The following is a 71842-nucleotide window of genomic DNA, read 5'->3' as shown; positions in this document are numbered from 1 at the left end:
TCCCTCACTCACTCCTTCCCCTCACTCTCTCCATCCCCTCCCTCTCTTTCACGACCTCCCTCTCTTCCTCGCTGTCTCCCCTCACCCCTCTCTCTCTCTCCCCCTCCCCTCTCTCTCACTCCTCCCCCTCTCTCTTTCCCCTTCCCCCCTCTCTCACTCCTTCTGCTCTCTCTTTTCCCTTCCCCTCTCTTTCCTGCTCCTTCCCGTTTTTCCCAGAGCAGGTGGCTCCATCGCTCAGGGGTTAGAGTAGTGGGTCGTGAGTTCAAATCTCACTGGGGCCTAATGTTTGTATTTAAATACCCGTCTCTCATTTCTTCCACTCGTTTCCCTCCCTCCTATCTCTCTCTTTGCACTTTCCTTTCAGGTTATCCTCCTCTCTCTCCCCTCCCCCTCTCTCTCTCACTCCTTCCCCCTCTCTCCCCTGAACCTCTCTTCTCCTGTCCTCCCTCTCTCTCCCCTGCCGCTCTCTCTTCCACCCAATCTCCCCATCCCCTTCCCCTTCCCCCTCTCTCTCACTCCTTCCCCTTTCTCTCCTCTTCCGCTCTCTCCCCTCCCCCTCTCTCCCACTCCTTCCACTCTCTCTCCCTCCCTTCCACACTCTCTCTCTCCATCCCCTTCCTCTCTTTCCCCACCCCCTTCTCTTCCTCGCTGTCTCCCCTTCCCTCTCTCTCACTCCTTCCACTCTATTTTCCCTTCCCCTCTGTTTCCCGCTCCTCCCTCTCTCTTTCCCAACTTTCTTCCATTCCCGTCTCTCCCCTTCTCCCCTCTCTCTCACTCCTTCCTCTCCCTCTCTTTCCCCTTCCATCGCTCTCTCACTCCTTCCACTCTCTCTTTCCCCTTCCCCTCTCTTTCCTGCTCCTTCCCTTGTTTTTCCCAGCGCAGGTGGCTCCATAGCTCAGAGGTTATAGCACTGGTCTAATAAACTAGGGGCTGTGAGGTCAAATCTCACGGGGGCCTACTCAAAATTAGTTCATTATTTAAATTAACAACGGCTTTAATTATAAATATTAAACAGCTCTGAGACCGACCCTGGAACAACAGGCTCCCCTCACACCCTTTCCCTTCTCGTCTCTCTTACATTCTCTCTCCGCTTCCAAATCTCTCTCTCCCTTCCCCATCATAACCCGTTCTACATCTTTTTTCCCCGTCACTCACTCCTTCCCCCTCCCTCGCCTCACCCTCTCTCCTTCCCCCTCTCTACTTTCATTCTTTCCTCACTCCTTCCCTTTCTCTCCCCTTCCCCTCTCTCTCTCCCCCTCCCCCTCTCTTTTCCTTTCTTCTCTCTCTCACTTCTTCCCCCTCTCTCCCCTTCCCCTCCCTCTCTCTCTCATAGCCCTCTCTCTTCCTCCCTGTCTCACCTTCCCTCTCTCTCCATCCTCTCTCTCTCCCCTTCCCCCTCTCTCTCACTCCTTCCACTCGCTCTTTTCCCTTCCCCTCTCTTTCCTGCTTCTTCCCCTGTCTTACCGAGAGTAAGTGGCACCATAGCTCAGGGGTTAGAGCACTGGTCTTGTCAAACAACGGGGCGTGGGTTCAAAGCTTACTGGGACCTAAATGCCTGTCTCTCATTCCTCCCACTCTTTTCCCTTTTCGTTCAGGTTCTCCCCCTCTCTGCCTTCCCCCTTTCCCCCTTTCTCTCTCTCACTCCTTCGCCCTTTCTCCGCTTGACATCTCTCTTCCCTTCCCCTACTCTCTCTCACTCGCGCTTCCCTCCGTCCTCTCTCTCGCCTTTCCCTTTCTTTTCATATTCTTCCTTTCTCCCTCTCTCTCCCCTTCCCCTCTCTTTCCCTTCCCCATCTCTCTCCCCTTCCCCTCCCTCTCTTTCCCCTTCCCCTCTCTCTTTCCTCTTTCCTACTCCTTCCCTTCTCTCTCCCCCTTCTACATTCTCCCCACCTCTCTCTCTCCCCTTCCCCTCCCTGTCTCCCCTTGCCCCTCTCTCTCACTCCTTCCCTTCTCTTCCCTTCCCCTTCACTTCTCTCCCCTCCCCCTGTCTCACTCCCCTTCTGCTCCCTCCTCTTCTTCACTCTTTCTCACTCCTTCCCCCTCTCTTCCCTTCACCTCTCTTTCCGTGTCCCTCTCTCTCTCCCCTGCACCTCTCTCTTCCTCCTAATATACCCTTCCCTCTCTCTCTCACTCCTTCACCACTCTTTCCCGTTCCTCCACCTCTCTCTCCCCTTCCCCTCTCTCTCACTCCTTCCACTCTCGCTCTTCCCTTCCCCTCTCTCTGCCTTGCTGTCTTCCTTCCCCTCTCTTTCCTGCTCCTTCCCCTGTCTTCCTCACAGTAGGTGGGTCCATAGCTCAGGCGTTAGAGCACTGGTCTTGTAAACCAGGGGTCGTGAGTTCAAATCTCACTGTGGGCCTACTCAAAGTTAGTTTAATATTTAAATCTTTCCTTTCAGATTCTCCCTCTCCTTTGCATCGTTGGGTTCGTATCTCGTCGCCAGTTGTTGTATATGAATAAAGAGTCTGACCAGATACTGCGGGCTCAAAGCAAAGTGTGACCTTAGTCTTTTTTTTTACAGGTCTCCAGAGTGCCTCTGCAGCCTGTGAGGCCACCTTAAGTACAGGTGCTCCCAAGGGATTGTGGGATCACTTGGGACTTCAGGGGATGAGCCCTCTGGTGGTTACACAAGGTATTTACAGATTTACATTTCTAACACCCATCATGACCTGCTCTACATCTTTTTACCCCTATCTCACTTTCCCACTATCTCGCTTTCCTCGTCTCTCACTCATTCCCCTCTCTCCTTCCCTCACTCACTCCTTTCCCTCACTCTCTCCATCCCCTCCCTCTCTTTCCCGCTGTCTCCCCTTACCCCTCTCTTTCCCCCTCCCCTCTCTCTCACTCCTCCCCCTCTCTCTTTCCCCTTCCCCCCCTCTCTCACTCCTTCTGCTCTCTCTTTTCCCTTCTCCTCTCTTTCCTGCTACTTCCCGTTTTTCCCAGAGCAGGTGGCTCCATCGCTCAGGGGTTAGAGCAGTGGGTCGTGAGTTCAAATCTCACTGGGGCCTAATGTTAGTATTTAAATACCCGTCTCTCATTTCTCCCACTCGTTTCCCTCCCTCCTATCTCTCTCTTTGCCCATTCCTTTCAGGTTATCCTCCTTTCTCTCCCCTCCTCCTCTCTCTCTCACTCCTTCCCCCTCTCTCCCCTTAACCTCTCTTTTCCTGTCCTCCCTCTCTCTCCCCTGCCGCTCTCTCTTCAACCCAATCTCCCCATTCCCTTCCCCTTCCTTTCTTTTCCCACCTCCTTCTCTTCCTCGCTGTCTCCCCTTCCCTGTCTCTCACTCCTTCCCCTCTCTCTTTCCCCTTGTCCCCTCTCTCTCACTCCTTCCCCTCTCTCTTTCATCTTGTCTCCTCTCTCTCACTCCTTCCCCTTTCTCTCCCCTCCCGCTCTCTCCCCTTCCCCACTCTCCCACTCCTTCCACTCTCTCTCCCTCCCATCAACACTCTCTCTCCATCCCCTTCCTCTCTTTCCCCACCTCCTTCTCTTCCTCGCTGTCTCCCCTTCCGTCTCTCTAACTCCTTCCCCACTCTCTCCCCTTCCCCTCTCTCTCACTCCTTCCCCTTTCTCTCCTCTTCCGCTCTCTCCCCTCCCCCTCTCTCCCACTCCTTCCACTCTCTCTCCCTCCCTTCCACACTCTCTCTCTCCATCCCCTTCCTCTCTTTCCCCACCCCCTTCTCTTCCTCGCTGTCTCCCCTTCCCTCTCTCTCACTCCTTCCACTCTATTTTCCCTTCCCCTCTGTTTCCCGCTCCTCCCTCTCTCTTTCCCAACTTTCTTCCATTCCCGTCTCTCCCCTTCTCCCCTCTCTCTCACTCCTTCCTCTCCCTCTCTTTCCCCTTCCATCGCTCTCTCACTCCTTCCACTCTCTCTTTCCCCTTCCCCTCTCTTTCCTGCTCCTTCCCTTGTTTTTCCCAGCGCAGGTGGCTCCATAGCTCAGAGGTTATAGCACTGGTCTAATAAACTAGGGGCTGTGAGGTCAAATCTCACGGGGGCCTACTCAAAATTAGTTCATTATTTAAATTAACAAGGGCTTTAATTATAAATATTAAACAGCTCTGAGACCGACCCTGGAACAACAGGCTCCCCTCACACCCTTTCCCCTCTCCTCTTCTCATCTCTCTTACATTCTCTCTCCGCTTCCAAATCTCTCTCTCCCTTCCCCATCATAACCCGTTCTACATCTTTTTTCCCCGTCACTCACTCATTCCCCTCTCCCCCCTTCCCCCTCCCTCGCCTCACCCTCTCTCCTTCCCCCTCTCTACTTTCATTCTTTCCTCACTCCTTCCCTCTCTCTCCCCTTCCCCTCTCTCTCTCCCCCTCCCCCTCTCTTTTCCTTTCTTCTCTCTCTCACTTCTTCCCCTCTCTCTCCCCTTCCCCTCCCTCTCTCTCTCATACCCCTCTCTCTTCCTCCCTGTCTCACCTTCCCTCTCTCTCCATCCACTCTCTCTCCCCTTCCCCCTCTCTCTCACTCCTTCCACTCGCTCTTTTCCCTTCCCCTCTCTTTCCTGCTTCTTCCCCTGTCTTGCCGAGAGTAAGTGGCACCATAGCTCAGGGGTTAGAGCACTGGTCTTGTCAAACAACGGGTCGTGGGTTCAAAGCTTACTGGGACCTAAATGCCTGTCTCTCATTCCTCCCACTCTTTTCCCTTTTCGTTCAGGTTCTCCCCCTCTCTGCCTTCCCCCTTTCCCCCTTTCTCTCTCTCACTCCTTCGCCCTCTCTCCCCTTGACATCTCTCTTCCCTTCCCCTACTCTCTCTCACTCTCGCTTCCCTCCGTCCTCTCTCTCGCCTTTCCCTTTCTTTTCATATTCTTCCTTTCTCCCTCTCTCTCCCCTTCCCCTCTCTTTCCCTTCCCCATTTCTCTCCCCTTCCCCTCCCTCTCTTTCCCCTTCCCCTCTCTCTTTCCTCTTTCCTACTCCTTTCCTTCTCTCTCCCCCTTCTACATTCTCCCCACTTCTCTCTCTCCCCTTCCCCTCCCTGTCTCCCCTTCCCCCTCTCTCTCACTCCTTCCCTTCTCTTCCCTCCCCCTTCACTTCTCTCCCCTCCCCCTGTCTCACTCCCCTTCTGCTCCCTCCTCTTCTTCACTCTTTCTCACTCCTTCCCCCTCTCTTCCCTTCACCTCTCTTTCCGTGTCCCTCTCTCTCTCCCCTGCACCTCTCTCTTCCTCCTAATATACCCTTCCCTCTCTCTCTCACTCCTTCACCACTCTTTCCCGTTCCTCCACCTCTCTCTCCCCTTACCCTCTCTCTCACTCCTTCCACTCTCGCTCTTCCCTTCCCCTCTCTCTGCCTTGCTGTCTTCCTTCCCCTCTCTTTCCTGCTCCTTCCCCTGTCTTCCTCACAGCAGGTGGCTCCATAGCTCAGGCGTTAGAGCACTGGTCTTGTAAACCAGGGGTCGTGAGTTCAAATCTCACTGTGGGCCTACTCAAAGTTAGTTTAATATTTAAATCTTTCCTTTCAGATTCCCCCGCTCTCCTTTGCATCGTTGGGTTCGTATCTCGTCGCCAGTTGTTGTATATGAATAAAGAGTCTGACCAGATACTGCGGGCTCAAAGCAAAGTGTGACCTTAGTCTTTTTTTTTTACAGGTCTCCAGAGTGCCTCTGCAGCCTGTGAGGCCACCTTAAGTACAGGTGCTCCCAAGGGATTGTGGGATCACTTGGGACTTCAGGGGATGAGCCCTCTGGTGGTTACACAAGGTATTTACAGATTTACATTTCTAACACCCATCATGACCCGCTCTACATCTTTTTACCCCTATCTCACTTTCCCACTATCTCGCTTTCCTCGTCTCTCACTCATTCCCCTCTCTCCTTCCCTCACTCACTCCTTTCCCTCACTCTCTCCATCCCCTCCCTCTCTTTCCCGATTCCCTCTCTTCCTCGCTGTCTCCCCTTACCCCTCTCTCTCCCCCTCCCCTCTCTCTCACTCCTCCCCCTCTCTCTTTCCCCTTCCCCCCCTCTCTCACTCCTTCTGCTCTCTCTTTTCCCTTCCCCTCTCTTTCCTGCTGCTTCCCGTTTTTCCCAGAGCAGGTGGCTCCATCGCTCAGGGGTTAGAGCAGTGGGTCGTGAGTTCAAATCTCACTGGGGCCTAATGTTAGTATTTAAATACCCGTCTCTCATTTCTCCCACTCGTTTCCCTCCCTCCTATCTCTCTCTTTGCCCATTCCTTTCAGGTTATCCTCCTTTCTCTCCCCTCCTCCTCTCTCTCTCACTCCTTCCCCCTCTCTCCCCTTCACCTCTCTTTTCCTGTCCTCCCTCTCTCTCCCCTGCCGCTCTCTCTTCAACCCAATCTCCCCATTCCCTTCCCCTTCCTTTCTTTTCCCACCTCCTTCTCTTCCTCGCTGTCTCCCCTTCCCTGTCTCTCACTCCTTCCCCTCTCTCTTTCCCCTTGTCCCCTCTCTCTCACTCCTTCCCCTCTCTCTCCCCTTCCCCTCTCTCTCACTCCTTCCCCTCTCTCTTTCATCTTGTCTCCTCTCTCTCACTCCTTCCCCTTTCTCTCCCCTCCCGCTCTCTCCCCTTCCCCACTCTCCCACTCCTTCCACTCTCTCTCCCTCCCATCCACACTCTCTCTCCATCCCCTTCCTCTCTTTCCCCACCTCCTTCTCTTCCTCGCTGTCTCCCCTTCCCCTCTCTCTAACTCCTTCCCCTCTCTCTCACTCCTTCCCCTCTCTCTTTCATCTTTTCCCCTCTCTCTCACTCCTTCCCCCCTCTCTCCCCTTCCCCCTCTCTCTCCCCTTCCCTTTCTCTCTCCCCTTCTATCCCTCTCTCCCCCTTCCCCCTCTCTGTCCCCTCCCCCCCTCCTCTCTCGCCTTACCCCTCTCTCTCCGTCCACTGTCGCTCACACCTTCCACTCTCCACTCTTCTCACCCCCTCCCTCCTCCCTTTCTCTCCTTTCCCCACTCTCTATCCCCATTCCCATCAGACTCACCCCTCCCCCTCTCTCCCCTTCCCGCCCTCTCTCCCCCTCCCCTCTCTCTCACTCCTCCCCCTCTCTTTCCCCTTCCCCCCCTCTCTCACTCCTTCTGCTCTCTCTTTTCCCTTCCCCTCTCTTTCCTGCTGCTTCCCGTTTTCCCATTGGGGCCTAATGTTAGTATTTAAATACCCGTCTCTCATTTCTCCCACTCGTTTCCCTCCCTCCTATCTCTCTCTTTGCCCATTCCTTTCAGGTTATCCTCCTCTCTCTCCCCTCCCCCTCTCTCTCTCACTCCTTCCACCTCTCTTTTCCTGTCCTCCCTCTCTCTCCCCTGCCGCTCTCTCTTCAACCCAATCTCCCCATCCCTTTCCCCTTCCTTTCTTTTCCCACCTCCTTCTCTTCCTCGCTGTCTCCCCTTCCCTCTCTCTCACTCCTTCCCCTCTCTCTTTCCCCTTGTCCCCTCTCTCTCTTCCTCGCTGTCTCCCCTTCCCTGTCTCTCACTCCTTCCCCTCTCTCTTTCCCCTTGCCCCCTCTCTCTCACTCCTTCCCCTCTCTCTCCCCTTCCCCTCTCTCTCACTCCTTCCCTTCTCTCTTTCCTCTTGTCTCCTCTCTCTCACTCCTTCCCCTTTCTCTCCACTCCCGCTCTCTCCCCTTCCCCACTCTCCCACTCCTTCCACTCTCTCTCCATCCCCTTCCTCTCTTTCCCCACCTCCTTCTCTTCCTCGCTGTCTCCCCTTTCGTCTCTCTAACTCCTTCCCCACTCTCTCCCCCTCCCCTCTCTCTCCCCTTCCCCTCTCTCTCCCCTTCTCCTCTCTCTCACTCCTTCCCCTCTCTCTTTCATCTTGTCCCCTCTCTCTCACTCCTTCCCCTCTCTCTCACCCCTTCCCCCCCTCACCTCTTCCCCCTCTCTCTCCCTTCCCTTTCTCTCTCCCCTTCCATCCCTCTCTCCGCTTCCCCCTCTCTCTCCCCTTCCCCCTCTCTGTCCCCTCCCCCCTCCTCTCTCGCCTTACCCCTCTCTCTCCGTCCACTGTCGCTCACTCCTTCCCCTCTCCACTCTTCTCACCCCCTCCCTTTCTCTCCTTTCCCCCCTCTCTCTCCCCATTCCCATCAGACTCACCCCTCCCCCCTCTCTCCCCTTCCCGCCCTCTCTCCCATTCCCCTCTCTCTCACTCCTTCGCCACTCTCTCCCCCTCCCTCCCTCTCTTTCCCCTCCCCACCTCTCTCTCTCCCCTTCCCCTCTCTCTTTCTCCCTGTCTCCAGGGTTGTGGGTTCAAATCTCACTGGGGCCTACTCAAAATTAACTCAGTATTTAAATTCATCTTCAATGAACCAGGGCTTTAATTATAAACATTAAACAGCTCTGAGACTGACCCTGGAACAACAGGCTCCCCTCACAGCCTTCCCCCTCTCTTCTTGTCTCTCTTACACTCTCTCTCCCTTCCCCCTCACGACCCGTTCTACATCTTTTTACCCCTCTCTCCCTTTCCCCGTCTCTCACTCATTCCTCCTACCCCCCCCATCCTCCTCCCTCACCACACCCTCTTTCTAATTCCCCCTCTCTTCCCTCACTCTTTAGCCTTCCCCCTCTCTCTCCCTTCCCCTCACACTCCCCTTCCCCTCTCTCTACCCAGCTCCCTCTCTCTCCCCTTCGCTCTCTCACTCTCCCCATCTTCCCCTCTCCCCGCCTTCTCCCTCCCTCCCCTCTGTCTTCCCTTCCCCACTCTGTCCCCTTCCCCTGCCTCTCGCTCCCCTTCCCCCCTCTCTCTCAATCCTTCCACTCTCACTTTCCTCTTTTCACTCCCTCCTGTCTTTCTCTTTTCCATTTCTTTTCAGGTTTTCCCCCTCTCTCTCTCCTCCCCCTCTCTCTAACTCCTTCCGCCTCTCTCCCCTGAACCTCTCTCTCCCCTTCCCCTCTCTCTTTCTCCCAGTCTCCCCTTCCTCTCTTCTCTCCCACTCCTTCCCTTCTCTCTCCCCACACTTCCACACACTCTCTCTCTCTCCATCCCCTCCCTCTCTTTCCCCACCTCACTCTCTTCCTCGCTGTCTCCCCTTCCCTCTCTCTCACTCTCTCCCCTTCCCCTCTCTGCCCTCCCCCTCTCTCTCTCACTCCTTCCCCCTCTCTCCTCTTAACCTCTCTCTCCTTTTCCCCTCTCTGTTCCTCCCATCTCCGCTCTCTCTCACTCCTTCCCCTCTCTCTCCCCTCCCCGTCTCTCCCACTCCTTCCCCTCTCTCTCCCCACTCTTCCACATTCTCTCCATCTCCTCCCTCTCTTTCCCCACCGTCCTCTCTTCCTCGCTGTCTCCCTTCCCCTCCCTCTCTCTCCCCTTCTCCCTCTCTCTCACTCCTTTCACTCTCTCTTTTCCCTTCCCTGCTCCATCTCGTTGGCCATGAAGTATTGGTTGAGTCACTCCACGAAGGTTTCCCAGTCATCTCCCTCCGAAAATTTCTCCAGGTTGCCCACTGTTCTTTCCATCGTTGGGTTCGTCATCTGTATCTCGTCGCCAGTTGTTGTGTATGAATAAAGAGTCTGACCAGATACTGCAGGCTCAAAGCAAAGTGTGACCTTAGTCTTTTATTACAGGTCTCCAGAGTGCCTCTCCAGCCTGTGAGGCCTTCTTAAGTACAGGTGCTCCCAAGGGATTGTGGGATCCCTTGGGACTCCAGGGGATGAGCCCTCTTGTGGTTACACAAAGTATTTACAGATTTACATATATAACTCCCATCATGACCCGCTCTACATCTTTTTCCCACCATCTTGCTTTCCCCATCTCTCACTCATTTCCCTCTCTCACACTCTCCCGTCTCCCTCGCCTCACCCTCTCACCTTCCCCCCTCTCCCTCTCTCCCCTACCCACTCTCCCTTTCTCTCTCTCCCCTCCCCCTTTCTTTCCCCATCCCCCATTCTCTCTTTCCACTTCCTCTTTCTCTCTCCTTCCCCCTCTGTTTCCCCTTTCCTCTTTCTCTCACTCCTTCCACTCTCTCTTTTCCCTTCCCCCTCCCTTTCCTGTTCCTTCCCCTGTCTTCCGCAGAAAAGGTGGCTCCATAGCTCAGGGGTTAAGAGCACTGGATTTGTAAACTAAGTGTCGTGAGTTCAAATTGCACTATTCAAAAATTATTTAAATTCATTATCAATTAACAAGGACTTTAATTATAAATATTAAACAGCTCTGAGACCGACCCTAGATCGGAAAGGCTCTCCTGTTCTCCTTACCCGTCCTTTCCCCTTCTCCCTCTCTACCTACCTTCCCCATTGTGAATGTTTAAAAATGTATAGAGACATTGAAGTTGAGAACGTGGGAATTGTATAGGGACAGTATAAGCTAACAAAGAATTCATGGAGGAATAGCCATGACATCTCAGACTCGAGACTGCGAAATGTTACAACACTAACACATATTGAAAAAAAACCCACAGCTTGCAGAAAATCCTCAAGGTCTTATTAAATCATGTTATTAACCTGAAACATTAACAGAAGATCTTTGTTTAAAATCAGACCATACTTAGGTCAGCTTATGAGTGGACAAAGGGAAAGAGGGATCAAAAGAGATAGGCTGAATTAGGATGTCACTCTGGCCCTATCTTGTTATCTTTTGCCGAAAATGAATAACCGTCGTCCCTTTACAATGTAACGCCAATTTGTCCGTAGGAAGTGGGTGCGTTCTATCAGAGTTGCATTCCTTCTGTCTGATAAGGTCCCCGATCGGGATTTGCTTTTTAAATAAAAGCTTGCTTTGTTTAAAGCACAAACGGTATTCGTTTCAGTAATTTTGCTGAACCAGATTGAGGTAAAAGAATCCAGAAATCAACATTTGGTGTCAGAAGTGGGATCTCAACGGACGACTGTCGAAAACTTGTGAATTAAGAGCCAGACTGGCCTTGGACGAGACGAGGGGAAAGTGGCCACTGGAGTGAGTATGATTTCAATACTGCTCCAGTTTCCCCCGGTTTCAAAAGTCTGAGGAAAGTTTAGCCACTCGCTGGTTCTCAGGTAGTGTCTGAACGAGATCCAGGACAATCTGGTGAATACCTTTCAAACTTAGAATAGGGATAGAGATAGGGAAATTGCACGGTGATGCAAACCAAGCGGCGACTTGGAAAGATAGGTTAGAATAGGTAAGTATTGCACGGTGACGCAAACCAAGCGGCGATTTGGAAAGATAGGTTAGAATAGGTAAGTCTTGCGCGGTGACGCAAACCAAGCGGCGACTTGGAAAGATAGGTTAGAATAGGTAAGTCTGCCTGGGTTTGAGGCCCAGAGCCTGCCTGGGTTCGAGGCCCAGTGTCTGTGTGGGTTCAAGGCCCAAGTATATCCGTGCGGTGACACGGAGAGTAGGGATAGTTAGAGCTAGATAGGGATAGATGATCAATCATGGATCCAAAAATTAATAGGAAAGAAAAGAAACTCTTGTGAACGTTTGTTTTAAATGAGAAATGCTTGTGTGATTTTTACTGTGTAAAAAAAAAGCCGGGGAGTTGTGGTTTGTTTTAGCTCCACCCACTTTTTCAAACAGAATGAAAGTTTTTTTTAACCCTTCGTAGTGTTGTCCTGTATGTGGGAAGTTTAAGAGTGTGAACCTTATTGAATTACGTATATTCGGATGATAAGTTACGGAGCCAGGAAATGCACAAAGGATAGGTTTGTTGAGTAAAAAAAAAAAGAAAAAAATACATGGTACCGGTGGTTAAAAAAAAGGATTTGACATGCTCACTTACTTGTCGAAAGAAAACATTCAGAGAAGGCACAGCAAAACAACTGAGATGGATTCAAAAGGATTCAAAAAAAATATTATATTAAATAACATGACCTTGAGGCTGGAACAATTGAGATAACGAAAAGCAGTCCACAGCCTACGTGCCAGACTTCTCTCTAGTTATGGAAAAGACAAAAAAAAAGTAACGTACTAAATAGGTGCTGAAAGAAAAAAAAATGTTCTGAGATTTTAAATTATGAGAAAAATTCCACTACAGTCTAAAAAAAAATCACTCCTGTCGAGTTGGCAGAAAAACTCCATTAAATTAGGGCTTTCATTGACAGAAGGAGGACATATTAAAAACCGTAGACGTCTTAAAGAAAGAGTGCACACACGAGAAACGTACTCAGAGTTCCACTGGGACCTCTGAGAAATGTATCGATAGACTACTTAGTTAAAATGGTTGGCTTTGCATTGACCGAGGCTGATGACGAAATTGAATTTCAGTAAACAAATGTGTGGTCTCGTTTTAAATCAATTAAAAAAAAATATCTTTGGCAAGTACTTGAACAAGAAGTTAAAAAAATATTGGAGTTTAATCAAATGCTGCCTTTCCTGATGAAAAGATTTTTTTTTTCAGATGGTTACGTGAAGTCACGTAATGACATCAGGTCTTCTTACAAACCTGTAAAGGAGTTAACCCTTTCCATTGAAAGCCATTTCATACTGAACATTACCAATTTGGATTTCTTAATAGAAAAAAGTCTCACCTAACAGAGGAATGGTGCGATAGTCAGAATAAAAATAAAAACAGAACTAGCTTATGTAATAATACTTGCCTGATACAATAAAAAAATAGATACTCAAACAAAACAAATTGAAGAGTTAAAAGGCTAAGATAAATAAGCTGAAAGGGATCCACAAACCCAACTTAACCCTGACCTCCGATTTCACGGAGTGACCTCGACATGCATGGATATAATGCAGAATCAAGGGACCTGTGGGCCCTGGTAAAGCAAACCCTGAGCCCAACTGAGCATGCCCGATTTCTAACTCACCTAGGACGTGCTACTCATGATGCATTGTTGGTTGCTCACCCTAACGATGTCCAGGATCGCCTAAACGCTATCTTTAATGCTCTCACCACGACCCTTCAGAAGCCCATCAGTATGGAGCCACCTCGGGTGGAAGGACCAAAACCTGACCCAAGGGGATACCAGATGGAACCGCAGTATTGCGTGCAGGGTTGGATGGATAAACAGAGATACGGTTATATCAAACACCCAAATGGCCCGGGCCCTGCTAATTACGGACCGCCCTACTGTCCCCATCCTGGTATGGGAAGAGGTCGGGGCTGGGAAAGACAAGATGGATGCTTTATTTGTGGGCAAGAAGGACATTGGAATAGAAATTGTCCCTCCCGTCAGCACGAAAAAGGAAGAGAAGGAAGGCAAGGGGGGAGAGGACGGGGATCTTACACTAACTTCTCCCAGAACAACCCCTTTGGCCAACCGTCCCCCGATTGACTGCGCAGCTTGATTGTGCAGGGACCCTCCCCGGATGACGAACCGATGATATTGTTAAAAATTCGGAATGAGTGGCAACCCTTCTTGATAGATACAGGAGCCTTCATGTCTTCTGCACAATCGAAGCTTAAACTCCCCGCCTTCACTGAAACACAGGGACTGTCAGGATTCCTGGGACAAGTCTCTACATTCCCGGTGTCAGAACCGGTTAAAATGGGTTACCAGGAAGAATCGGTGGAACATCGATTTATTATCACAACCAATCTGGACTGTAACTTGATGGCTAGAGACCTCCTCTGCAAATTCCAGTTGCATTTGGAGTGTGGAGATGATGGGATTATTGTAAAACAGGGAACCCTTAAGCGGCAGTATTATACCACTAGAACCCCTCAGTGATGGTCTCTGGACCTGCCGCAGGCACCCTATCACGTGACCCTAGCATACGATCCCAGTGGAAAGAATCAGGACCTGCAGAACTTTTATCAGGATCACGAAGGGGAAGTGAAGGAAATTCTATTAAGGGCTCGAGTGACTGGACCGGAAGGGAAGGCAGATTTTGTGGAAATGGACAGCCCCCAACGGTGGCACCACATATTACTCGTGAAGTATTACCTCCCCACCACGCTAAAGATTTGGAAGTTATGGTGCGCCAGGCTATAGACGAGGCTGACCCTACCAGCCGGGATGTGCAAATTGTAAAACATGGCCGAACAGTCCAATTCCACGGGTACCCCGAGAAGATCTTAACGACTCTGCAGCATCAGACTGGCTCTGGCATACCTGACTATGTGGATCCTCGTGTGGGCAGAGGACCCCTCCCAAGTGGGTTATACACCCATTGATCCGATTGAGATCCCAGTGCAGGGCAATGTGGACTGGCCCTCTATCCGACAGAACCCACTGAAATCACAGGCAATCCTAAACTGACCTTTCGGCACTGTACTGCCATTAATCCGGCCTGTTTTCTTACTGAGCCACCCCAAGATGAGGAAGAACCCAGTCATGATTGTTTATCTTTAATTTAAGAGGCCACATCAGTCAGGGAAGATTTAGTTGATGTACCAATGGAAGATCCAGACTGTATTATGTATGTTCACGGAAGTTCTTCTATTAATCCAGAAGGTACACGAATCTCAGGATACGCCATAGTAAAACAGGAGAATCAGGTCTTGGAATCTGCCGCTTTTGAAACCGCCTATTCTGCCCAACAAGCTGAACTATTCGCCCTCACCCGAGCCTGTATCTTGGCCAAAGATCTCAAAGTCAATATCTATACCGACTCTAGGTATGCCTTTGGGGTGGCCCATGATTTCGGTCAATTATGGCAAAATAGGGGATTCCTAACCTCACAGGGGAATGAGATATCCCATAACTAGTATCTGATTTGTTGCAAGCCCTCATGCTCCCCAAGCACATTGCCATTGTTAAATGTACCGCCCACACCACCGGAAAATCCCTGGTTGATATAGGGAACCACTGTGCTGACAAAGAGGCTAAACAGGCCTCTCATGACCAACAGATGGTAGTGCCCAAAATGATGAGTCAGACTAAAAATCCTGCGAAGGATAAGTTAGCCTCGGAAAAACCAATGCAAACCATCCAAGATGTTATAAAAGCACAGGAGGACGCTCCTGAAAAAGATAAACTGTTGTGGAAATATTATGGATGTACTTATGACAATGTTTCTAAACTCTGGACCACTCCCACGGAACAGACTTGCATGTCTGACGAGTTGGCTCTATGGGTTATTGACTGTATGCATTTTGCTACTCATTGTGGAGCAAGAACCACGAGTGATACACTTTTGGCTACTTGGTGGCACCCTAGACTCCAGGCGCTCGCCCAGAACATCAGTAGTCATTGCCTGGTTTGCCAGCAACATAATCCAGGGAAGGGAGTCCCCTGTGATTGGGGTAAAATGCCCCTACCCGAAGGTCCCTTTGAGACATTTCAGTTGGACTACATTGAGTTGCAAAAAGTTCAGTGTTACAAATATGTGTTAGTAATAGTAGATGTGTTTAGCAAATGGATTGAAGCCTACCCTACCCTGGACAATAAGGCTCAAACTGTTGTTAAGGTGTTAATGAGGGAAATTGTTCCTAGATATGGTATCTCAGCTCGACTGATGACCACCTATGTTCTTTCTCTGACTCAGGCTCTGCGACTAGCTCACAACCAGGTTCAAGATGCTCACCTCGACCTCCCAGTTTTACCTGAATTGTCCCTCGTGGCACCAGGGAAGTATGGATTCGGAAGGGATTAGAGCCACAATGGGAGGGGCCTTTTCAGGTGTTACTCACTACCCCCACTGCAGCCAAGGTTGAGGGGAAAAGTGCCTGGGTTCACCTGCACCACTGCAAGCTCACCACCCTCTAACAAACCTATTTTACTGGTTATTCTAACTCCTGTTTTTGTTCCAGACTTCCTATTCTCCATAGCTGAACAAGGCCGTTGGCATCCTAATTGGAACGTGGACCAGTTTGAACTTTTACCCGTAGTGATAGACAGCCAGCTACACCGACGGTGACCTCAGAAGAGAGACGGAAAAACTGAACTCTTTTAATCAGGAAAATAATTGGACTATTTATCTAAATCCTGAGCCATAAGATGAAACTGTGTCTGTATGCCACAGTCTGTATAATAGTGTTGATATATGACAGTTTCGGCGCATGGGAGGGGAGACAGAGACGAGAGCTCCATGTAAACACCTTTTTGTACATGTCTTATGTTTATGCGCAAAATGGGAACTTTTCTAGATGTTGGGTGTGTTCACATTCCTTATACATTCCAAAGGGGGAATTCCTTTGCGCCCCGTTCCACTAACCCTACTGAGACTGTCAGATGGATTCAGAGCCAAACTATCACGAGAGGAGGGGGGCCAATACAATACTGCTGAAGCTCTGGAGGGCATCACAGCTGTAATGGTAGCAATAAGGACCATAGCATTACAAAACCGAATGGCCCTCGATTACCTGTTAGCTGAGAAAGGGGAAACGTGTGCCCTGATAGGATCTGAATGTTGCACTTACATTCCTGATAGTTCAGAAAACATAACCAATCTCGCTGATCACATAAGAAGGGAGGTGAAGAAGTTATCCACACCAGCAGAAGGATCTAGCTGGTTTGATTGGCTATCAGATGGATCTTGGAGATCCTATCTAATTGTTGGTTGCCTTAACCTTTGATGTAAAGTAATGATGGCAAGGTTAGCAAACCCTCTTGTGGTCAAGGGCTCTCGAGTTATGATCCAACGAACTGAAGAACTACTCGACACTAACAACAATATGGATCAGGAAAGAGAGTGCGAACGGCTGAATGCGATACTTCTGGAATAGTCACCAGGGTTATCATGGAATGATAAAAGGGGGGAATGTGAATGTTTAAAAATGTATAGAGACATTGAAGTTGAGAACGTGGGAATTGTATAGGGACAGTATAAGCTAACAAAGAATTCATGGAGGAATAGCCATGACATCTCAGACTCGAGACTGCGAAATGTTACAACACTAACACATATTGAAAAAAAAAACACAGCTTGCAGAAAAACCTCAAGGTCTTATTAAATCATGTTATTAACCTGAAACATTAACAGAAGATCTTTGTTTAAAATCAGACCATACTTAGGTCAGCTTTTGAGTGGACAAAGGGAAAGAGGGATCAAAAGAGATAGGCTGAACTAGGATGTCACTCTAGCCCTATCTTGTTATCTTTTGCCGAAAATGTATAACCGTCGTCCCTTTACAATGTAACATCACTTTGTCCGTAGGAAGTGGGTGCGTTCTATCAGAGTTGCATTCCTTCTGTCTGATAAGGTCCCCGATCGGGATTTGCCTTTTAAATAAAAGCTTGCTTTGTTTAAAGCACAAACGGTATTCGTTTCAGTAATTTTGCTGAACCAGATTGAGGGAACAGAATCCAGAAATCAACACAGTCATCCTGGTTAATCGTTGCCACTGGATAAAGACCTAGCTCTGTCAAGCTTGTGTGGTGGCTGATGTGCAACGGTCACCACACATTAAAAAAATTCACGCACAGGCATCCTCCATCCCCTCAACTGGAGTTCAGGACTGGAACATCGGGTCCTTTATTGAAACATCTGTGAACACTCGTGGAAGAAAGTCATCCTCGCTCGAGGGCCTGCCTATGATGATGATAATTTAATGCAGAGATTGTAAAGTGATGCATTTTGGAAGGAAGAAAAAGGGGAGGCATTTTAAACTAAATGGTACAATTTAAAGGGGATGCAGAAACATGTGTATGTACACAAATCTGGGAGGGTGACAGGATCAGCTGATCAATCTGTTAAAGCATATGGAGCCTTGGCTTTATGAACAGCAGTATAGAGTACAAAACCAAGTAAGTTATGCAATGAGGAACTTAACACAATCACTAAGGAGATGGTACTCAGTAAGATAATGGGACTAAAAGCGGATAAATCCCCTGGACCTGATTGTTTGCATCCGAGGGTCTTAAGAGAAGTAGCGGCAGGGATTGTGGATGCATTAGTTATAATTTACCAAAACTCCCTGGATTCTGGGGAGGTCACAGCAGATTGGAAAACTGTAAACAAGGAGGCAGACAAAAAGCAGGAAACCAAAGACCAGTTAGCCTAACATCTGTGGTTGGGAAAATGTTGGAGTCCATTATTAAAGAAGCAGTAGCAGGATATTTAGAAAAGTATAATTCAGTCAGGCAGAGTCAGCATAGATTTATGAAGGAGAAGTCATGTTTGACAAATTTGCTGGAATTCTTTCAAGGATGTAACAAACAGGGTGAATAAAGAGGAACCAGTGGATGTGGTGTATTTGGACTTCCAGAAGGCATTTGACAAGGTGCCACATAAAAGTTTACTGCACAAGATAAAAGCTCACAGGGTTGGGGGTAATATATTAGCATGGATAGAGGATTGGCTAACTAACAGAAAACAGAGAGTTGGGATAAGTGGTTCATTCTCTGGTTGGCAAACAATAACTAACTAATGGAGTGCTGCAGGGATCAGTGCTGGGACCCCAACTATTTACAATCTATATTAACGACTTGGAAGAAGGGACTGAGTGTAACGTAGCCAAGTTTGCTGATGATACAAAGATGGGAGGAAAAGCAATGTGTGAGGAGTACAAAAAAACCTGCAAAAGGACATAGACAGGCTAAGTGAGTGGGAAAAATTTAGGCAGATGGAGCATAATGTTGGAAAATGTGAGGTCATGCACTTTGACAGAAAAAAATCAAAGAACAATTTATTATTTAAATGGAGAAAAATTGCAAAAGGGTGCAGAAAAGACTAAGGAGCATGATTACAGGGATGAGGGACTTCAGTTATGTGGATAGAATGGAGAAGCTGGGGTTCTCCTTGGAGCAGAGAAGGTTGAGAGGAGATTTGATAGAGGTGTTCAAAATCATGAGGGGTCTGCACAGAGTCGATAGAGAGGCTGTTCCCATTGGCCGAAGGGTGAAGAACCAGAGGACACAGAGTTAAGATGATTGGCAAAGGAACCAAAGGCAGCAGAAGAAAACAATTTTTTACGCAGTGAGTGGTTAGGATGTGGAATGTATGGCCTGAAAGGGTGGTGGAGGCAGACTCAATTGCGGTGTTGAGAAGGGAGTGGGATCAGGGTGTGAAGGAGAGACAATTGCGGTGTTGAGAAGGGAGTGGGATCAGGGTGTGAAGGAGAGACAATTGTGGTGTTGAGGAGTGGGATCAGGGTTTGAAGGAGAGACAATTGTGGTGTTGAGAAGGGAGTGGGGTCAGGGTGTGAAGGAGAGACAATTGTGGTGTTGAGAAGGGAGTGGGGTCAGGGTGTGAAGGAGAGACAATTGTGGTGTTGAGAAGGGAGTGGGGTCAGGGTGTGAAGGAGAGACAATTGTGGTGTTGAGAAGGGAGTGGGGTCAGGGTGTGAAGGAGAGACAATTGTGGTGTTGAGAAGGAGTGGGATCAGGGTGTGAAGGAGAGACAATTGCGGGGACTGGGACTCCCTGAGATGCTCTGGCAGGGAGGCGGCATGGGCCGAGGGACCTCCCTCTGTGATGTCACCAGTCTCTGATTCTGTGCCTGAGGCTTCAACTGGCGGAAGTCCCGCCCCTCGCCCCTCCTCCGATTGGTTAGAGGACCCGCCGCCACCTCAGCTCTCCAAGCCCCGCCCGTGCTCTCGCTATTGGTCGCAGCTAACGTCAATCACCGCCGTGGAATGGATCACGTGACCCAGTTCCGCTCCCTGCAGGAGACCCCGTGCTGTAGCTGCTGTAGCCGCTCAATCCGCTCCGCTCGGTGCCCGGGCCGCTCCGGTTTGTATTTTATTTTTATTTATCTCTCCGCCCGCGCTCATTCCGCTATTTATATAAAAAAAACCCTCATAAAACTCACTTTCCGCGGGTGATCCGGGCTCTCAGGCGGGGTGTGCGCTGAGCATCCGCGGTGGGGGCCGCGTGGCTGTGGGCGGGGCCAGGGGGCGCATGCGCGGTGCCCGCCACAACTCAGCGCGGAGAGCTTTCTGGGGCGCGGGGGCTTGTGGGTTTTTGCAGCCGCCATTACTATTGGTGCAACCTGTGCAGCAGCTGGGGTCTGGAAATCAGCTTCACTGCCGCTGGGCTGGGAAAGGACGATTTGAGACAACATTTTTAAGTTTGTGATGCTTTGTCGTTTGGGAATTTCCAGCCCCAAAATTAATATTTTTTATTAATAGAGTAACTTTTGAGAATTATATTGGGTGGGAGGACAAAGTGCCAAGGGTGGATGTAGACATGATTCAGTTGGTATGTCCCACAGGTGAGCTTTGGTTCAAATATGGGAATGTGTTTTTTTCCACTCTCCCCTCCTGTGTGTGTGTGTAAGTCACCCATGGCTCAGTGGGTAGCACTCTCGCCTCTGAGTCAGAAGGTAGTGGTTTGAAGTCTCACTCGAGAGACTTGAACACAAAATCTAGGCTGACACTGCAGCGCAGTGCTGAGGGAGTGTCACTCTGTCGGAGGTGCCGTCCTTTAGATGAGATGTTAAACTGAAGTCGGGTCTGCTCTCAGGTGGATGTAAAAGATCCTGTGTCACAATTTTGAAGAAGAGTAGGGGAGTTATCACCGATGTTCTGGGGCCAATATTTATCTCTCAATAGACATCATTAAAACACATCATCTGGTCATTATCACATTTGCACTTCAAAATTGGGTGTAAATGCTTTGGACCGTCCAGTGGTCGGAAAAGGCGTTATATAAATGCAGGTCTATCTTTCTTTATTGATGTTCAAAGAGGCCATTAATGGTCCTATAGAATCGTAACAACACAGAAGGCGGCCATTTGGCCCGTCGAGCCCATGCCGAATCTGAGCTAGTCTTACTCCCTTGCCCTTTCCACGTAGCCCTGCAAACATCACCCATCACTCCTGTGCTCGCTGACCTATATTGGCTCCCAGTTAAGCAACACCTCGATTTCAAAATTCTTATCCTTGTTTTCAAATTCCTCCATGGGCTCGGCCCTCCCTATCTCTAATCTCCTCCAGCCCTATAATCCCCCTACAGCTTCCTATTCTGGCCTTTTGATTATTGCTAATTTTAATTGCTCCACTATTGTCGGTCATGCCTTCAGCTGCCTCGGTCCTAAGCTCTGCAATTATCTCCCTAAATCGCTCCTCCTCTCCACTTCACTTTTCTCCTTTTAAAAGGCTCCTTAAACCCTACCTATCATGCAGGTACAGCAGGCAATTGGAAAAGCAAATGGTATGATGGCCTTTAATACAAAAAGATTTGAGTATCAGAGTAAAGACGTACAAATGCAATTATATGGGGCCCTGGTGAGACCGCATCTGGAGTATTGTGTACAGATTTGGTCTCCTTACATAAGGAAGGATATACTTGCCATAGAGGGAGTGCAACAAAGGTTTACCAGATGGATTCCTGGGATGGGGGGATTGTCCTATGAGGAGAGATTGAGCAGACTAGGCCTACACTCTCAAGAGTTTAGAAGAATGAGAGGTGATCTCCTTGAAACATGCAAAATTCTCAAAGGGCTTGACAGGGTAGATGCAGGGAGGATGTTTCCCTTGGCTGGGGCATCGACAACCAGGGGCCACAGTCTCAGAATAAGAGATCAGCCATTTAGGACTGAGAAGAGGCGAAATTTCTTCACTCAGAGGGTGGTGATTCTTTGGAATTCTCCACTCCAGAGGGCTGTGGAGGCTCAGTCTTTTATATATTCAAGACCGAGATGGATAGATTTTTGGATATTAAGGGATATGGGGATTGGATGTGAAAGTGGGGTTGAAGTAGAAGATCAGCCATGATCTCATTGAATGGCGTAGCTGGCTCGAGGGGCCGAATAGCCTTCCTGCCCCTATTTATTATGTTCTCCTCGCCCAATCGTTTGGTCATCTGCCCCAACATCTCCTGGGCTTCAGAGTCCCGGTGATCAGCAGAGAAAGAACAACTTAGAATCATAGGCCCCAAGTTTCGTCCCGCGGCGAAAACGGCGCTTAAAAAAAAGTCCGATATTCAAGGAGCTCGATGTCTGCTTGGCGCGGCGCGCTCTTCGCAGCAGGGGGCGGAGCCTAACACTCGCGCTGATTTTCTAAGTAGGAGGGGGCGGGTACAATTTAAATTAGCCTTCGTGATGCCGGCAACCCTGCGCGTGCGCGCATGCACAGTCTCAAACAAACATTGGCACTCGGCCATTTTTAAAAGGACTGCAGAAAAAGTGAAGATTTGTTTCTTGGACCCACTGACGCCGCCCCATAAGCATGGCCGAACGGCCTAAAGAATCTTAATCAGCTGCGTGTGTCCTGTGTTCTTTCTTCGGCTCCCGGCCAGCCACTGACGCCGCTGCTATCTCATGGCCGAATGGCCTCATGTCCGTCCTTCCGCTCCTAATTCTTCGGCTGCCTTCGAGCCACTGACGCCGCCCCATAAGCGTGGCCGAATGGCCTAAAGAATCTTAAATCAGCTGTGTGTGTCCTGTGTTCATTCTTCGGCTCCCGGCCAGCCACTGACGCTGCTGCAATCCCATGGCCGAATGGCCTCATGTCCGTCCGGGTGCTGCATCTTCGCGGGGAATGAAGGCCTGCCTCAAGCACCGCAGCTCAGCTCGAAGGCTGCTTCCCGCCTACCGCTGCCGTCGAGACACCCCAGCCTGTCTCCAACATGAAAGGCCTGCCTGAAGCACAGCAGCTCGAATGCTGCTGCTGTTTCACACAGGTAGGAAGATTTATTTAATATTTTCTTTGCTTATACATTTTTATTCAGGTTTGATTTATTTGTATAATATTTGTATAAGTATAACTAAGGATTGATTGTAGAATTTAATGACTTCCCTTCCCCCACCCCCCACCTCGTTCCCGACGCCTAATTTGTAACCTATGCCTGATTTTATAAAGTGTAGACAAGGTTTTTTCGAGCGTACAAAAATCTTCACTTACTCCATTCTAAGTTAGTTTGGAGTAAGTTTTCACTGACAAAACTTTGAAAACAGGCATAAGTGGCCGGACACGCCCCCTTTTTGAAAAAGAAATTCTGTTCCAAAGTGAAACTGTTCGAACTGACTAGAAATCAGGAGCAAATCATGTCGAAACTTGGGGCCATAGAATGGTTACAGCATAAAAGGCGGCCATTCAGTCCGTCGAGCCCATGTGGGCTTTCAGCTAGTCCCTCTCCCCCGCCTGCAAACTATTCCCCTTCAGATACTTATCCAACTCCCTTTTGAAAGATAAGATTGAGTCTGCCTCCACCACCCTTTCAGGCCATGCATTCCGGATCTTAACCACTCACCGTGTAAAAAAAGTTTCTTCTTATGTTGCCTTTGGTTCTTTTGCCATCACCTTAACTCTGTGTCCTCTGATTCTCCACCTTTCTACCAATGGGAACAGTTCTCTCTATCTGCTCTGTCCAGATCCCTCATGATTTTGAACACCTCTATCAAATCTCCTCTCAATCATCTCCGCTCCAATGAGAACAACCCCAGCTTCTCCAGTCTATCCATGTAACTGAAGTCCCCCATCCATGGAATCATTCTCGAAAATCTTTTCTGCATCCTCCCGAAGGCCTTCACATCCTTCCTACAGTGCGGTGCCCAGAATTGGACACAATACTCCAGTTGGGACTGAACCGGTGTTTTATACAGGTTGATCATAATTTCCACACTTTTGTACTCTACCTCTATTTATGAAGCTCAGGATCCTGTAAGCCTTTTTAACTGCTTTCTCCAGCTGCCCTGCCACCTTCAATGATTTTTTGCATACATACCCCGAGGTCTCTCTGTTCATGCACCCCCTTTAGGATTGTACCATTTAGTTTATATTTCCTCTCACATTTTGGTAGAAAGAATATCACTTCACACTTTTCTGGGTTAAATTTCCTCTGCCACGTGTCTCTCCATTTTACCAGCCCGTCTATGTCTTCCTGAAGTTTATCACTCTCCTCGTCACTGTTCACTATACTTCCAAGTTTTGTGTCATGTAGAAATTTTGAAATTGTTCCCCAAGTCATTAATATACATCAAGAAAAACAGTGGTCCTAGAACCGAACCCTGGCGAACACCACTGTATACCTTCCCCCGGTCCAAAAAACAACCGTTCACCACTACTCTGTTTCCTGTCCCTTAGCCTATTTTGTATCTATGCTGTCACTGTCCCTTTTATCCCATGGGCTTCAACTTTGCTGGCAAGTCTTTTATGTGGCACTTTGTTGAACGCCTTTTGGAAATCCATGTACATCACGTCAACTGCATTACCCTCATCAACCCTCTCGGTTACCTCATCAAAAAACTCGATTAAGTTGGTTAATCATGATTTGCCTTTAATAAATCCATGCTGGCTTTCCTTAATTAATCCACACCTATCCAAGTGACTTAATTTTGTCTCTGATCACTTTCTAAAAGGTTCCCCACTACTGAGGTTAAACTGACTGGCCTGTAGTTGCTGAGTTTAATTTTACACCTTTTTTGAACAATGGTGTAATATTTACAATTCTCCAGTCCTCTGGCACCACTCCTGTATCGATGGAGGTTTGGATTATTATGGCCAGTACTTTTGCGATTTCCGCCCTCAATTTCCTCAGCATCTTAGGATGCATCACATCTGCACCTGGTGATTGATCTACTTTCAGTACAGCCAGCCTTTTTAATACCTCTTTATCAATTCCTATCCATTCAAGGGTCTCCACAACATCCTCCTTCACTATGTCTATGGCACCATCCTCTTCCTTGGTGAAGACAGATAAAAGTACTCATTTAGTACCTCAGCCATACTCTCTGCCTCCATGCATAGGTCTCCTTTTTGGTCCTTAATCAGCCCCACCCTTTTACAATTTATATGCCTGTATAAGAACATAAGAAATAGTAGCAGGAGTAGGCCCAACACCCCATCAAGCCTGTTCCGCCATTCAATAAGATCATGGCTGATCATTGACCTCAACTCCACTTTCCCGCCTGATCCCCATGTCCCTTGATTCCATTAGACTCCAAAAATCTATCTATCTCAGCTTTGAATATATTCAGTGACTCAGCATCCACAGCCCTCTGGGACCACAAATTCCAAAGATTCACACCCCTCTGAGTGAAGGAATTCCTCCTCATCTCTGTCTTAAATGGCCGACCCCTTATCCTGAATCTGTGCCTCCGAGTTCTATACACGCCAGCCGGGGAAACAACCTCTCAGCATCTACCCTGTCATTCCCCTTCAGAATTTTGTATGTTTCAATCAGATCACCTCTCATTCTTCTAAATGCCAGACTTTTGGATTATCTTTGATGTTGGCTGCCATTCTATTCTCATACCCTCTCGTTGTCCCTCTTATTTTCTTCTTCACTTCTCTGATCTTTCTATATATAGCCTGATTCTCAGGTGTATTAGCAACCTCACATCTGTCATACACACTCTTTTTCTGCTTGATCATATTCTCGAGGTGTTTCGTCATCCGGGGAGCCTTGACTTTAGTTGCCCTACCTTTCCCACCAGTGGGAATGTACTCAACTTGTACCTGAACTATTTATTCTTTAAAGGCAGACCACTGTTCCATTACAGGTTTAAACTAGCTTGGCAGGGGGATGGGAACCTGAAAATAGATTCAGTAGGGAGAGGAGTAAAGCTGGAATTAGAAAGCAAATATAGAGAAAGTGAATTTGAAGGAGAGAGGAAACAAGCAGGAAAAAAAGGTAAAATAAAACTTAGGCACTTTGTCTGAATGCATGTAGCATTTGTAACAAAATAAATGAGTTGACGGCACAAATTGAGACAAATGGGTATGATCTGATAGCCATTACAGAGACATGGTTGCAAGGTGACCAAGACTGGGAATTAAATATTCAGGGTACTTGACAATCCGGAAGGACAGACAGAAAGGAAAAGGAGGTGGGGTAGCTCTATTGATAAAGGATGGAATCACTGCAATAGTAAGAAACAATATTGGCTCAAATGATGAGGATGTTGAAACAGTTTGGGTGGAGATAAAGAACAGTAAGGGGAAAAAGTCACTGGTGGGCGTTGTCTATAGGTCCCTGAACAGTAGCAACTCTGTTGGTCGGAGCATAAACCAGGAAATAGTGGGGGCTTGTAATAAGGGAACAGCAATAATCATGGGTGATTTTAACCTCTACATTGATTGGACAAATCAAATTGGTCAGGGTAGCCTTGAGGGAGGAGTTCATAGAGTGCATCAGGGACGGGTTCCTTGAGCAGTATGTAACGGAACCAACCAGGGGCAGGCTATCTTAGATCTGGTCCTGTGTAATGAGACAGGATTAATAAACAATCTCCTAGTAAAGGATCCTCTCGGAATGAGTGATCATAACATGATTGAATTTCAAATTCAGATGGAGGGTGAGAAAGTTGGATCTCTAACCAGCGTACTAAGCTTAAATAAAGGAGACTATGAAGGTATGAGGGCAGAGTTGGATAAAGTGGACTGGGAAAATAGATTGAAGTGTCGGACAGTTGATGAACTGTGGTGTACATTTAAGGAGATATTTCACAACTCTCAAGAAAAATATATTCCAGTGAGAAGGAAAGGGTGTCGGAGAAAAGATGGCCATCCATGGCTAACTAACGAAATAAAGGACGGTATCCAACTAAAAACAAGGGCATACAAAGTGACCAAAACTAGCGGGAGGACAGAAGATTGGGAAGCTTTTAAAAGCCAGCAAAGAATGACTAAAAAAATTATTAAGAAAGGGAAGATAGACTATGAAAGTAAACTAGCACAAAATATAAAAACAGATAGCAAGAGTTTCTATTGGTATATAAAAAGGAAAAGAGTGGCTAAAGTAAATGTTGGTGCCTTAGAGGATGAGACCGGGGAATTATTAATGGAGAACATGGAGATAGATGGCAGAAACCCTGAACAAATATTTTATATCAGTCTTTACGGTAGAGGAAATTAACAATATTCCGACAGTGGATAGTCAAGGGGCTATAGCGGGGGAGGAACTTAACACACTCACAATCACTAAGGAGGTGGTACTCAGTAAGATAATGGGACTAAAGGGAGATATATCCCCTGGACCTGATGGCTTGCATCCTAGGGTCTTAAGAGAAGTAGCGGCAGGGATTGTGGAAGAATTGGTTGCAATTTACCAAAATTCCCTGGATTCTGGGGAGGTCCCAGCAGATTGGAAAACTGCAAATACAATGTCCCTATTTAAAAAAGGAGGCAGACAAAAAGCAGGAAACTATAGACCAGTTAGCCTAACATCTGTGGTTGGGAAAATGTTGGAGTCCATTATTAAAGAAGCAGTAGCAGGACATTTGGAAAAGCAAAATTCAGTCAGGCAGAGTCGGCATGGATTTATGAAGGGGAAGTCATGTTTGACAAATTTGCTGGAATTCTTCGAGGATGTAACAAACAATGTGGATAAAGGGAACCAGTGGATGTGTTGTATTTGGACTTCCAGAAGGCATTTGACAAGGTGCCACAGAAACAGTTACTGCACAAAATAAAAGTTCACGGGGTTGGAAATATATTAGCATGGATAGAGTATTGGCTAACTAACTGAAAACAAAGAATTGGGATAAATGGTTCATTCTCGGTTTGGCAATCAGTAACTAGTGGGATGCCGCAGGGATCAGTGCTGGGAACCCAACTATTTACAATCTATATTAATGACTTGGAAGAAGGGACTGAGTGATACAAAGATGGGAGGAAAAGCAATGTGTGAGGAGGACACAAAAAATCTGCAGAAGGACATAGAGAGGCTAAGTGAGTGGACAAAAATTTGGCAGATGGAGTATAATGTTGGAAAGTGTGAGGTCATGCACTTTGGCAGAAAAAAAATCAAAGAGCAAGTTATTATTTAAATGGAGAAAGATTGCAAAGTGCTGCAGTACAGCGGGACCTGGGGGTACTTGTGCATGAAACACAAAAGGTTAGTATGCAGGTACAGCAAGTGATCAGGAAGGCCAATGGAATCTTGGCCTTTATTGCAAAGTGGATGGAGTATAAAAGCAGGGAAGTCTTGCTACAGTCATACAGGGTATTGGTGAGGCCACACCTGGAATACTGCATGTAGTTTTGGTTTCCAAATTTACGAAAGGATATACTTGCTTTGGAGGCAGTTCAGAGAAGGTTCACTTGGTTGATTCCGGAGATGAGGAGTTTGACTTATGAGGAAAGGTTGAGTAGGTTGGGCCTCTAGTCATTGGAATTCAGAGGAATGAGAGATGATCTTATCGAAATGTATAAGATTATGAGGGGCCTTGACAAGGTGGATGCAGAGAGGATATTTCCACTGATAGGGGAGACTAGAACTCGAAGGCATAATCTTAGTTTTAAATGGGCGGCCCCTTATTCTAAGATGAGGAGGAATTTCTTGTCTCTGAGGGTTGTAAATCTGTGGAATTCACTGCCTCAGAGAGATGTGGAAGCTGGGACATTATATATTAATGATTTGGATGATGGAATTCAGTGTAATATCTCCAAATTTGCAGATGACACAAAACTTGGTGGCGGTGTGAGCTGTGAGGAGGACATAAAGAGGCTGCAGGGTGACTTGGACAGGTTAGGGGAGTGGGCAAATACATGGCAGATGCAGTATAATGTGGATAAATGTGAGGTTATCCACTTTGGGGGCAAAAACACGAAGGCAGAATATTATCTGAATGACAACAGATTAGGAAAAGGGGAGGTGCAGTGAGACCTGGGTGTCATGGTTCATCGGTCATTGAAAGTTGGCATGCAGATACAGCAGGCGGTGAAGGCGGCAAATGGTATGTTGGCCTTCATAGCTAGGGGATTTGAGTATAGGAGCAGGGAAGTCTTGCTGCAGTTGTACAGGGCCTTGGTGAGGCCCCACCTGGAATATTGTGTTCAGTTTTGGTCTCCTAATCTGAGGAAGGACATTCTGGCTATTGAGGGGGTGCAGCGAAGGTTCACCAGACTGATTCCAGGGATGGCTGGACTGACATATGAGGAGAGACTGGATCAACTGGGCCTTTATTCACTGGAGTTTAGAAGGATGAGAGGGGATCTCATAGAAACATATAAGATTCTGACTGGACTGGACAGGCTAGATGCGGGAAGTATGTTCCCGATGTTGGGGAAGTCCAGAACCACAGTCTAAGGATAAGGGGCAGGCCATTTACGACTGAGATGAGAAACTTCTTCACTCAGAGAATTGTTAACCTGTGGAATTCCCTGCTGCAGAGAGTTGTTGATGCCAGTTCATTGGATATATTCAAGAGGGAGTTAGATATGGCCCTTACACTTAAGGGGATCAAGGGGTATGGAGAGAAAGCAGGAAAGGGGTACTGAGGTGAATGATCAGCCATGATCTTATTGAATGGTGGTGTAGGCTTTAAGGGCTGAATGGCCTACTCCTGCACCTATTTTCTATGTTTCTTTGATCTTATTAAATGGCGGAGCAGGCTCGAGGGGCCGTACGGCCTACTTCTGCGTCTATTTTTTATGTTCTTATGTCCATGTTCTGACTGTGGGAAGAGCTTTAAAAGTCCCAGGGAGCTGAAGGTGCACCAGCGAGCTCACACTGGGGAGAGGCCGCTCACCTGCTCCGTGTGGGAAGGGATTCACTCAGCTATCCACCCTCCTGTCACACCAGCTTGTTCACACTATCGAGAGATCGTTGAAATGTTCTGACTGTGGGAAGTGCTTTAAAAGCTCTGAGAGCGTTAAGAGACACCAGCGTGTTCACACTGATCATAGCATCCTGCAGCACATGAAGCTTCGGCCCTTCATGTCTGTGCTGCCATTTTAAAAGAGCTGTCCAATTTAGTCCCCCACCCCAGCTTTATCCCCATAACCCTGTAATCTAGTCCTCTTCAAGCACACGTCCAATTGCTGTTTGGAAGTTCCTATGGAACCTGAATCCATTATCCTTTCAGATGGTGCATTCCAGACCTTAACCACCCTCTGTGTGAAAACAATTCCTCTCTAGTTATTGTGGCAATTATTTTAAATCTGTGACCTTTGGTTACCGACCCTTTTGCCAGAGGCAACAGTTTCTCCCGACTTGCTCTATCATAACCCCTCATAACCTTTAATATCTCTAATAGATCTCCTCTTAACCTTCTCTGCTCTAAGGGGAACAATCCCAGCTTCTCCAGTCTCTCCACATAACTGAATTCCCCCATCCCTGGTAACATCCTGGTAAACCTCCTCTGTACCCTCTCCAAGGCCGTATCATCCTACCTAAAGTGTGGTGCCCTGAACTGTACACAAGGCTCCAGCTGAGGCTAAAACCCTGCAGCTATACAGAGCCCTGGTTAGACCACACCTGGAGCACTGTGAGCAGTTCTGGGCACCACACCTTGGGAAAAATAGATTGGTCTTGGAGGGAGCGCAGTGTAGGTTTACCAGAATGATAGCCGGACTCCAAGCGTTAAGTTATAAGATTACACAAATTAGGGTTTTGTTCCTTAGAAGTTGGAAGGTTAAGGGGTGAGCTGATCGAAGTGTTCAGGATATTAAGGGGAACAGATAGGGTAGATAGAGAGAAACTATTTCTGCTGGTTGTGGAGTCTAGGATGAGGGGGAGGGGGTTAGTCTAAAAATTAGAGCCAGTCCTTTCAGGAGTGAAATTAATAAAGACTTCTACACACAAAGGGTGGTAGAAGTTTGGAAAACTCTTTTGCAAATGGCAATTGATGCTAGATCAATTGTTAAACCTGAGATTGATGGCTTTTTTTAAGCAAAGGCATTAAGGATATGGGCCAAAGACGGGTGTGTAGAGTTAGGTCACAGATCAGCCCTGATCTCATTGAATGGCAGAACAGGCTCGAGGGGCTGAATGGCCAACTCCTGTCCTATGATCCTAACTAGTGATTTACAAAGGTTTAGTGTAACTTCCTTGCTTTTGTATTCAATGGCCATATTTGTAAAGCCAAGCATCCCATTCACTTTCTGAACCACCTTACCAACTTGCTGTTGCACTTTCAATGATTTGTGAATGTGCAACCCCGGGTCCCTCTGTCTTGCACCCCCTCCAAAATATGGCCAGTTAGATTATACTGCCTCGCCATGTTGTTTCTCCAAAAGTGCATCACTTCACACTTATCCGCATTTCATTGCATCTGCTATGTGTCTGACCATTTCACCGGTCTGTCTATGTCCTCCTGACGCCTGCTACTATCATGCTCACTATTTACAATGTTGCCAAATTTTGTATCATCCGTAAACTTTGAAATTGTACACCCATACACAAGTCTAGGTCATTTATATATAACAAGGAAAGCAATAGTGCTAATACCAAACCCTGGGGAACCCCACTGCATACTTCCCTCCAGTCAGAAACACATCCATTCAGCACTACTCTCTGCCTCCTATCCCTTAACCAATGATATACTCAATTTACCATCATCCCTTTCATTCCCTGTGCTTCTATTTTCCGATTAACTCACTTATGTGGTACTTTATCAAATGCCTTTTGAAAGTCCATATACACAACAACATCTGCACCACCTTTGTTAACCCTCTGTTACTTCATCAAAAAACTCAATCAGATTAGTCAGACTTTAACAAATCCATAATGGGGGCCCCTTATTAACCCATGCTTCTCCAAGTGAGAATTCATTTTGTCCTTGACAATGGTCTCTAGTCACTCACCCACCACTGACGTTACAGTGATTGGCCTGTAGTTACCAGGTTTAGCCCTCTCCCCTTTTATAAACAGGGGTGTAATATTTCTAATCCTCCAGTTCTCTGGCACCACTCCCATATATCCACTCCCATCTTTCCTCTTTATGCTTGGTTTGTACCCGGTGTCAAATGTTGTTTATAATGCTCTGATGAAACACGTTGGGTCGTTTTACTACGTTAAAAACACTGTATAAATACATTTGTTGTCTGAAAGTAACAATAAATTCCGGAGAGGAGAAAAAATACAATTTTTAGTCTCAAATATTAAATTCCACAGAAGCACGGGGTTTGTCTGCTTTTATTCATGAATTTAAAAAGTCTACATTAAAATCTGAGCCAGTGGGTTGTAAGCCCCAGAGCCTTGTCTCCAATAAGGGCAATAAAGGCCCACCGCCTCCCCTGGTCCCAGGCCCTGAACAATGGACTGCACAAAGTCCCTCCCCTCGGGCTCCCCGATTGGTTGGAGGACCCGCCGCCGGCTCGCTCCTCCAGCCCCGTCCCGCCCCGCCCCGCTCGCTCTGTATTGGTCGGAAGCTCCTCCAGCACCGCCCCTTGCTCCCCATTGGTCGGAAGCTCCTCCTGCCCCGCTCGCTCCATTGGTTGGAAGCTCCCGTCAATCTTCTCCGGAAGGACCCGTGCCGACTCCGCACCACAGGATCCGAGCGCGCAGGCGGAGCACCGAGTGTGGGGGAGGGGCGGTTGCTGTTCTCTGGGCCTGCGCGGTTATTACCGATAGCGACCGAGAGGGGCCACTGTGCCGGACTCGGCTGTCAATCACCCATCATGCAGCGCGGTTGCTGGTGAGACCTGTGACATCATAGAATCAGAGCCATTGACAGCACAGAAGGAGGCCATTCGGCCCATCGTGTCCCTGCCGGCCGACACAGAGCTATCCGGCCGAATCCCACTTTCCAGCTCTTGGGCCGTAGCCTTCTGGGCACAGCACTTCAGGTGAACATCCAAGTACTTTATAAATGTGGTGGGGGTTTCTGCCTCTACCACCCTTTCAAGCAGTGAGTTCCAGACCCCCACCACCTTCTGGGTGAAAACATTTCTCATCAAATCTCCTCTAAACCATTGACCAATTACTTTAAATCTATGCCCCCCCAGTTATTGACCCCTCTATTAAGGGAATTAGGTCCTTCCTATCCACTCTATCTAGGTCCCCCATAATTTATACTCCTCAATTAGGTCTCCCCTCAGCCTTCTCCAATCCAAAGAAAACAAACCTGGCCTATCCAATCTTTCCTCATCACCAAAATTCTCCAGTCCAGGCAACATCCTCGTGAATCTCCTCTGTACCCTTTCGAGTGCAATCACATCTTTCCTGTAATGTGGTGGCCAGAACTGCACGCAGTACTCTAGCTGTGGCCTAACTAGTGTTTTGTACAGTTGAAGCATAACCCTGCTCTTGTAGTCTATGCCTTGGCTAACAAAGGCAAGTATCCCAAATGCCTTCTGAACCACCTTATCTACCTGGCCTGCTATTTTCAGGGATCTGTAGATATGCATTCCAAGGTCCCTCTGTTCCTCTACACTTCTCAATGTCCTACCATTTATTGTATATTGCATTGTCTTGTTAGCCCTTCCCAAATGCATTGCCTCACACTTCTCTGGATTGAATTCCATTTGCCACTGTTCTGCCCACCTGACCAGTCCATTGATATCTTCCTGCCGTCTACAGCTTTTTTCTTCATTTTCAACCACACGACCAATTTTTGTATCATCTGCAAACTTCTTAGTCATACCCCCTACATTCAAGTTCAAATCATTGATTTATACCACAAAAAGCAAGGGACCTAGTACTGAGCACTGCGGAACACCACTGTATACAGCCTTCAAGTCACAAAAACATCCATCGACCATTACTCTTTGCTTCCTGACTCTGAGCCAATTTTGGATCTAACGTGCCACTTTGCCTTGGATCCCATGGGCTTTTACCTTTGTCTACCATGTGGGACCTTATCAGAAGCTTTGCTAAAATCCATATCGACTACATAACATGCACTACCCTCATCGACCCTCCTTGTTACCTCGATGGTAGAGCTATCCAGTTAGTTCCACCCTCCTGATCTTTCTCAATATCTTCCCTTCAGTATTTATACAATTCACTTTTGAAAGGTACTATTGAATCTGCTTCCACCATCATTTCATGCAGTGCATTCCAGATTGCAACAACTCGCTCATAAAATGTTTTTCCTCATGTCGCCTCTGCTTCTTTTGTCAATCACCTTATTCTGTCTCCTCAGGTTACCAACCCTTCTGCCTCTGGAAAGTGTTTCTCTTTATTTAGTCTATTAAAACTGTTCATGATTTTGAACACCTCGATGAAATCTTCTCTTAAACTTTTCTAAGGCTAAGGGGTAAGCCATTTAGGACCGAGATGAGGAGAAACTCCTTCACCCAGAGTGTGGTGAACCTGTGGAATTCTCTACCACAGAAAGTTGTTAAGGCCAATTCACTAAATATATTCAAAAAGGAGTTAGATGTAGTCCTTACTACTCGGGGGATCAAGGGGTATGGCGAGAAAGCAGGAATGGGGTACTGAAGTTGCATGTTCAGCCATGAACTCATTGAATGGCGGTGCAGGCTCGAAGGGCCGAATGGCCTACTCCTGCACCTATTTTCTATGTTTCTATGTTTTCTATGTTTCTGCTCCAAGGAGAATAACTGCAGCTTCTCCAGTATCTACACATAACTGAGGCCCTTCATCCTTGGTACCATTCTAGTAAATCTCTTCTGCACCCTCTCTAAGGTGCAGACATCCTTCTGAAAGTGTGGTGCCCACAATTGAACACAATGTGCCAGCTGAAGCCTAACCAGTGTTTATAAAGGTTTAGCATAACTAAACATCAAATGCTGATATTTGTATGATGGGGTTTAGATGGGCGAGGTTTATCCAGTCTGTTGGATGTGAGCTGAAACATGTGCACTTGGAGCGGAGAGCCAGGGACACGCTGTGTAACCGGGCACAGACACTCTGCACAACTCACACATCACTTGTTTCCCACGTGGCCAAAAGGAATATATTAATTGTAACAATTCAGTTGAATTAATTTTAAGTAGTTTTGTTTATAAATTTAATCATGCTTCTCTAATTTTACTTCTTAACTCAGATTCACAGCCTCATTTTATTTCTTCCTCTGAGCCCCTCAACTTCATCTGACAGCATAATGTTGCCGAGTGGTGATTGATTGCCCTGGAAACCACTCACATCCCCTAGCTATGAAGGCTAACATGCCATTTGCCTTCTTCACCACCTGCTGTATCTGCATGCCAACTTTCAATGACTGATGTACCATGACACCCATGTCTCGTTGCACCTCCCCTTTTCCTAATCTCTCGCCATTCAGATAATATTCTGCCTTTCGTGTTTTTGCCATCAAAGTGGATAACCTCACATTCATCCACATTATACTGCATCTGCCATGCATTTTCCCATTCACCTAACCTGTCCAAGTCATCCTGCAGCCTCTTGGCATCCTCCTCGTAGCTCACACCGCCACCCAGCTTAGTGTAATCTGCAAACTTGGAGATATTGCACTAAATTCCTTCATCTAAATCATTGATGTGTATTGTAAATAGCTGGGATCCCAGCACTGAGCCCTGCGGTACCCCACTAGTCACTGCCTGCCATTCTGAAAAGGTCCCGTTTATCCCGACTCTCTGCTTCCTGTCTGCCAACCAGTTCTCTATCCACGTCAATACATTACCCCCAATACCATGTGCTTTAATTTTTCACATCAATCTCTTGTGTGGGACCTTGACAAAAGCCTTTTGAAAGTCCAAATACACCACATCCACTGGTTCTCCCCTGTCCACTCTCTCAGTTACATCCTCAAAAAATTCTAGAAGATTTGTCAAGCATGATTTCCCTTTCATAAATCCATGCTGACTTGGACCGATCCTGTCACTGCTTTCCAAATGAGCTGCTATTTCATCTTTAATAATTGATTCCAACATTTTCCCCACCACTGATGTCAGCCTAACCGGTCTATAATTCTCCTTTTTCTCTCTTCCTCCTTTCTTAAAAAGTGGTGTTACATTAGCTACCTTCCAGTCCATAGGAACTGATCCAGAGTCGATAGACTGTTGGAAAATGATCTCCAATGCATCCACTATTTCTAGGACCACTTCCTTAAGTATCTACTATTGGGATGTTTTTAGTGTCTTCTACCGTGAAGACCGATACAAAATATTTGTTCAATGTCTCTGTCATTTCCCTGTTCCCCATTATTAATTATTAATTCCCCCATTATACATGTGTCGTAGTTAAAGTAACATCCTTCCTGTTAGTGAGTCATATTCTGCACTGGGGGAGACGGCTGGTGGCTTCAGCCTTTAACATTCTCATCCTCTTGTTCTAATCCCTCCAAGGCCTCACGCCTTCCTATCTCTGTAACCTCCTCCAGCCCACCAACACTCTTAATAAGGAGGCACAGTTTTCAGTGTCAGGAGGATCAGTAACTAGAGACTCAGATTTAAAGTGATTGGCAAATGAACCAGATTGTACATGAAGGGAAAAATGAAGCAGCGAGATGTTATGACCTGGAGCACACTGCCTGAAAGGGTGGTGGAAGCAGATTCACTCGTAACTTTCAAAAGAGATCAGTACTTGAGTTGGAAAAAAATACCGGGTTATGGGGTAAGAGCAGGGGAGTGGAACTAATTCTACAGCTTCAGAGGAAATAATGTTCCAGAGAAACTCGAACTGTCTGATCAGAATATCTATGCTGTGATTACTTTTTAAATTATGAAGCCAGATTGCAGAGACTAGGCTTGTATTCCCCAGAATATAGAAGAATAAGGGGGATCTAATTGGGGTATTTAAGATGATTAAAGGCATTGATGGGGTAGATCGAGAGAAGCGATTTCCTCTGGTGAAGCGGACAGAACGTTTAAGAAAATTAAAGCTCGGCCGTTCAGGGTGATGTCAGGAAGCACTTCCTCACACAAATGCTGAGAGGTTGTTTCCCCGGCTGGAGAGTCTAGAACTCAGGGTCATAGTCACAGAATAAGGGCTCGGACATTTTGGACTGAGATGAGAAGAAACTTCCTCACTCAGAGGGTTGTGGATCTTTGGGATTCTCTGCCCCAGAGGGCTGTGCATGTTCAGTCTGTGAGTATATTCAGGGCTGAGATAGATGTATGGACACTTAAGGAATTAAAGGATACGGGGATAGGGCGGGAAAGTGAAGTTGAAGCACAAAATCAGCCTTGATCTTATTGAATGGCAGAACAGGTTCAAGGGGCTGAATGGCCTACTCATGCTCCTATGTTCCTACTTGCAGTGATGACTTTTGTAAACTCATTTTCCAGGGGATTAGAAGGTGAGGATATGCAGAAGGGATTAAACCTGGGTCCCTCCTGTTAATATAACTCAGTCACATCGGTCAGTGTCTTTACCCACTGAGCCATTGGGAGGAGGGTCCTGTGACCCTGCTGGAGAATGCACGTGTGAGGCCTCAGGGAAGAGCAGTGGAATAGCCTGTCGACACTCACTGTTGAGGTTCACTCATGGAGATTGGGCACATGGGTCACATATTGGAGAGAAACTGGTGAGTGTTGAACTGAACCCAGCCAGAGTCAGCACCCTCGGGAGGAGAGGGAGGGGAACCAGTGAGTGTGGAACTGAACCCAGCCAGAGTCAGCACCTTCAGGGGGAGGAGAGGGAGGGGAACCAGTGAGTGTAGAACTGAACCCAGCCAGAGTCAGCACCTTCAGGGAGAGGAGAAGGAGGGGAACCAGTGAGTGTAGAACTGAACCCAGCCAGAGTCAGCATCCTCAGGGGAGGAGAGGGAGGGGAACCAGCGAGTGTAGAACTGAACCCAGCCAGAGTCAGCACCCTCGGGGGTGGAGAGGAGAGCAGGGAAAAATAGTAGGAATTAATGCAAAGTACCTTGTGCCTTGTTCTCTTCCTGGTATCATAAATCAACTGAACTCAGTCTTCCCCTCCTGAAGTCTATAGGCTCTAAAACTTTAGCTTGGTGTCCCTCCGTCCCTACTCCTTGACTTACCTCCCCTTCTCTCCTCCTCTTTCCCCCTTGTGTTCCACTCTGGGCCTTGGGCCTTCCCCGGAGATTCTCAGTATGAACAGGGGGATGTGTGTTGAGACAGGATGTCCCAGCTCTCCACCTTTAAAGGGGCAAGGAATGGCCCTGCTTTATGACATCACTGCAGTGCCCAGCAACCAACCTCCCTGAGCCCTGCTCATTATGGGCTGGGTTGATCTCAGTGCTGTTACAGGAAGGGAAACAGGAGCAGGGTTCGGCCTGTGTGGAGCCCAGGATTAATGGGGAGAGGTACAGGATCAATTTATACCTTACTGAATGAGAAATGTAAGTGTCCCGGACACTCCCTCAGTACCTGTGTCGGGGAGCAATTGATGGGTTTGTGTTACCTTTAGGTGAATCTTTGTGCTCATCGAGGTGATGGAGGTCAGTGCCGGGCAACAGGATATTTGATAAGAACAGAAGAATTCGGAGCAGGAGTAGGCCATACGGCCACTAGAGCCTGCTACACCATTCAACAGGATCATAGCTTGTCTTAAAAGTTTTTATCAGTCAGAGAACCTCTTGTCAACCTCTGGGATTCCTGGGGCAGGGACTAGAGTCTAATTTACATACAGAATATAGCTCCATCGACACTTCCCTGGGAGTGTTTGATGGGGACAGTGTAGCGGGAGCTTTACTGTGTATCTAACCTGTGCTGTACCTGCCCTGGGAGTGTTTGATGGGACAGTGTAGAGGGAGCTTTACTCTGTATCTAACCCGTGCTGTGCCTGCCTTGGGAGTGTTTGATGGGACAGTGTCGAGGGAGCTTTACTCTGTATCTAACCCGTGCTGTACCTACCCTGGGAGTGTTTGATGGGACAGTGTAGAGGGAGCTTTACTCTGTATCTAACCCGTGCTGCACCTGACTGCAGAATGCTTCAGGCAGACACTTGGTGCTCAGAATACCCCATTCCACGGCACTGACATCCATCACTTTCATGAGAACAACATTTAACTGTAATTAAAAGATATGAGAAACCCATCAGTTCCTCCCCTGGACACAGATCCAGAGGGACAGTGAGTGTCCCGAACATTGTTGTACAGTGTGCTCGACAGTTCCTCCCTGGATCTGAATGTTTTGGTGATGATTTGAATTTGATGCCCTCGAGTTACTGACTCACCGACTGGTGGAAATAGTTTATCCTCATTTATCTGATCAACTTTGAACAGCTCCCTCAGATCTCCAATTCCCCTTTGTTCTAATGAAAAGAGCCCCAGTTTCTCCAATCTCCCCTGATAACTAAAGCCTCTCTTCCCTGGTACCATCTCAGTGAATCTCTCTGCACCCTCTCCATGACCTCGACGTCCTTCCTGGTGTAAGACCCCCAAAACCTGACACAATATTCGAACTGCAGCCTAACCAATGATTTGTGCAGGTTTACCCTTTTGTACTCCACACCCCTATTTATAAAACCTAGGATCCCATGTGCTTTTTAACCACTTTATCAACTTAAAGATTTGTGTATCTGAACTCCTTGTAGGTTTTAGAGTTATTAACATATCATGGCTAAAATATGTTGACATCAAATAGCTGATTAATGTGTATTGTGGGAAATAGAGGTTTAGTCTGAGTTAGAAACTCAAACAGGCCTTCACTGTAGACAGGTTGCTATGACAACACTGATAAGACATTCCATTTACTGAATCAACTGGTTGTAATCTGATCGGGGAAAGGACAGGGTTTGTCTGTTATTAACTGCAATATAAACTTAAACCAGAGTGAGTAATAGAATAGATTAGATTATAATGTGTGATGTTTGTACCTATAACTGAAACAATCTGAAATAAAGTAATGAACAGCAAGCAGGGGAGTTTAGGGATAAAGAGAAAATTACTGAGAAAAGTAACTGCTGGGAACCAGGGAAAGTGACCTTGTAAATCACAGATTAGAGAAATTCCAGCTGTCTTTTCCTCACTTCCTGCCCAAACCCAGCAGAGAAAACAAAGAAGCGTCCGATGCCAGAGGTGGATCAGTGCAGGGTATAAAAGTGAGGGGAGACTGATGTAAGGGGGCAGTCGGGACTGGAGACATCGGAGATCAAGCTCAGGGCATCCAGTGGGCTGACCTGGTGTCAGTTACTGTGGACACGCGGGACTTGTATCTTTACTCTGATTGATGGATCAATATAAGGTACGTCAGTGGACTGAGAATCTGCTCATCTTGTATTTCTTAGTAAGATATTAAAGTTCCTGACACTGGACTCTTGAACCTGCTAATTAATAAGGCAAGACATTAGCTAGAATCTTACAACCCTAAATCTCTCTACTCTGCTACTCTTTTTAAAGTTTTACCATTTAATGTACATTTTCTCCCAAAATCTATCATCACATTTCTCTGCATTAAATTTCATTTGCCATTTACCTGCTCCATTTACTAACCTGTGTGTTCACACTGAAGTCACTTACAGCTCCTTCACAGTTGGCCATGGTCCATCTTTTGGCATCATCTGGAGATTTTGATCTTGACCCGATGGCCTACATCCTAGGGTTTTGAAGGAGGTGGCCATTGAGATAATGGATGAATTGGCTGTCGTCATCCAAAATTCCATAGATTCCAGAAAGGTTCCCGCATATTGGAAGGAAGCTAATGTAACCCCGCTATTTAAGAAAGAAGAGAGAGAGAAAATGGGGAACTTACAGACCAGTTAGCCTGACATCAGTCGGAGGGAAAATGCGAGAATCTAATATTAAGGATGTGGTAACAGAGCAATTAGAAAATAGTAATAGGATTGGACAGAGTCGACATGGATTTATGAAAGGGAAATCATGTTTGACAAATCTGTTAGAGGTTTTTGAGATTGTAACTAATAAGGGAGAACCAGTGGATATGGTGTATTTGGATTTTCAGAAAGCATTCGATAAGGTGCCACACAAGAGGTTATTAAACACAATTAGGGCTCATGGGATTGGGGGTAATATACTAGCTTGGATTTAGGATTGGTTAACGGGCAGAAAACAAATAAACGGTAATTTTCGGCTTGGCAGGCTGTTACTAGTGGGGTGCTGCAAGGATTGGTGCTTGGGCCCCAGCTATTCAGAATTGAATGGGGGGATTGTCCAATAAGGAGAGATTGAGTAGACTAGGCCTATATTCTCTAGAGTTCAGAAGAATGAGATGTGATCTCATTGAAACATATAAAATTCTTACAGGGCTTGACAGGGTAGATGCAGGGAGGATGTTTTCCCTGACTGGAGAGTCTAGAACCAGGACTCTCAGACTCAGAATAAGGGGTCGGCCATTTAGGACTGAATTGAGGGGAAACTTCTTCACTCAGAGGATGGTGAATCTTTGGAATTTTTTACCCCAAAGGGATATGAAGACTCAGTCTTTGAGTCTAATCAAGACAGAGATCAATAGATTTTTGGATATTAAGGGAATCGAGGGATATGGGGACAGCGCAGGAAAGTGGAGTTGAGGTAGAATATCAGCCATGATCTTATTGAATGGCGGAGCAGGCTCGAGAGGCCGAGTCACGTACACTTGCTCCTAATTCTTATATCCTTCTGTTCTTAGACCCTAGCCCAGATCGTTTCTCTATATTGAGAAGAGCAATGGTCCCAACACCGACCCCGAGGGATACCACTGTTTACTTCCCTCCAGTCTGAAGAACATCCATTAACCACTACTCTCTGTTTTATGCCCTTAACCCAACTTCCTCTTCACGCTGCCCCACTCACTCCCTTTAATACCGTGAGCCTTAATTTTGATGAACAAACCTCCTGTCCGGCACCTTATCAAACACCTTTTGACAATCCATCTACACAACATCCCCTGCATTTCCTGTCTCACTACACTGTTATTTCCTGAAATAATCCCTGCTGTCTGTCCTGAATCAATCCATTTCACTACCAAATGTTGCAGAGTTTGCTCCAACCCACAGGGTTTCATCTGTTTAAAGCCACAACAGATAGGCCCACAAAGCGGCACCACGGCAAACTCCAGGGACAGGGAGGAAGTGAGTCAGGGAGCGTCTGTAAATGAGAGAGAAATAGAAACTGGTGAGGGAGCGTCAATGAATGAAGGAGAAATCCAGACAGGTCAGGGAATGTCTCTAAATGAAGGAGAAATGGAGACTGGTCAGGGAGTGTCTGTAAATGAAGGAATAATGGTGACTGGTCAGGATGAGGGCTTCAGCAGCGGATGAGCTGAGGTAAGGGTTGAGATGGGTGATGCTACGGAGGTGGAAATAGTGGGTCTTCGTTATGCTGCGGATATGAGGTCGAAAGCTCATTCCAGGGTCAAATATGACACCAAGGTTGTGAACAGTGTGGTTCAGCCATAGACAGAAGTTGGGGAGAGGGATGGAGTCAGTGGCTAGGGAACGGAGTTTGTGGCAGGGACCGAAAACAATGGCTTCGATCTTCCCAATATTCAATTGGAGAAAATTTCTGCTCATCCAGAACTGGATGTCGGACAAGCAGACTGACAATTTAGGGACCGTGGAGGGGTCGAGAGAAGTGGTAGTGAGGTAGAGCTGGGTGTCATCAGCGTACATGTGGAAACTGATGCTGTGTTTTCAGATGATGTCGCCAAGGGGCAACATGTAGATGAGAAATAGGAGGGGGCCAAGGACAGATACTTGGGGGACACCAGAGATAACAATGGGGATAACAACAGTGGGAAGAGAAGCCATTGCAGGAGATTCTCTGGCTACGATTAGAGAGATAAGAATGGAACCAGGCGAGTGCAGTCCCACCCAGCTGGACGATGGTGGAGAGGTGGTGGGGAAGGTTCGAGTGGTCAACCGTGTCAAAGGCTGCAGACAAGTCAAGAAGGACAAGGAGGGCTAGTCTGCCTTTGTCACAGTCACAAAGGACGTGGTTTGTGACTTTGATGAGAGCCGTCTCGGTACTGTGGCAGACGCGGAAACCCGATTGGAGGGATTCAAACATGGAATTGTGGGAAAGCTGGGCACGGATCTGGGAGGTGACCACACGTTCAAGGACTTTGGAGAGGAAACATAGCAACATAGAAACATAGAAATTTACAGCGCAGAAGGAGGCCATTTCGGCCCATCGTGTCCGCGCCGGCCGACAAAGAGCCACACGGCCCTCGGTCAGAAGCCCTAAAGGTTACATACAAACCCATGAACAACGACGGAAAGGCAAAGAGCACCCAGCCCAACCAGTCCACCCCACACCACTGCAACACCCCTTATACTAAAAACATCGACACCCCACCCCAACCAGAGCCATGTGATCTCCTGGGAGAGGCAAAAACCAGATAGAAACCCAGGCCAATTTAGGGAGAAAGAAATCTGGGAAAATTCCTCGCCGACTCATCCAGGCGATCGACACTAGTCCAGGAGATCACCCTGGCCGTATTCTATTCCCTGCAGTACTTATCATTATATCTGTGCTGACCAACAAAAAGTCATCTAGTCTAATCCCAATTACCAGCTCGAGGTCCGTAACCCTGCAGGTTACAGCACTTTAAGTGCCCATCCAACCATCTCTTAAAAATGGTGAGGTTTTCTGCATCCACCGCTCTTCCAGGCAGTGAGTTCCAGCCCCCCACAATCCTCTGCATAAAGAAGCCCCTCCCCCCTCAAATCCCCTCTAAACCTTCCACTAATCACCTTAAAACTATGCCCCCTCAGAATAGCCCCCTCCACCAATGGAAATAGACCTTTACTATCCACTATGTCCAGGCCCCTCAATATTTTGTGCACCTCGATGAGGTCTCCACTCAACCTCCTCTGTTCCAATGAGAACAAACCCAGCCTATCCAATCTGTCCTCATAACTAAGATTCTCCATTCCAGGCAGCATCCTAGTAAATCTCCTCTGCACCCTCTCCAGTGCAATCACGTCCTTCCTATAATACGGACCAGAACTGCACGCAGTACTCCAGCTGTGGCCTAACTAAAGTATTATTCAATTTAAGCATAACCTCCCTGCTCTCATATTCTATGCCTTGACCAATAAAGGCATACATTCCGTATGCCTTCTTAACCACCTTATCCACCTGGCCTGCTACTTTCAGCGATCTGTGGACAAGCATTCCAAGGTCCCTTTGTTCATCTATACTATTTAGTGACCTACCGCTTAATGTATATACCCTTTCCTTATTAGCCCTCCCAAAGTGCATCACCTCAGACTTCTCTGAATTAAATTTAATTTGCCACTGCTCTGCCCACCTGACCAGTAGATTAATATCCTCCTTCAGCCCATGACTTTCCTCTTCATTATCAACCACACAGCTAATTTTAGTGTCGTCTGCAAACAAGGGGAGGTTGGAGATGGGGCAATAGTTTGCAAGGATCGGGCGGGGGGGGAGGGGGTGCGGAAATTGAGGGTTAGTTTTTTGAGAAGAGCAGTGATGATGACAGATTTGAGGGAGGGGGGACAGTACCTGAGGAGAGAGAACCGTCAACAATTTCAGTTAAATGGTGACTGGTCAGGGAGCATCTGTAAATGAAGGAGAAATGGAGACTGGTCAGGGAGCGTCTGTAAATGAAGGAGAAATGGTGACTGGTCAGGGAGCGTGTGGAAATGGTGACTGGTCAGGGAGCGTGTGGAAATGGTGACTGGTCAGGGAGCGTGTGGAAATGGTGACTGGTCAGGGAGCGTGTGGAAATGGTGACTGGTCAGGGAGCGTGTGGAAATGGTGACTGGTCAGGGAGCGTGTGGAAATGGTGACTGGTCAGGGAGCGTGTGGAAATGGTGACTGGTCAGGGAGCGTGTGGAAATGGTGACTGGTCAGGGAGCGTGTGGAAATGGTGACTGGTCAGGGAGCGTGTGGAAATGGTGACTGGTCAGGGAGCGTGTGGAAATGGTGACTGGTCAGGGAGCGTGTGGAAATGGTGACTGGTCAGGGAGCGTGTGGAAATGGTGACTGGTCAGGGAGCGTGTGGAAATGGTGACTGGTCAGGGAGCGTGTGGAGATGGTGACTGGTCAGGGAGCGTGTGGAGATGGTGACTGGTCAGGGAGCGTGTGGAAATGGTGACTGGTCAGGGAGCGTGTGGAGATGGTGACACCTTCAGGGAGCGTGTGAAAATGGTGACTGGTCAGGGAGCCTGTGGAAATGGTGGGAATTGGTGACAGGTGAAATGTGGAAAGTGGAACTCGCTGCCACAAGGAGTGATTGAAGCAGATAGCATTAAAGAGGAGGCTTGATGCATCCATGAGGGAGGAGGGAATAGAGGAATATGGGGGCAGGGTGGGATGATATCATTAGAGTGAGAAGAGATGGTATTGAGTATAAACATTGGCGCAGACCCGCTGGGTTGAATGGCCTGTTTCTATGCCTGTACAGCAGGGGTGGTTTAATACTTGGGCCTCTGGGACCCTGGGGTGGATTCATGCACAGAACTATGTGGCCGACGGGCCCTCCCCAGAGGAGGATCAATGCTCGTGCCTATGGGGCCCTCCCCCAGGGATGGATTGATACTGCTGATGGCCCACAGTGCCTTTTGGGTCTCCAGTTTTGATGCTAAGTCTGTTCAGTCTATCACACTTAGCTCGATGGATCATAGAATCATAGACATTTACGGCATGGAAGGAGGCCATTTCGGCCCATCGTATCCGTGCTGGCTGACAAACAGCTATCCAACCTAATCCCACTTTCCAGCTCTTGGTCCGTAGCCCTGCAGGTTACAGCACTTCAAGTGCACATCCAAGCATCCCTTAAATAATCATGGGTGATTTTAACCTTCATATTGATTGGACAAAGCAAATTGGTCAGGGTAGCCTTGAGGAGTTCATAGAGTGCATCCCGGATAGTTTCCTTCAATAGTACGTTGCAGAACCAATCAGGGAGCAGGGTATCTTAGAGCTAGTACTGTGTAATGAGGCAGGATTAATAAATTATAAGAACATAAGAAATAGGAACAGGAGTAGGCCATGCAGCCCCTCAAGCCTGCTCCGCCATTCAATAAGATCATGGCTGATCTGATCATAGACTCAGCTCCACGTCCCTGCCCGCTCCCCAGAACCCCTTATTCCCTTATTGTTTAAGAATCTGTCTATTTCTGTCTTAAATTTATTCAATGTCCCAGCTTCCACAGCTCTCTGAGGCAGAAAATTCCACAGATTTACAACCCTCTGAGAGAAGAAATTTCTCATCTCTGTTTTAAATGAGCGGCCCCTTATTCTAAGATTATGCTCCCTAGTTCTAGTCTCCCCCATCAGTGGAAACACCCTCTCTGCATCCACCTTGCCAAGCCCCCTCATAATCTTATATGTTTCTATAAGATCACCTCTCATTCTTCTGAGGCCCAACCTACTCAACCTTTCCTCATAAGTCAAACCCCTCAATCCTGGAATCGACCTAGTGAATCTTCTCTGAACTGCCTCCAAAGCAAGTATATCTTTTTGCAAATATGGAAACCAAAACTGTACGCAATATTCCAGGTCTGGCCTCACCAATACCTTATATAGCTGTAGCAAGATTTCCCTGCTTTTATACTCCATCCACTTTACAATAAAGGCCATGATACTATTGGCTTTCCTGATCACTTGCTGTACCTGCATACTATCCTTGCGTTTCATGCACAAGTACCCCCAGGTCCCGCTGTACTGCAGCACGTTGCAATTTTTCTCCATTTAAATAATAACTTGCTCTTTGATTTTTTTCTGCCAAAGTGCATGACCTCACAATTTCCAACATTATACACCATCTGCCAAACTTTTGCCCACTCACTTAGCCTGTCTATGTCCTTTTGAAGATTTTGTGTGTCCTCCCATCTTTGTATCATCAGCAAACTTGGCTACGTTAGTCCCTTCTTCCAAGTCAATATAGATTATAAATAGTTGGGGACTCAGCACATCCCTGTGGCACCCCACGAGTTACTGGTTGCCAATCAGAGAATGAACCATTTATCCCGACTCTCTGTTTTCTGTTAGTTAGCCAATCCTCTATCCATGCTAATATATTACCCGCAACCCCATGAACTTTTATCTTGTGCAGTAATCTTGTCAAATGCCTTCTGGAAGCCCAAATACACCACATCCACTGGTTCCCCTTTATCCACCCTATTTGTTACATCCTCGAAGAACTCCAGCAAATTTGTCAAACATGACTTCCCCTTCATAAATCCATGCTGACTCTGCCTGACCAAATTTTTCTTTTCCAAATGTCCTGCTACTGGTTCTTTAATAATGGACTTCAACATTTTCCCAACCACAGATGTTAGGCTAACTGGTCGATAGTTGCCTACTTTTTGTCTGTCTCCTTTTTTAAATAGGGGCCTATTTAAATTACAACCAATGCATCCACAATCCCTGCCGCTACTTCTCTTAAGACCCTAGGATGCAAGCCATCAGGTCCAGGGGATTTATCTGCCTTTAATCCCATTATCTTATCTCATCGTAAAAGATCCTCTCGGAATGAGTGACCATAATATGGCTGAATTTCAAATTCAGTTGGAGGATGAGAAAGTTGAATCTCAAACCAGTGTCCTAAGCTTAGATAAAGGAGAATACAAAGGTATGAAGGCAGAGTTGGCTAAAGTGGACTGGCAAAATAGACTAAGTAATGGTTGATGAACAGTGGCAGACATTTAAAGAGATATTTCATAACTCGCAACAAAAATATATCCCAATGAGAAGGAAAGACTGTAAGAGAAGGGATAACCATCTGTGGCTAACTAAGGAAATAAGGGATGGTATCAAATCGAAAACAAAGGCATACAATATGGCCGAGTGGGAGGCCAGAGGATTGGGAAATTTTTAAAAGCCAACATTGAACGACTAAAAAAATGATTGAGAGGGAAGATAGATTATGAAAGTAAACTAGTATGAAATATAAAAACAGACAGCAAGAGTTTCTACAGGTACATAAAAAGGAAAAGAGTGGCTAAAAAAATGTTGGTCCCCTGGAGAATGAGACTGGGGAATTAATAATGGAGAACAGGGGAATTAATAATGGAGAACAGAGAAATGGCAGAGACGTTGAACAAATATTTTATATCGGTCTTCTCTGTAGATGACATGAAGAATATCCAATAGTGGATAATCAAGGGGCTATAGGTAGGGAGGAACTTAATACAATCACTGAAGTAATACTGTGTAAAATAATGGGACTAAAGGTGCATAAATCCCCTGGACCTGATGGCTTGCATCCTTAGGAGAAGTAGAGGCAGGAATAGTGGATGCATTGGTTGTAATTTACCAAAATTCCCTGGATTCTGGGAGGGTCAAACTGGAATTGTAACACCCCTATTTAAAGAAGGAGGCAGACAAAAAGCAGGAAACTATGGACCAATTAGCCTAACATCTGTCATTGGGAAAATGCTGGAATCCATTATTAAGGAAACAGTAGCGGGACATTTGGAAAAGCATGATTCAATCAAGCAGAGTCAGCATGGTTTTATGAAAGGGAAATTATGTTTGACAAATTTGCTGGAATTCTTTGAGGATGTAACAAGAAGGGTGGCTAAGAGGGAACCAGTGGATGTGATGTATTTGGATTTCCAGAAAGCATTCGATAAGGTGCCACATAAGAGGTTTCTGCATTGGTGGGAGTTGTCTTTTGGCCTCCAAACAGTAGTGGTAGTGTAGGGGATGGCATCAAAAAGGAAATTAGAGATGCATGTAACAAGGGTACTACAGTAATCGTATGTGACTTTAATCTACATATAGACAGGCCAAACCAAATTAGTAATAATACTGTAAAAGATGAATTCCTGGAGTGTGTACAAGATGTTTTTTAGACCAATATGTTGAGGATCCTACTAGGGAACAGGCTATCCTAGATTGGGTATTGTGTGATGAGAAGGGGTTAATTAACAGTCTTGTGCTGGGACTTTTAGGGAAGAGTGACCTTAACATGATTGAATTCTTTATTAAGATGGAAAGTGAAGTAATCTAATCCGAAACTAGGGTCCTAAATCTAAACAAAGGAAACTACGAAAGTATGAGGAGTGAATTGGCTATGATAGATTGGGAAGATTCATTAAAAGGCATGGTGGTGGATAGGCAATGGCTAACATTTAAGGAAACATAGAAATTAGGTGCAGGAGTAAGCCATTCAACCTTTCGAGCCTGCACGGCTATTCAATAAGATCAGGGCTGATCATTCACCTCAGTACCCCTTTCCTGCTTTCTCTCCATACCCCTTGATCCCTTTGCCTGTAAGGGCCATATCTCACTCCCTTTTGAATATATCTAACGAACTGGCCTCAACAACTTTCTGTGGTAGAGAATTCCACAGGTTAACCACTCTCTGAGTGAAGAAGTTTCTCCTCATCTCGGTCCTAAATGGCTTACCCCTTATTCTTAGACAATGACCCTGGTTCTGGAACTCCACAGCAATGGGAACATTCTTCCTGCCTCTAACCTGTCCAATCCCGACAGAATTTTATATGTTTCTATGAGATCCCCCCTCATTCTTCTAAACTCCAGTGGATACAAGCCCAGTTGATCCAATCTCTCCTCATATGGGAATCAATCTGCTGAACCTTCGCTGTACTCCCTCAATGACAAGAACGTCCTTCCACAGATTAGGAGACTAAAACTGAACACAATATTCCAGGTGTGGCCTCACTAAGGTCCTGTACAACTGCAGTAAGACCTCCCTGCTCCTACACTCAAATCCCCTCGCTATGAAGGCCAACATGCCATTTGCCTTCTTCGCCGCCTGCTGTACCTGCATGCCAAACTTCAATGACTGATGTACCATGACACCCAGGTCTCATTGCACCTCCCCTTTTCCTAATCTGTCACCACTCAGATAATATTCTGTCTTCCAGTTTTTGCCAGCAAAGTGGATAACCTCACATTTATCCACATTATACTGCATCTACCATGCATTTGCCCATTCAACTAACCGGTCCAAGTCACCCTGCAGCCTCTTAGCATCCTCCTCACAGCTCACACCACTACCCAGCTTAGTGTCATCTGCAAACTTGGAGATATTACACTCAATTCCTTCATCCAAATCATTGATGTATATTAGAAATAGCTGGGGTCCCAGCACTGAGCCCTGCGGCACCCCACTGGTCACTGCCTGCCATTCTGAAAAGGAATGAATGAATGAATGAATGAATTGCAACAGTTATACATTCCTTTCTGGCATAAAAACACAAAAGGAATGGCGAACAAAAGAAATTAAGAATAGTATTAGATTCAAAGAGGAGTCATACAAAGTTGCCAGAAAAAGTAGCAAGCCTGAGGATTGGGAGCAGTTTAGAATTCAGCAAAAAAGGACTAAGACATTGATTAAGAGGGGAAAAATAGAGTATGAGAGTCAACTTGTAAGGAACATAAAAAACGACTGCAAAAGTTTCTAGAAATGCGTAAAAAGAAAAAGTGAAGACAAATGCAGGTCCTTTACAGACAGAAACGGGAGAATTTATAATGGGGAACAAAGAAATGGCAGAACAATTAAATAAATACTTCGGTTCTGTCTTCACGGAAGAGGACACAAATAACATCCCAGAAATTCTAGGGAACCAAAGATCTAGTGAGCAAGAGGAATTAAAGGAAATGATTATTAGTAAGAAAATAGTGCTGGAGAAACTAATGGGACTGAAGGCCGATAAATCCCCAAGGCCTGATGATCTGCATCCAGGGTACTAAAAGAAGTAGCCATGGAAACAGTGGATGCATTGGTTGTCATCTTCCAGAATTCTATAGATAATGGAACAGTTCCTGCAGATTGGAGGGTGGCAAATGTAACCCCACTATTTAAAAAAAGGAGGGGGAGAGAAAACAGGAACTACACATCAGTAGTAGGGAAAATGCTGGAGTCTATTATAAAGGATGTGATAATGGTACACTTAGATATCAACGGGATTAGACAAAGTCAACATGGATTTACGAAATTAAAATCATTTTTGACAAACCTACTGGAGTTTTTTGAGGATGTAACTGATAGAATAGAAAAGGGAGAACAAGTGGATGTAGTGCATTTAGATTTTCAGAAGACCTAAGATAAGGCCCCACATAAGAGGTTAGTGTGCAAAATTAAAGCACATAGACAGGATTGGGGCAATGTACTGGCTTGGATTGAAAATTGGTTAACCGACAGGAAACAGAGAGTAGGAATAAACAGGTCTTTTTCAGGGTGGCGGGCAGTGACTAGTGGGATACCACAGGAATCAGTGCTTGGGCCCCAACTATTCACAATATTTATAAATGATTTGGATGAGGGAACCAAATGTAATATTTCCAAGTTTGCTGACGACACAAAACTAGGTGGGATTGTGAGTTGTGAGGAGGATGCAAAGACGCTGCAAGGCGATTTAGATTGGTTGAGTGAGTGGGCAAACACATGGCAGATGCAGTATAATGTGGATAAATGTGAAGTTATCCACTTTGGTAGGGAAAACATATGGACAAAGTATTATTTAAATGGTGATAGCTTGGAAAGTGTCGATGTACAGAGGGACCTGGGTGTCCTTGTACACCAGTCATTGAAAGCAAACATGCAGGTGTAGCAAGCAGTTAGGAAGCCAAATGGTAGGTTGGCCTTCATTGCAAGAGGATTTGAGTACAGGATCAAGGATGTCTTTTTTTTTTATTTAAAAAAAAATAGGTGCTGGAGTAGGCCATTTGGCCCTTCGAGCCTGCACCACCATTCAATAAGGTCATGGCTGATCATTCCCTCAGTACCCCATTCCTGCTTTCTCTCCATACCCCTTGATCCCCCCAGCCGTAAGGGCCATATCTAACTCCCTCTTGAATATATCCAATGAACTGGCATCAACAACTCTCTGCGGCAGAGAATTCCACAGGTGAACAACTCTGAGTGAAGAAGTTTCTCCTCATCTCAGTCCAAAATGGCCTACCCCTTATCCTAAGACTGTGTCCCCTAGTTCTGGACTTCCCGAACATCGGGAACAATGTACACGTATCTAACCTGTCCAGTCCCGTCAGAATCTTATACGTTTCTATGAGATCCCCTCTCATCCTTCTAAACTCCAGTGAATAAAGGCCCAGTTGATCCAGTCTCTCCTCATATGACAGTCCAGCCATCCTTGGAATTAGTCTGGTAAACGGTCGCTGCACTCCCTCAATAGCAAGAACGTCATTCCTCAGATTAGGAGACCAAAACTGAACACAATATTCCAGGTGAGGCCTCACTAAGGCCCTGTACAACTGCAATAAGACCCCCCTGCTCATATTCTCAAATCCACTAGCTATGAAGGCCAACATACCATTTGCCGCCTTCACCGCCTGCTGTACCTGCATGCCAACCTTCAATGACTGATGTACCGTGACACCCAGGTCTCGTTGTACCTCCCCTTTTCTTGATCTGCCGCCATTCAGATAATCTGCCTTCATGTTTTTGCCACCAAAATGGATAACATCACATTTATCGAAATTATACTGCATCTGCCATGCATTTGCCCACTCTGCTAACCTGTCCAAGTCACCTTGCAGCCTCTTAGCATCCCCCTCACAGCTCACACCGCCACCCAGTTTAGTGTCATCTGCAAGATGGAGATATTGCACTCAATGCCTTCATCCAAATCGTTACTGTATATTGTAAAGAGCTGGGGTCACAGCACTGAGCCCTGCGGCACTCCACTAATCACTGCCTGCCACTCTGAAAAGGACCCGTTTATCCCGACTCTCTGCTTCCTGTCTGCCAACCAGTTCTCTATCCACGTTAGTACATTACCCGCAATACCATGCGCTTTAATTTTGCACACAAATCTCTTGTGTGGGACCTTGTCAAAAGCCTTTTGAAAGTCCAAATACACCACATCCACTGCATCCCAGAGTACTTAAGGAGGTGGCCTTGGAAATAGCGGATGCATTGACAGTCATTTTCCAACATTCCATAGACTCTGGATCAGTTCCTATGGAGTGGAGGGTAGCCGATGTAACCCCACTTTGTAAAAAAGGAGGGAGAGAGAAAACAGGGAATTATAGACCGGTCAGCCTGACATCGGTAGTGGGTAAAATGATGGAATCAATTATTAAGGATGTCATAGCAGCGCATTTGGAAAGAGGTGACATGATAGGTCCAAGTCAGCATGGATTTGTGAAAGGGAAATCATGCTTGTCAAATCTTCTGGAATATTCTGAAGGGGTTTCTAGTCGAGTGGACAAGGGAGAACCAGTTGATGTGGTGTATTTGGACTTTGAGAAGGCTTTCGAAAAGGTCCCACACAAGAGATTAATGTGCAAAGTTAAAGCACATGGGATTGGGGGTCGTGTGCTGACGTGGATTGAGAACTGGTTGGCAGACAGGAAGCAAAGAGTAGGAGTAAATGGATACTTTTCAGAATGGCAGGCAGTGACTAGTGGGGTACCGCAAGGTTCTGTGCTGGGGCCCCAGCTGTTTACATTATACATTAATGATTTAGACGAGGGGATTAAATGTAGTATCTCCAAATTTGCGGATGACACTAAGTTGGGTGGCAGTGTGAGCTGCAAGGAGGATGCTATGAGGCTGCAGAGTGACTTGGATAGGTCAGGTGAGTGGGCAAATGCATGGCAGATGAAGTATAATGTGGATAAATGTGAGGTTATCCACTTTGGTGGTAAAAACAGAGAGACAGACTATTATCTGAATGGTGACAGATTAGGAAAAGGGGAGGTGCATCGAGACCTGGGTGTCATGGTACATCAGTCATTGAAGGTTGACATGCAGGTACAGCAGGCGGTTAAGAAAGCAAATGACATGTTGGCCTTCATAGCGAGGGGATTTGAGTACAGGGGCAGGGAGGTATTGCTACAGTTGTACAGGGCCTTGGTGAGGCCACACCTGGAGTATTGTGTACAGTTTTGGTCTTCTAACTTGAGGAAGGAATTCTTGCTATTGAGCGAGTGCAGCGAAGGTTCACCAGACTGATTCCCGGGATGGCGAGACTGACATATCAAGAAAGACTGGATCAACTGGGCTTGTATTCACTGGAGTTCAGAAGAATGAGGGGGGATCTCATAGAAACGTTTAAAATTCTGACGGGTTTAGACAGGTTAGATGCAGGAAGAATGTTCCCAATGTTGGGGAAGTCCAGAACCAGGGGTCACAGTCTAAGGATAAGGGGCATGCCATTTAGGACCAAGATGAGGAGAAACTTCTTCACCCAGAGACTGGTGAACCTGTGGAATTCACTACCACAGAAAGTTATTGAGGCCAATTCACTAAATATATTCAAAAAGGAGTTCGATGGAGTCCTTACTACTAGGGGGATCAAGGGGTATGGCGAGAAAGCAGGAATGGGGTACTGAAGTTGCATGTTCAGCCATGAACTCATTGAATGGCGGGGTAGGCTCGAAGGGCCAAATGGCCTACTCCTGCACCTATTTTCTATGTTTCTCCTTTGTCCACTCTGCTCGTTACATCCTCAAAAAATTCTAGAAGATTTGTCAAGCATGATTTCCCTTTCAGAAATCCATGCTGACTTGGACCAATCCTGTCACTGCTTTCCAAATGCTCTGCTATTTCATATTTAATTACTGATTCCAACATTTTCCCTACCACTGATGTCAGGCTAACCAGTCTATAATTCCCTGTTTTCTCTCTCCCTACTTTTTAAAAAAGTGGTGTTACATTAGCTACCCTCCAGTCCATAGGAACTGATGCAGAGTCAATACAATGTTGGAAAATGATCACCAATGCATCCACTATTTCTTGGGCCACTTCCTTAAGTACTCTGGGATGCAACCTATCAGGCCCTGGGGATATATCGGCTTTCAATCTCGTCAATTTCCCTAATACTATTTCCTGACTAATAAGGATTCCCTTCAGTTCCCCCTTCTCGCTGGACCCTCGGAGCCCTAGTATTTCTGGAAGGTTATTTGTGTCTTCTTTAGTGAAGACAGAACCAAAGTATTTGTTCAATTGTTCTGCCATTTCCTTGTTCCCCGTTATAAATTCGCCTGATTCTGACTGCAAGGGACCTACATTTGTCTTCACTAACCTTTTTCTCTTCACATATCTATAGAAGCTTTTGCAGTCAGTTTTTATGTTCCCTGCAAGCTTCCTCTCATACTCAATTTTCCCCCTCCTAATTAAACCCTTTGTCCTCCTCTGCTGAATTCTAAATTTCTCCCAATCCTCAGGTTTGCTGTTTTTTCTGGCTGATTTATATGCCTCTTCCTTGGATTGAACGTTTTCCCTAATTTCCCTTGTTAGCCATGGTTGAGCCACATTCCCCGTTGTATTTTTACTCCAGACAGGGATGTACAATTGTTGAAGTTCATCCATGTGATCTATAAATGTCTGCCATTGCCTATCCACTGTCAATCCTTTAAGTATCATTTTCCAGTCTATCCTAGCCAATTCACGTGTCATACCATCGGAAGTTATCTTTCCTTAAGTTCAGGACCCTAGTCTCTGAATTAACTGTTTCACTCTCCATTTTAATAAAGAATTCGACCATATTATGGTCACTCTTCCCCAGGGGACCTCACACAATAAGATTGCCAATTAGTCCTCTCTCATTACACAACACCCAGTCTAGGATGGCCAGTTGTCTAGTTGGTTCCTCGACATATTGGTCGAGAAAACCATTTCTAATACACTCCAGGAAATCCTTCTCTACCGTATTGAAATCAGTTTGGTTAGCCCAATCTATATGTAGATTAAAGTCGCCCATGATAACTGCTGTACCTTTATTGCATGCATCCCTAATTTCCTGTTTGATGCCATCCCCAGCCTCACTACTACTGTTTGGTGGTCTGTTTACAATTCCCACTAACGTTTTCTGCCGTTTGGTATTCCGCAGCTCTACCCATACAGATTCCACATCATCCAAGCTAATGTCCTTCCTTACTATTGCGTTAATTTCCTCTTTAACCAGAAATGCTGCCCCACCTCCTTTTCCTTTCTGTCTATCCTTCCTGAATGTTGAATACCCCTGGTTGTTGAGTTCCCAGCCTTGGTCTTCCTGGAGCCATGTCTCCGTAATCCCAATTATATCATGTTCGTTAAAAATTGCCTGCGCGGTTAATTCATCCACCTTATTATGAATACTCCTTGCATTGAGACACCGAGTCTTCAGGCTTGTTTTTTTAACACTCTTTGTCCCTTTTAGAATTATGCTGTAACGTGGGCCTTTTTGATTTTTGCCTTGGATTTCTCTGCCCTCCACTTTTACTTTTCTCCTTTCTATCTTTTGCTTCTGCCCCCATTTTACTTCCCTCTGTCTCCCTGCATAGATTCCCATTCCCCTGCCATATTAGTTTAACCCCTCCCCAAAAGCACTAGCAAACACTCCCCCTCGGACATCAGTTCCGGCTCTGCCCAGGTGCAGACCATCCGTTTTGTACTGGTCCCACCTCCCCCAGAACCGGTTCCAATATCCCAGGAATTTGAATCCTTCCCTCTTGCACCATTCCTCAATATACGTATTCATCTTAATTATCCTGTTATTTCTACTCTGATTAGCACGTGGCACTGGTAGCAATCCTGAGATTACTATCTTTAAGGTCCGACTTTTTAATTTAACTCCTAGCTCCTTAAATTCAGCTTGTCGGATCTCATCCCGTTTTTTACGTATGTCGTTGGTACCTATATGCACCATGTTAGGGTTAACTTCAAACCACCACTCGGAGTCCATTAGCCTTAAAGTAAATGCAGTTTTTATTAATAAAAGATACAAACCGGCAGGAGAGTTATCCTTGAAGGAATGCTCAAAGAAACTGCCACAGACATCTTATTTTATCCACTTTCAGATTATAGCATTACGTAATTACGCAAGTTACAATTAATACGTGCTGATTGATTAACACATGATTGATTGGTCGGGTGCTTCCTCCAATCTGCCTTCTATATGCCTTAATTGGTAATTCCAGATACATGTTGTTATGATTCTTTTTATACAATTCAAATTCTGTTATCTGTGTTTGTGCCTGGCTCCTAAGGCCTTTGGTCTATGAATTGGAACATCTGCTCCTCTGTGGAAGGCATCCCACACATGCTTCCCACAGTCTGAAAATCAGGCTGTGGGATCCATTTAAAAAAACCTGTTCACCCCATTTTAAAACATCCCAATTATTATTATGAATTGTAATTACAATTTGTAATCTGCCCTTTCAGTCCCTCCTGTTGGTCCCTGATTATTTCTAAATAATCAGCTTAGCACATATATATTCTGAGCTATCTGCTGGAAATGGTGATATCAAGTCCATATCCTTGGGATCGCTCATAGTTCCATCTTTTGCAGAGTGTTTACATACTACCCCTGACCATTTCCCTGGGATATTGGCACGTCACTTATATTTGTTTTTGTCCATACAGAGCATAAGCTCGGGAGGCTTAGTTGTTTCCCTAATGTGTTACAAAGTCATTCGCCTCCCTATCATGCCTACATTATATAGTTAACAAGGCTGTTTGCTGTTCGGCTAGAACCACACGGTTGTATATCCCTCAGATCTTACACAGCAGATATAGTTGTATCACGATATATATCCCTACCACTACATTATTACCACAATTGTATGCCACATCAATTTGAGGACTGCGTAGGCTTTAGGTGACCAGCCCTTAAAAATGTCTCACCATGAACAACAATTTTCCTTTCCCTGCCTTATCCTGTCTTGATTCGTGTGTCTCCCGCCTCGGTTTCGTTGATCAGGCGATAGGATTGGGACACTCCCGACTCATGATCAGGTATTCGTTCTGTCTTTGTGTTTGATAACAAAGGCTTTCTGCGATCTTGGTTACAGGCCTTGGTCAACGTCTTCGCTCTGCGTCTCTTGTATCTGCCTGCACATTTTCCCCGGTGTATCAGCACCACTATTGCTGCACTAGGACTAACGCATGGGATATAATTCTAATCCCTATCTTGTAACTTTACTCGGGTATGCCTCACACTTGTTACATGACATCACCAACCAACTCGAGGCTATTCCTATCTGTACTGCCACTAGTGTATGTGAAAGGATCCTTATCCACGTATGTATAATCTCAAGTACCAAGGCAGGTTTTTCAGGTTATCCTTTATTTCACTGTCCAGTTCTTTTGCTTTTATTCTTTAGCTCATAATATATTTTAATGTTATTTCTTAATGGTCCTTTGAGCTCAGTGAACAGGGGAATTGGTGGTGCTTGCTCTTCCATGTAATCATCAATATCTTGCTTCATCTCATCGCTTATGTTTAATGTCATTGTCTTCCTGGCGTGTATATACGTCATGCGTGCTCTTCCCACTGCCACCGTCATTCTGGGAGTAAAGCAAAAGTTAGGCATTGTAATGTTACAAGTCAAGTCTCCGTAATTGTAAGTTCCCAGGCTAGTTACCACACAATATTCTCCTCGCCCTTGATAGGTGTAATGTGTGGGTTCGGTTCGGGCAGGGCTTATTCCAGTGACACATCCTTCCGTAGTATTGTCAAACCCGCAGCTATCCTTGCTCCCGTCTCCCACTGGGTGAGGGCATATAGTTAGGCTTCCTTCTCTCCGGCACCCGGATAAAGATATTCCCCTTATATTTCCATTCTTTTTGATCTCATACTGGTCCATCACGGATGTACTCTTCCCCTCGTATTATGTCTGTTTCCCCTCGCATCCTCCTGTAACCGCATACACCCTAGAGCAGGTCTCCAGTCATCCTGGTTCAACCCTTGTCACTGGATAAAGGCCAAGCTCTGTCAAGCCCCGAGTGGTGGCTGATGTGCAACGGTCACCACACATTAAACAAATCCATGCACAGGCATCTTCCACCCTTCAATTGGAGTTCAGGACTGGAACATCGGGTCCTTCATTGAAACATCTGTGAACTCATGTGGAAGCAAGTCATCCTGGTTCCAGGGAACGCCTATGATGATGAGTCATTCCTTTCAGGGTGCAGGCGTCTAATGGCCCAGTGTGCTGTGCCATTTCTTTCAACTGGGTGCTATTTATTCAATCTGGAACTTGCCCGGTTTGTATCTGATCCATATTGTGTCTCACCTGACCGATCATACATCTCCCATAGGCATGACATGTGTCTCTTTTCTTGTCCTCGCCATTGTCCTCTTATTCCTGCTTATTTAGCTCATTAATTGTTCGTGCATGGCCTTCCAATACGGATATCCCTCTAGCAGTATTTTGGATGTTTCAGATCCTAACTCTGAAGATTCTATCCCTATCCTGGCCTGTTTCCTCATTAGTACCTCCATCATTCCCCTCAAACTATCTACTCCTGATGGGATCGCCTGTATATCTAGTGCATCTATTAGAGGGGGGCATGTACAGTTAATACGTCATTCTCTATAGATCTCCTCTGTCTTCCTCCTTTGTGTCTCAGCTTCTTGTGTTACTCCCTTGCTCCTCATGTGTCACTAGCTTTTCTCAGGATTGTGTCTAGTAATCGTGTGTGCAACGCTTTAGTCTTGGGGCTAAACTTTTCTGGCAGGTATAGGGCTGATAAATTTATTTAACATTTCATACTGCACATTGTCAAATAACAACATTACTTCTGTTCCAGGTTTAACTTCCACGCACTTTCCCAAGGTTAATTCTCCTGGTTTACAATATTCAGGTAACATTTTGTTACCCACTTATCTTGTGGCTTCAAGATAAACGCTCCTGACATTCAGATGCCACCCCGTAGGGGCTGCCTTACGTATTTGTTGTACCCTCCGGTGTGGGTATATGCTTCTGGGCCCCCCAGGGGCAGCCTTGTAGCTTGTCCTTGTAGAATAGGAAGAGCGGTGGTGATCACGTTTATATTCTGTTGATAAAACACATCCTGGATATTCCAGGTTTTTAGTTAGAGTCTTACCATTTCTATTTCAACTGCATTGTTTGCACCATTTCTCCGGGCATGTGCCCCTTTCCAGAGCATTATTATTATAGCCAGTACCCCTAATATTGCAAATATCCATCCTAATCCTCTAAAAAGTCCCTCTGTCGTACCCTTATATCCTTTCAGCTGGGACCAGTGCTTCCACCAGCCCCTACCTTTCATACTCACGCAAGCACACGTATCTCCACTAATTAATACCTCCTATGGTCCACTCCACCGAGGTGCGAACCCTGGTTTCTCTGCCACCTCCTTAACCATTGCCTTCGCCCCCACCTCGGGGATTATAGCCGAGGCAGTTATCACACCATCTTCATCCTCCTCCTTCTGCCTTTCCCACACCTCCTGTCGCATACCTTTCAACTGCTCTCTCAATTCCCTCACATACTTTCTGATTCGGTCTCATAGGGGGCCTAAGTCGGCTCCTCCTGTCACTATTCCTTCTGGTAACCTCATTGCCTCACTCGAGCCGGTTGTTAGGGTCCGATTAATTCTCTCTACCATCCCTGAACTCTAGGGGTGATATGGGATGTGAAACTTCTGCTTAATGCCGAATATTCTACAAGTTTCTTTCATCACTTGACCCGTGAAATGAGTCCCTTGATCCGAGTCAATCATGTGGTAATAGGACTGCCTCCCATTTAGCTTTTCCACCAGTGTGTGTTTTGTGTGCAGTATTATTTCTCCTGTCATTATGACAGGCTCACTAATTTTGACTGCCCAAGTGACACAATCCAGTGGGGCCACACATCTGGACAGACCGGGAGCCGCTGGTGATTGCTGTGTCCAGTCGTAAGCTACGGGTCTCATCCTATCCCCATGTATGTGTGTCACCACAGCTCCATAGAAGTCTCCCTGGTTCTCAGAATGTACATGGAACGGGAGATCCATGTTCGGGAATCCCAGCCCCAGAGCTGACATTAGGGCTTGCTTCAGATTACCGTATGCTGCTTCTTGTTGGGGGCCCCACTCTATAGTTTCTAAGCATAGTCTTCCCCCTTTCACTAGCCGCTGTAATGCTTCTGCAATTGCCGCAGTTAGGTACAAAATTCCTGCAATAGTTGAAGAACCCCAGTACCTTACACACCCCTCGGACTGTTTTTGTTCGGGGAATAATCCTAATGGCCTCCTTCCTGTCATTGGACATGGTCCTCGTTCCTTGGGATATTTTGTGTCCCAGGTACGACAGCTTGTCCAATTTACTTTAAATCCTGCTTTCCGTTATCTCAAATGTCTTTTCCATAACTAGAACAGAGTCGAGCACGTAGACTTTGAAAGCTGCTTTCCGTTATCTCAAATGTTCCAGTTTCAAGGCCATTACATCTCGCTTCCTGTGGTTCTTCAACCATCGTATCTGAAGTCACAAGTTCAACTTATGTTGTCCTTTGTTCTAAACTGCTAAAACCTGTAGTTTTCATATTTTAATTTTTCCAAAGTCCCTTTTACACCTTCGCAGATAGCTCTCCACTTGCCCAGGAGTTTGACCTGATCCCTGAAGGTATTTCTAGATTGTTCGAAGCCTTTTAGTTTTATTTCCTTTTTTTTTTAAAAAGATCAGATTGAACTTTTTATTTTAAATGAATCTCATTTTTTTGTGCCTTTTCTTAACCAGTGGTACTTGAAACCTTCACAACAAAATTAACTCTTCACTGTTCCCATCCTAATTTATGCTCCCCTTTTGTAGTATTTGTACTTATTGTTGGATTACGAAATGTCAAATATGGTAATACTGTTTTTTTTTTAACATCGGACTTCTCATTTATGTTTATAGTGATTCACAGATCACAGAATGTAAAGTACTTGTTTTATAATTATGTGCTTAACTTCTGTTTTAGAGGCTGATCAAAAACTCTAATCTTTTGCTCTGTAACTTCAATTTTGTGATACAGTATCTCATAAATTACATCTTTTTAAGCTTCAGCTTCTGACGCAGTATGTGTACTTTTATTAAAAGGCTTCCAAACCCAAGATTTTCCAATATAACCAAAATGTTTATCAAGGAGAATCACCTGAAATATCTCAAAAACCCAATTCAAATATTGTACTGCCGATCTTTTATTTCAAACTCTTTTTTACTGAGCTAGAAGCTTTCACGTCAAGGTTTTACACAAAGGAAAATGGGGGGGGGGTGGCGGGGGGTTACTTCCCCAGCCTGCAGCCTCGAGAGACCCACATGGGCTTTTTAAAAAAAAAGGCATTGCAACTTCCCTTCTCCGTTCTTTATCTCATTCCTAAACTAAATTTATTGTCTTTCAACCCAATGTAATCAATGATTACATGCTTTCTTTTGACAAGTAAGTGAGCGTGTCGAAATTAAAAAAAAAAACGGGACCACACATTTTTTATCTTTTGCTCAATAAACCTATCCTTTGTGCATTTCCTAGCTCCGCAACTTACCATCCAAATAAATCTGCACCTTAAAATGTAATTCAATTCGAGGTTCACACTTTCTTCAAACTTCTCACATACAGGGCAACACTGCAAAGGATTTAAAAAAAACTTTCATTCTATCTGAAAAAGTGGATGGAGCCACCATTTTCCCAAACAGGCTTTCAGACACATGAAAAATTCATTAATTCCCACCTCAAATATTCAGCAGTCAAAAATCACACAAGCACTTTCATTCAAAGACAGACATTCACAAAAGTCTCTCTTCATTCAACAAAGCCTATTGTTTGGCTGGCTCTATTTTAGGATCCATACTTCATTTAAGATAGTCACTATCAGATTTTTATGGTCGTCCGAAAAATATCTACTAAGCGAGCCGTCCGGCCCTCAATCAATTCTTTTGTTTCCTCGGGTCCTAATCCTAACCCTGTTAATGGGGGATACAAATTTGGGCCAAATTCCTTTGTCCATTCCCTTTTGTCATCTATATCTATTTTTATACTTACATCCTCTTGCCTTTTGTCACTTTCTCTGTCCATCTCACCTTCGGGTATCTTTCTATTCGTCTGTACTGCTGCTAAAATTATCTTTATCCCTTCATAATATCCTGCCTTAATCATCTTCTTAACCTTTTCAAATTTATCTCTCAGAAACTCTTCTGGTAGTTTATACCTCACCCCTCCAAGGGCCTTGGCAGTTTCCTTTGCCATTTCTTACACCGGGGCTTTTTCTCCAGTTCCCGTTTTTCCGCCTTTACTTATGCGGAGCTTTTTACACAGAGGCTTTTTCACTGATATCCCGTATACGTACTTATTCTCCTGACACACGTATCTACTTACAGTGTTCTGACACACCCCTCGGCTGGATTTACCGGCTGCACGGACTCTGCTTCAGATTTGTTGGATCTCTGGCTGGGACTTTGGGAGGAGAATTTCTCGATAATTCTCTACTCACTCGGTTTTAGGTTGGTTTGGCTGTTTGAGTTGAACCTTCCCCTGCAGTAGATCCTGCCCGACTACGCCAAGTTGTTAGGGTTAACTTCAAACCACCACTCGGAGTCCGTTAGCCTTAAAGTAAATGCAGTTTTTATTAATAAAAGATACAAGCCGGCAGGAGAGTTATCCTCGAAGGAATGCTCAAAGAAACTGCCACAGACATCTTATTTTATACAGTTTCAGATTATAGCATTACGTAATTACGCAAGTTACAATTAATACGTGCTGATTGATTAACACATGATTGATTGGTCAGGTGCTTCCTCCAATCTGCCTTCTATATGCCTTAATTGGTAATTCCAGATACATGTTGTTATGATTCTTTTTAAACAATTCAAATTCAATGTTATCTGTGTCTGTGCCTGGCTCCTAAGGCCTTTGGTCAATGAATTGGAACATCTGCTCCTCTGTGGAAGGCATCCCACACATGCTTCCCACAGTCTGAAAAACAGGCTGTGGGATCCATCTTAAAAAACCTGTTAACTCCATTTTAAAACATCCTTATTATTATGAATTGTAATTACAATTTGTAATCTGCCCTTTCACACCACGACAATTGTCTGTTCACCACCCCCCCCCCCCCAGAATGCCCTGCAGCCGCTCCAAGTCATCCTTGACCCTTGCACCAGTGAGGCAACATACCATACCATCCTGGAGTCTCGGTTGCGACCGCAGAAATGCCCATCTATTCCCCTTACAATAGAATCCCCTACAACTATAGCTCTCCCACTCTTTTTCCTGCCCTCCTGCGCAGCAGAGCCATCCCTGGTGCCATGAACTTGGCTGCTGCTGCCTTCCCCTGATGAGTCATCTCCCCCAACAGTACCCAAGGTGGTGTTTTGGAGGGAGATGACCGCAGAGGACCCCTGCACTACCTTCCTTCCACTGCTGTGCCTGATGGTCACCCATTCCCTATCTGCCTGTGTAAACTTTATCTACGGTGTGACCAACTCACTAAACATGCTATTCACGACATCCTCAGCATCGCGGATGCTCCAGAGTGAATCCATGTGCAACTCCAGTGCTGCAATGCAGTCTGTCAGGAGCTGCAGCTGGATACACTTCCTGCAAACATAGAAGTGTTCCTGATTTCCCACATAGCACAGGAGGAGGAGGAGGAGGAGAGGGAGGGGAACCAATGGCTCCCCTTCAGGGGAGGAGAGGGAGGGGAACCTTCAGAGGAGGAGAGAGAGAAGAACCAATGACACTATATCTGAACCCACCCCAAGTCAGCACCTACAGGTGAGGAGAGGGAGGGGAGGGAGGGGAACCAGTGAGTGTAAAACTGAACGCGGCCACACTCAGCACCTTCATGCGAGGGCAACCAGTGAGCGCAGAACTGAACTCAGCCAGAGTCAGCACCTTCAGGGGAGGAGAGGGAGGGGAACCAGTGAGTGTAGAATTGAACACAGCAATAGTCAGCTCCTTCAGGGGAGCAGAGGGAGGGGAACGAATGAGTCTATATCTGAACCCACCCCGAGTGAGCCCCTTCAGGAGAGGAGAGGGGAACAAGCGTGTGCGGAACTGAACCCAGCCAGAGTCAGCTCCTTTTGGACAGGGAGTGGTAACCAGTGAGTGTAGAACTGAACCCAGACAGAGTCAGCACCATCACAGGAGTAGAGGGAGGGAAACCAGTGAGTGTAGAGCTGAACCCAGCCAGAGACAGCATCTTCAGGGGAGGGGAACCGGTGAGTGCAGAACTGGACCCAGCCAGAGTCAGCACCTTCAGGGTAGGAGAGGGAGGGGAACCAGTGAGTGTAGAACTTAACCCAGCCAGAGTAAGCTCATTTGAGAGGGAGGGGAAGCAATGAGTGCAGAACTGAACCCAGCCAGAGTCTGCACCATCAGGGGAGGAGAAGGAGGGAAACCAGAGTGTGTAAAATTGAACCCAGCCACAGTCAGCACCTTCAGGTTCACTCCCTGGTTCCACTCATAGAAACATCGAAAATAGGTGCAGGATTAGGCCATTCGGCCCTTCGAGCCTGCACCACCATTCAATAAGATCATGGCTGATCATTCCCTCAGTGCCCCTTTCCTGCTTTCTCTCCATACCCCTTTATCCCCTTAGCCGTAAGTGCCATATCTAACTCCCTCTTGAATATATCCAATGAACTGGCATCAACAATTCTCTGCGGCAGAGAATTCCACAGGTTCACAACTCTGAGTGAAGAAGTTTCTCCTCATCTCGGCCCTAAATGGCCTACCCCTTATCCTAAGACTGTGTCCCCTGCTTCTGGACTACCCCAACATCGGGAACATTCTATATGCATCTAACCTGTCCCGTCCCGTCAGAATCTTACATGTTTCTATGAGATACCCTCTCATCCTTCTAAACTCCAATGTATAAAGGCCCAGTTGATCCAGTCTCTCCTCATATGTCAGTCCTGCCATCCCAGGAATCAGTCTGGTGAACCTTCGCTGCACTCCCTCAATAGCAAGAACATCCTTCCTCAGATTAGGAGACCAAAACTGAACACAATATTTCAGGTGAGGCCTCACCAAGGCTCTGTACAACTGCAGTAAGACCTCCCTGCTCCTATACTCAAATCCCCTAGCTATGAAGGCCAACATACCATTTGCCTTCTTTACCGCCTGCTGTACCTGCATGCCAACTTTCAATGACTGATGAACCATGACTCCCAAGTCTCGTTGCACCTCCCCTTTTCCTAATCTGCCGCCATTCTGATAATATTCTGTATTCACGTTTTTGCCATCAAAGTGGATAACCTCACATTTATCCACATTATACTCCCATCTGGCAATCCCCTCATCACGGGAATGGAGACAAGTCCAGACCTAAAGTGTGCGCAGTACTCCAGGTGTGGTCTTACCAACGCCCTGTACAGTTGTAGTAGGACTTCCCTACTTTTATACTCCATCCCTCTTGCAATAAAGGCCAGCATTTCATTTGCCTTCCTGATTACTTGCTGTACCTACATGCTGAGTTTCATGTACAAGAACCCCCAGATCCCTCTGCACTACGGCATTTTGTAATAGTCCCCATTTAAATAATAATTTGCTTTTTTATTTTTCCTACCAAAGGGAATAACCTGACATTTTACAACATTATAGTCCATCTGCCAGATTTTTGCCCGCTCATTGAGCCTATCTATATCCCTTTGTAGATTCTTTGCGTCCTCCTCACAACTTGCTTTCCCACCTATCTTTGTATTATCTGCAAATGTGGCTACGTTACACTCAGTCTCTTCATCCAAGTCATTAACATAAATTGTAAATTGTTCAGGCCCCAGAACTGATCCCTGCGACACCCCACTAGTTACAGTTTGCCAACCGAAAAATGACCCATTTTTCCTGAATCTGTTTTGTGTTAGTTAACCAATCCTCTATCCATTTTGACTGCAGGGGTTGGATTCTATTGTTATTGCTGGTGGTACTCGCATCCTGACTGAATCGTGTTTGTTCTGTCAGTTGGAGTTTGTTCTGCTGAAGTTGATAACCCCTATAACTGGGCTGGAGTTGAATATTTTGATATTTCAAACAACACAGTGTGTCGATAATTGACGTTTCCAAGATAAGGTGAGACTAATTGATGTCCTGTTACCGACTGCACCATTTTGCGCATTTTCTCCTTTCTAATTTGAATATTTCAGTTCTCATACCTTCAATTACTCTTATGGACAAATCCCAGTTCCCCATAAATTTGAGAGTACTTCTCCTTACATAAGAACATAAGAAATAGGAGCAGGAGTAGGCTATTCCTCGAGCCTGCTCCACCATTTAACATGATCTTGGCTGATCCAATCATTGACTCAGGTCCACTTCCCTGCCCGCTCCCCATAATCCCTTATTCCCTTATCAGTTAAGAAACTGTCTATCTCTGTCTTAAATTTATTCAATGACCCAGCTTCCACAGCTCTCAGATGGTTATAAATCTGTGGAATTCACTGCTTCAGAGAGAAGAAATTCCTCCATGTCAATTTTAAATTGGCAGCCCCTTATTCTAAGATTATGCCCCCTAATTCTAGTCTCCTCTATCAGTGGAAACATCCTCTCTGCATCCACCTTGACAAGCCCCCTCATAATCTTATACGTTTCGATAAGATCACCTCTCATTCTTCTGAATTCCAATGAGTAGAGGCCCAACCTACTCAACTTTTCCTCTAAAGTCAACCCCCTCATCTCTGGAATCAATATTGTGAACCTTCTCTGAATTGCCTTCACAACAAGTATATCCTTTCTTAAATATGAAAACCAAAATTGCATGCAATATTCCAGGTGTGGCCTCACCAATACCCTGTATAACTGTAGCAAGACTTCCCTGCTTTTATACTCCATACCCTTTGCAAGATTCCATTGGCCTTCCTGATCACTTGCTGTACCTGCATACTAACCTTTTGTGTTTCATGCACCAGGTCCCGCTGTACTGCAGCACTATGCAATTTTTCTCCATTTAAATAACTTGCTCTTTTATTTTTTTCTGCCAAAGTGCATAACCTCACACTTTCCAACATTATACTCCATCTGCCAAACTTTTGCCCACTCCCTTAGCCTGTCTATGTCCTTTTACAGGTTTTTTGTGTCCACACTGTTTTACCTCCCATCTTTGTATCATCAGCAAACTTGGCTACGTTACCCTCGGTCTCTTCTTCAATATAGGTTGTAAATAATTGGGATCACAGCACTGTTCCCTGCAGCACCCCACTCGATACTGATTGCCAACCCAAGAATGAACCATTTATCCCGACTCTGTTTTCTGTTAGTTAGCCAATCCTCTATCCATACTAATATATTACCCCCAACCCCATGAGCTTTTATCTTGTGGTAACCTTTTATGTGGCACCTTATCGAATGCCTTCTGGAAATTCAAACACATCACATCCACTGGTTCCCTCTTATTCACCCTGTTCATTACAGCCTCAAAGAACTCCAGAAAATTTGTTAAACATAGTATATTCTTCAATGCAAGGAGTCTAGGGAATAAGGCAGATGAGCTGAGGGCACAGACAGACACGTGGGAGTATGATATTGTAGCTATTACTGAGACATGGCTAAAAGAAGGGCAGGAATGGCAGCTCAACATTCCTGGTTGCAGGGTTTTCAGACGAGATAGAGATGGGGGTAAAAAAGGAGGGTGCATTGATTAAAGAAACAATTAAAGCTGTGAGGAGGGATGATGTGTCAGAAGGATCATCAAATGAGGCTACATGGGAGAACTGAAGAACAAAAAAGGGACAGTCACACTGCTGGGGATGTACTATAGACCCCCAAACAGTCAGAGGGAGACAGAAGAGCAAATATGTCGGCACATTTCTGTCAGGTGCAAAAACAATAGGGCAGTAATAGTCGTGGATTTCAACTACCCTAATATTAACTGGGATAGAATTAGTGTGAATGGTATAGAGGGAGCAGAATTTTTAAAATGTATTCAGGAGAACTTTTTTAGCCAGTACGTAGCAATCCCAGCAAGAGAGGGGGCGGTTCTGGACTTAGTTTTAGGAATGAAGCTTGGGCAGGTGGAAGGGGTATCAGTGGGAGAGCATCTTTGGTGCTGGTGATCATAATTCAGTCAGATTTACGGTAGCCATGGAAAAGGACAAAGATGGACCAGGAATAAAAGTTTTCAACTGGGGAAAAGCTAATTTTACTCAGCTGAGATGTGATTTCGCCAAAGTGGACTGGAAACAGCTACTTGAAGGCAACTCAGTGTCCGAGCAGTGGGATGCATTCAAGGGGGAGATAGAGGGTTCAGAGCAAGTACGTTCTCCTAAAGAGAAAGGGTGGGGCTAATAAATCTAGAGGGACGAACATTTACTTTAGCCACTCTTCCTTTTTACATACCTGTAGAAACTCTGTTTTTAGATTTCTTGCTAGTTTACTTTCCAAATCTATCTTCCCTTTATTATTTTTTTAGTCATTGTTTGCTGGTTTTTCAAAGTTTCCCAATCCTCTAGCCTCCCACTAATCTTGGCCATTTTGTGTGACATTGTTTTCAATTTGATACCCTCCCTTATTTTCTTAGTTAGCCACGGATAGTTATCCCATTTGTTAAAGTCTTTCCTTCTCATTGGAATATATTTTTGTTGAGAGCTATGAAATATCTCCTTAAATGTCTGCCACTGCTCATCAACCGTCTTACACTTTAAATCTATTTTCCCTGTCCACTTTAGCCAGCTCTGCCTTCATACCTTTGTAGTCTCCTTTATTTAAGCTTAGAACACTGGTTTGAGATCCAACTTTCTAACCCACCAACTGAATTTGATATTCAACCAAGCTATGATCACTCTTTCCCAGTGGATCCTTTACTAGGAGACCATTTATTAATTCTGTAAAAATTATGAGGACAGGTTGCACAGACTAGGCTTGTATTCCATTGAATATAGAAGATTAAAGGGTGATCTAATTGAGGTGTTTAAATGATTAAAGAAGTTGATCGGGTGGATGGAGAGAAACGATTTCCTCTGGAGGAGGAGTCCACAACAAGGGGTCACAACCTTAAAATCAGAGCCAGGCCGTTCAGGGTGAGGTTCGGAAGCACTTCCTCACACAAATGCTGAGTGGCTGTTTCTCTTGGCTCGAGAGTCCAGAACTAGAGGTCAGAGTCTCAGGATAAGGGGTCGGCCATTTAGGACTGAGATGTGGAGAAATTTCTGTAGTCCGAGGGTTGTGAATCTTTGGAATTCCCTACCCCAGAGTACTGTGGATGCTGAGTCGTTGAGTATATTCAGGGCTGAGAGAGAGAGCTGTTTGGACAGTAAAGGAATCATGGGATACGGGGATAGTGCGGGAAAGTGGAGCTGAAGTACAAGATCAGCCTTGATCTTATTGAATGGTGCAGCAGGCTCGAGGGGCTGTTTAACCCACTCCTGCTCATATTTCTGATGTTCTTAAAGCCGAGTGGAAATCTGGAACTCTGTTCCCCATAAAACTGAGGCTGGGACAATTGAAAATTCTAAAACTGAGATAGATAGATTTCCTTAGGCAAGTGTATTAATGGCGATGGAACCAAGGCAGGTAGACAGAGTTAAAATACTGATCAGCCACAATCTCATTGAATGGCAGGACAGGCTCAAGGGGCTGAATGGCCTATTCCTGTTCCTATGTTCCTACTTACAGTGATGACTTTTGCAAACAGCTTTCACAGGGGATTAGAAGGTGAGGATATGCAGACAGGATTAAACCTGGGTCCCTCCTGTTCCTATAACTCAGTCACACTGGGTGTTACCTTTACCCACTGAGCCATTGGGAGGAGGGTCCAGTGACCCTGCTGGAAAATGCACGTGTGAGGCCTCAGGTGAGGACAGTGGAATAGCTTGTCGACACTCACTGTCGAGGTTCACACAGGGAGATTGGGCACATGGGTCACATATTGGAGAGAAATTGGTGAGTGTAGAACTGAACCCAGCCAGAGTCAGCACCTTCAGGGGAGGAGAGTGAGGGGAACCAGTGAGTGTAGAACTAAACCCAGTCAGAGTCAGCACCTTCAGGGGAGGAGAGTGAGGGGAACCAGTGAGTGTAGAACTGAACACAGCCCGAGTCAGCAGCTGCAGGTGAGGAGAAGTAAGCGTACCAGTGAGTGAGTGTAGAACTGAAACCAGCCAGAATTGGTGGTGAAAACTGGGAGTGGAGGAGAAACAGTATAGAAATGTGCGATGGTTTGGAGTTCAGCACAGCAGGAGGGACAATGTGTGGGAGCTTTGGAAGAACAAGAGAGGAAAGAATGTTCCATGGAAACTAGATGTGTCTATTCTGAATTTCTGCCTTGTACTGACAGTGATGAGTTTTATTATCTCCTTTTACAGCGTATTATAAGGGGAGATTTTCAGACAGGAAACACAAACCAAACCTCACATCAAGATCTCACAGAGTCAGGACCTGAATATCATCGGCCTTTGAAAGTGGAAGGAGAAATATTTGTCTATTCTGTCTGTGGGAAAAGATTTCAAACATCAGTGTGACTGGAAAAGCACCGAGACACACACACCCGAGTGAGTGTTCCAGTGCACTGCCTATGGAAAGAGCTTTAACCAGTTACACAGCCTGAATAAACATCGCACCATTCAAAGCGCGAAGAAACTGTAAACGTGTTGTGTGCGTGGGCGAGGCTTCAACTGATCATCCAACCATGGAGAGTCACAAGGATACACGCACCATGGAGAAACCGTGGAAATGTGCTGAATGTGGGCAGGTATTCAGATCACCGTCTGAGCTGGAAATTCATCGACGCAATCACACTGGGGAGAGGCCGTTCACCTGCTCAGAGTGTGGGAAGGGATACACTTGTTCATCCTACCTGCAGTCACACCAACGCACTCACACTGGGGAGAGGCCGTTCACCTGCTCTGAGTGTGGGAAGAGATTCACTCATTCATTCATCCTGCTGACACACCAGCGAGTTCACACTGGGGAGAGGCCATACATCTGCTCTGAGTGTGGGAAGGGATTCACTCGGTCATCCAACCTGCCGATACACATGCGAGTTCACACTGGGGAGAGGCCGTTCACCTGCTCTGTGTGTGGGAAGGGATTCATTCAGTCATCCACCCTGCTGATACACATGCGAGTTCACACTGGGGAGAGGCCGTTCACCTGCTCTGTGTGTGGGAAGGGATGCAGTACGTCATCCAACCTGCTGAAACACCAGCGCGTTCACAAGTGACTGCAGGGGTTGGAATCTGCTGTTATTGCTGTTGTTAATCACATCCTGACAGAACCATGTTCATTCTGACAGTTGGGGTTTGTTTCTGCTGATGTTAATAACCCTATCACTGGGCTAGGCTTTAATATTCTGGATATATTGCTGATTGTGTTCTCGGGGCTGCAGTGTCCATTTAAGAAACGCTGTGTGTTACCTTTCCCCTTAATTCAGCGACTCACAACAGAAAGTTAGTTTGCAATAAAATTATGAACTTTTACTTTAATCCTAAATTGATCTTTGGCACAAAATCTACAATAGTGTGTGAAAGTTGCCACTGAATAAAATCTCCAATTAGAAAAAGCTTGCTGACAATTCTTACTAACTTGCACATTACACACAGTGGCCCCTCCATTATCCACCAGAAAGAAGGGGAATGGGAATTGGTGGGGAATCAGTGTCCCCAAATGTTGCCCCTCCCGTCTGGTGTAGCAATCCCCTCGGCACGAGAATAGAGACAAGTCCAGACCAAAACTGCGCAGTACTCCAGGTGTGGTCTTGCCAACGCCCTGTACAGTTGTAGCAGGACTTCCCTACTTTCATACTCCATCCCCCTTGCAATAAAGGGCAGCATTCCATTTGCCTTCCTGATTAATTGCTGCAACTGCATGCTAACGTTTTTAGTTTCATGTACAAGAACCCCCAGATCCTTCTGTACTACAGCATTTTGTAATTTTCATATTTAAATAATTTATTTTTTTATTTTTCCCACCAAAGGGGATAACTTGACATTTTACCACATTATAGTTCATCTGCCAGATTTTTGCCAGCTCATTGAGCCTATCTATATCCCTTTGTGGATTATTTGTGTCCTCCTTTCAACTTGCTTTCTCACCCATCTTTGTATCATCAGCAAATTTGGCTACGTTACACTCAGTCCCTTCATCCAAGTAATTAATATAAATTGTAAATAGTTGAGGCCCCAACACTGATACCTGCGGC

The 71842-nt window shown here is 46.0% G+C and overlaps 1 protein-coding gene and 2 non-coding genes across 6 annotated transcripts; all 3 read left to right on the top strand.

Moving 5' to 3' along the window:
* The first annotated feature begins 2284 nt into the window (after positions 1-2284).
* Positions 2285-2359, top strand: trnat-ugu (transfer RNA threonine (anticodon UGU)). The gene has a single exon. It is a non-coding gene; the product is annotated as a tRNA-Thr (tRNA).
* Positions 2360-5345: 2986 nt separating this feature from the next.
* Positions 5346-5419, top strand: trnat-ugu (transfer RNA threonine (anticodon UGU)). Its single transcript has one exon. It is a non-coding gene; the product is annotated as a tRNA-Thr (tRNA).
* A 14471-nt stretch (positions 5420-19890) lies between these two features.
* On the top strand, positions 19891-71203 carry LOC139254801 (zinc finger protein 664-like). 4 transcript variants are annotated; one of them, XM_070873825.1, is made up of 3 exons: positions 22285-22301; positions 65611-65784; positions 70008-71203. In XM_070873825.1, the coding sequence occupies exon 3, from the start codon at positions 70331-70333 to the stop codon at positions 70862-70864; it is 534 nt and encodes a 177-aa protein (XP_070729926.1). In that variant the 5' UTR covers positions 22285-22301; positions 65611-65784; positions 70008-70330; the 3' UTR covers positions 70865-71203. The 4 variants fall into 4 exon arrangements, 3 of the variants coding, with proteins under 3 accessions (XP_070729926.1, XP_070729925.1, XP_070729927.1); XM_070873824.1 differs by lacking the exon at positions 22285-22301 and adding an exon at positions 39244-39367; XR_011592037.1 differs by lacking the exons at positions 65611-65784; positions 70008-71203 and adding an exon at positions 34300-34386 and having other exon boundaries at positions 19891-22301.
* Positions 71204-71842: the final 639 nt, after the last annotated feature.

Source organism: Pristiophorus japonicus, unplaced genomic scaffold (assembly GCF_044704955.1).
Source record: "Pristiophorus japonicus isolate sPriJap1 unplaced genomic scaffold, sPriJap1.hap1 HAP1_SCAFFOLD_579, whole genome shotgun sequence".
NCBI classification, from domain to species: Eukaryota; Metazoa; Chordata; class Chondrichthyes; family Pristiophoridae; genus Pristiophorus; species Pristiophorus japonicus.
Note: the sequence above shows the minus strand (reverse complement) of the source record. Positions and strands in the feature narration are given on the sequence as shown.

Excerpts from the sequence above, each read along its gene's own strand:
- LOC139254801 (XM_070873825.1), top strand. The coding sequence starts at position 70,331 with ATGGAGAGTCACAAGGATACACGCACCATGGAGAAACCGTGGAAATGT.